Source organism: Pinus tabuliformis, chromosome 7 (assembly GCF_031772625.1).
Source record: "Pinus tabuliformis cultivar Carrire ecotype Pingquan chromosome 7, CPIR1, whole genome shotgun sequence".
NCBI classification, from domain to species: domain Eukaryota; kingdom Viridiplantae; phylum Streptophyta; class Pinopsida; order Pinales; family Pinaceae; genus Pinus; species Pinus tabuliformis.
This window is the reverse complement of record NC_142293.1, coordinates 346,158,812-346,229,878: the sequence shown is the minus strand read 5'-3', so window position 1 is coordinate 346,229,878 and position 71,067 is coordinate 346,158,812. Positions and strand designations below refer to the sequence as shown.

Sequence of the window (71,067 nt, the reverse complement as noted above, 5' to 3'; positions counted from 1 at the left end):
GCTCTTGTCCCATCTCCATATATGCTAATTCAATCAATTGCTCAATCTGCTGAGCAAGCTCCCGACTCTGCATCTGTTCACCTTCCTCCTTAGTCGCTAGTTGATCCATTCCTACTCTTCAACTTGTATCGGTGTTGTTTCCTATGTCATCATGCATTTCCTTTGTTCTTCTTCCTGCTTCTGCTTCACTTTTTGTTATTTCCTCCTCAACTCATGTTATTCCTTCAACTTCTACTTTGTCTCCTGCAACTTTAGTTATGCTTCCTGCAACTCTTCTTTTCTCTCTTCCTCCACTCTGCTCTCTACATCCTTTTCTTCCTCTTTGCTTTTGCTTCCAAAGTTGCCTTCATGAGAAGAGGATTTTCTTTCATCTTGCAGCTTTTTTCTCCCTCTCGACTATCTACAATATTCCTCTTTCCCTTTTCCTGCATGGTATTGTTGCCTTTTGTTGTTGTTGCTTCCGGAGTTGCTGTTGTTGTGGAGAAGCCTGTGAAGTCCCTGCTAAATTGACTGACTCATTGAGTCTGGATTCATTGTAATAGTACCTCCAAGGATCCTCCTTTGGCCAATTAAATGCCCCTCCGATCCACCCAAAGTAAACTCTCATATAGTTGTCCTTGCAAATATTGTGCGGATCATACGAATTAAAGTCTCGAGTGCCAAATTCAAATCTCACTATCTCCTTAGCCTCGACATTTGTGACTTTCAAGTTCTTTATCTCATATAATCCAATCTGCAAAGGAAGAGTGGGCCATGGTTCTTTCTTCTTCATGTGCAGCGTTGCTGAAAACTCTGTGGCGAGATGGTATGATACTTCTTACATGATCAGTTTTTCAGTGTCATACCTTGGCAAGACATGCGGAAGATTTTCTCTGCCAAATACTCTAATGAAGGTGCCACCTGGTGAGGCATACCAATCTGCGATGTTTGTGAATGCCTCCATTGCTTCTCATGACATGCAAGGTGTATCTTATTCAAAGATAAGTTTGTATAGTGGGATGATGAAGTGATCAGTTAGTCGTGCCATTACTCCTTGATAACTGCATTCTGAAAGCAACTTGCAGTAAATATGCACAGAAGTTTCTCATGGTGTCATGTCGAGTTCATACCAGGGAACTTTTGTTGCACACCGATTGCATCCAAAAGTATGCAGACATATAGAACCTTACTTGCTCATCCTTGGGAGGATTCTGAGCCTGTGCTACATGGGCCTTCAACTGTCGAGCCAACATATATGACCAGTTGAATGGTCTCCAATCGTTCATCACTTGGTCCAATAATACTGCTCTCTTGACCATTTATTCTGCAAGCAAAGATAACCAATTGCTGGTAAGCCTGCCTAAGGGAGTTTGTCTTTTGGGTGTCTATCGAAACTTCGATGTCTCTTTCACCTAACCTTTGACAATATCTCTTGTGTTCACATGGATGTGGGTGGCATAGAAGAGTGAGTCCATGTGCTCTGTAGCCTCATGCAAGTGATACATTTGCTAAAAGTCTCATGCCCAAAAGGTGAGCTTATATTTGCTGGCACTGCTCAACGTCATGGTCTTCTCATCAATTTGTTAGACAATCCAACTGATAACATCTGCACATGGGAATGTTCGATACCTGCATGAAACCTTGTATAGCCCTGACTGTCGAATGTTGAGATAAACCTATAAGTCCTCTAAGTTTGCCTCAAAGTCCTTTTCAAAAGCATATTTAATTTGCTACCATGCCAGTGATGATCCCTTATCTATAAACAATTGAGTATTTGCATACACTGGAAAATCAATTGATGTTTGCTCAACTGCTTCCCTAGTACTGTTCTCAGTGGTTTCCTTTAATGCAACTCTCTTAGATGTCATGGTAAGAGTGACTGTTGGAGAGGTGTTCAACAATTGTTGTACATGTGGGACAGAAAGGACACTTATGGCAAGAAAATGTCAGTCTTAAGCAAATAAACTTACAAGCAAAGTTCAAGCAGCAAATTGGGCATCAAATGGGGAGTATTATGCAATTTTTTATGGCAAAATGGACTGGTTTCCTGTGGGAACTGCGCACTACGCAATCACAGGATCCAAGGTAGAAGCTTGTGGCTTAAACTGCGTAATGCGCAGTTCAGCCTGAGCAGACGCCTGAGAGAGACTGTGCATTGCACAGTCTGAGTGGCCAAGAAGACAGACTGGCTCCTAGAACTGTGCAATGCATAGTTGGAGCCAGCTTGGACTGTGCACTACGCAATTCCAGAGGCCAAGCTTATGGCTTGAGCCTTGGGATTGCACAGAGACATATGGTCAAGGTGAAAACCAGCCAAGAGGAATGCAGATCTGACAAGGGAAGTGTGGAAAACAAGAAAATCTGAGAGATAGTGTGAATCTGAGTGCATATCTGACTAAGTGAGAGTAAATGCATGTCAATCAAGTGCAACAATTAATCAAATGGAAGGAAAATGAATTATATGAGGAGAGTCGCCACAACGACGACCATTGGTGCAAAAATATGAAAACTAATGCGACACTTGGGAAAGGCAATCTAAAACTTAAAACAACACTTTTACAAGTTAGAATAAGTCAAAATGCCAACAACCATGAAGAGAAACAAGTAAAACATCACTCACACAAGTCAAATGACAAAAAGCGATAGAAAAAGTGGCAAAGGATGACAAAAGCAAAACTCACCCAGAAAAGCGACGACGATCGCACAAAAGGTTCCTTGATCTCCTAGGGAACACTAAAGCTTTAATATTCAGTGTGCAAAAGAACTTTAGAAGCATTGATTAAATAGATTTGTACAAATTAGGGTTTATGACGTGCATGCCTAAAATCAAGGAAAAAATGACAGTTGGCAGAAGATTCTAAAAATAGTGTATGGGCCTCCTTCGGGATACTAAAAATAGATCCCTATTTTTTAGGGATAAATTTTTGCTATTCGCTTTTTTTTTGCTTTTTCTGGGGAAACCTACCATGCACACTGTTAGGAAAAACTGCGCAATTCTGGGGAACTGGCCAACTTTCCGGCTCAATGCACTGCACAATTCTGATATTAGTGAGAGTTACACAGTTTCTAGGCTTAGTGTTGGGATGCCTCCCATGACTGCGTATTTTTTGAGCTCAATGCTCACTGGCAATCAAGGATGCACATTTCCCATCATCAAGGTTGCTTGCCCTCAAGGATTGTGCAGTTTCTGAAGGCAAGCCCAGAACTGTTGTGAGACCAAGTTGGAAGATCAGCTTGTGACTTAGAAGAATCAGTGAAGTGCACAAAAACAAGAAAAAATAAAAAGATAATTCTCAGTCGAAGTATGAATACCTAGCTCAGTGTGAGATGGATTGTTGTGGTTATGAATGGAGGCTCCAAAATCGAAGCATAGGAAAAATTTTGGAGGGTGGTTGTAGCCGCTACAACACCGACCAAATTGTATTGGAAGGCAATGAAGCATGTTTTATGGTACCACAAATGCACTACCCAATATGGATTATGGTATAGAAGGACAAAGGGAATGAAGTTGTGTGGCTTCACAGATGCAGATTGGGAAGGGATTCCATCCGACCATAAGAGTACATCAGGTGGAATTTCTAGTGTTGGGTTTACAACGATTTCTTGGTACAGCAGGAAGAAAAGATATGTGGTGATCAGCTCGGCAGAAGCAGAATACATGGCTACAAGTCAAGCAACATGTGAGGTGATTTGGATGAGAAAGGTACTTGTGGGATTGTTTGGTCAGATGATGGATCCAACTGTAATCTATTGTGATAATCAGAGTTGCATTAAGCTCTTTAAGAATCTGGTATTTCACGATCGATCTAAGCATATAGATATCTAGTATCATCATTTATGGGACTGTGTGTAAAGGTGTATAATGTTGCTACAATACATTCTAATAGAGGAACAAGATGATGACATCTTGACAAAGGCATTTTCAAGAGGGAAGTTTTAATTCCACAGGTGCAGGATAGGGGTGGTTGATAATCCCTTTCTTTTTAAGAGGGATTGTTGAGAAATGTAGCAAGAAATTCTCAATATGACTTTACCTTGGTCAAATTGAGAAAATTTGAATTTCCACATCAACAGACAACATAGAGGAAGTTAACTTTTGTGACATAGCTCTTGTCACTCAGTTAGCTCAGTAAATTCAAGTTAGAGGGCTTGGAGTTCAGTTAAGCATGTGTGATTGATAATTTGTAGCAATCACGGTCAGTTATTTTCAGTTGTATTTAGTTAAACTAGTTCTAATTGTTGATAGAATTAGTTGGAGGTCAGTTATGTAGTGGGACAACAATCTAACTCGGTGATCACCTAGTTAATTAATCAATCAACTCAAAATAGCTAGTCGGAATTCGAGTTCCTCAGTTGTGGTGGAGATTCCAAGGTAGTGTAACAAGTAGTTGTAAACTAGTTTGAGTGTATAGGTGTTGCATGCAATCAGATGATCAACCTTGGGAATTGCACAATTGGAGGAAAAATCCTAAAAGATAGCGGCTAATTCCTTAGGATTTGCACAAGGAAATAGGGGTTCAAGCTGAGGCAGAAATTGACTGAGTTTGGGTTATATCATTAATCATTAATCTATAAGGAAAATCGATATATCATTAATCAAATATGATATTACATATATACAAGAAGTGTTGTCTCAAGATAGGAAAACTATCTTGGACACACAATATGTTGGTTGAGAGAATATCTCAACCACGCACAAATTTAGGAACATAGTTAGGAACAGAGTCCTCTAGATAGAAATAATCACAATTGAGACAAGTAGGAATTACATATTCCAACACACCCTCTTAATGAGTATTTGTCTCGATATCAATCTGCAAAGTCTACTTGTGGTCAAACATAACAAAATAATATGTTGGTGTCCATATAAAATAGCAACTATCCACCGGAATGCATGGGTGCTAACCGTTGCAACCGCCAGTCTTGTAGGATGTCCTTCGCATACATGGTTTTGTCAACCATTATAACTGCATACATGTACTTGTACCTATAAATCCCCCTCCAATATCATCATGGGTTTTATCGGATTAACCGTAACCATGCTCTAGGTTTTATCGGATCACCCTTAACCATGCCTTGTGCTCAACTGGAGATATGCTGCAACCTGTAAAAAAATAAATTTCTCGTGGGACTAAGGTATGTCACTCCTGACCACCTAGACTCCAAAACTGTAGGCACTAAACTCTTAAGTTACGACGGGAAAATAAATATGTAATTTTTTAATATAAATTATATTATTTTTCTCTAAAATTAATATTAAAATATTTTACTTTGTTAATAGTAAAATATATTTTTGTTATTTATATATTTTATTTTAAATATTACATATATATATACACTTAACGTAAAATAAATTAAATATCATATGACAACCATCCTACTCTGAATAAATATCTGTGACATTCTACTTATAATCAATTTTAATTTTAGTTTGAGTTTCAATGAAACTGTTGCTTTTGGATGAACCAACCAACCAAACAGTTGCTTTTGAACGAACCAAACAGTTGTTTTTGATATTTTAAATTTCTTATTATTATGATAAATTTCATTTAGTATTATTATTACGATTTTCATGAGTTAAACTTTGTTGTCTGAGTGGAAAAGTAAACTTATGAGTTAAAAAGAAATTTAATGCAAGCTATAATTTTTTATCAAAATTTTTAATTTTTTATCAAAAATTTTAATAATTAATAAATTTTTCAAAAACCTTTCTATTTTATAAAATTGTGGAGGGTTTTGAGACATTTGTATATAAAATTGTGGAGAGTTTTGAGACATTTGTATAAGAAATAATTGAGTTATTATCTAGGGTTGATATATTATTTTATTTTTTCTAGAAATAATTTGGTTATTATATATATCTGATTTATTAATTATTTAATTTATTATTTATCAATTTATCGTTAATGTTTGACATATAAAAAGTACTAGCTATTATGTACCAGCGTAGATCTATCTTAAAGCTATCCAATTTCTTCACGTGCATAGACTCTAGAATAAAATAAACCTATCAACTCAACCACAATAATTTGAATGTCTTTGCCAAAGTACTAGCTATTATGTACCAGCATAAATCTATCTTAAAGCTATCCAATTTCCTCACGTGCATAGACTCTAGAATAAAATAAACCTATCAACTCAACCACAATAATTTGAATGTCTTTACCCAATAAATGCTCACTAACTTTTATCTGAAATTAATTATATATATATATGTGTGTGTGTGTGTCTATATATATATATATATATATATATATATATATATATATATATATAATATTAAAACTTTATATTTAACCATGTGTGTTGAGGGGGAGAGAAAATATTTAATTCACAATTTGGTGTTACAAATTATTTATATATATGAAATATTAAAGTTTTATATTTATCCACGTGTGTTGAGGGGTAGAGGAAATATTTAATTCACTCATTAAATTGTGAGTTGAGCGTGTTGAGAAAATGTTTAATTCACTCATTAAATTGATTTAAAATGGTTAGTATTTTAAATGAGAAAATAAAAAATATATAAATATATACCCCATAAGAGTAAATACCCACTAAATTTAACCCACGAAAATCAGTAATTTTATTTTATTTAAAACCGAAAACAATACAAGATTTTAGGTGGTCCTATAGAGACTTCACTCATGTGACCTGCCTGAGCATTGAAGGAACGGAAACTCTGTCCACTGCCTGAACATTTAAAATTATCTCATGAAATTGATCGCAAGGTGCCTCTTCCATGTCAGTCACATTTCTACTTTGCCAGTGCTAGATCAATTAGTTTTCCCTTAGGAAATGGAGATCAATTTTGGCGACTTGGCTACTCTATTTCCTCTACTAATCCTATGCATGTTTCTCCGCAGATATTTATCCATATTTAATAGGACCACAAATGTTCCGCTGAATTGGCCTCTAGTAACCATGACACCTTCGTTGCTGTGGAATCTCAGCAATTTTGCCAGGGCTACCTCTGACTCTGTCTATGATATATTTGGAGATGGGTTATTTGCCCATGAATATCAAATGCGAGCCACTGATATGGTACTGAACAACATCGATTTCCGGGATTACAGAATAAATTTCACACAAAAATTGGTGCAAGAAATGCTTGTTCCAATTTTGGAAGAGGCCTACGAGAAGGATCTGGTTATAGATCTTCAGGCCGTCTTTCATATCTTTGTGTTTGATAGTTCAACCTTCATGGTATTTGGAAAGCACAACGGAGCTCCTGCAGCTTCCTTTGGCAAAGCATTTGATGAAGTCAGTGAAGCATGGGCTTATAACCTAATCATCCCTCCTCCTCTTTGTAAACTAATGAAATGCCTGAACATGGTGAATCGTACAGAGACAAAAGAGCTCAAGAATATAGTCCATGAAGGGTGTTTTAGTTCTGATAATTCCTTGCAGAACTTATTCCTCAGGCTAATCTTTGCTTCTAGGCTTTATCTTGGAGCACTTTGCTGGTTCTTCTGGCTTTTAAGCAAGCATCCAGAGGTAGAAGATAAGATATTAATGGAACTCTCTGAGGTCATGGACTCAGATCAATGCAGTCACAGCCATTCGATCTATGATATGAATGAGTTGAAGGACATGAAATATTTAGAAGCTACTTTGTGGGAAACCCTGAGGCTTTATCCCCCACTTCCGATCAGCTACGTCCGAGCTGTGGAAGATGAGGTTTTTCCTAATGGCACCTCTGTGGAAAAAGGGTCTGTGGTGTTGTGCTTGATTTATGGTGCGAACGGAATGGAGAGTGTATGGAGGGAGGATGCGAGGCAGTTCAAGCCAGAGAGATGGATTGGGCGTGATAAAGAAGGAAGTAACAACGACATACATACATACATGTATACATATATAAACATCAGTATAATCGTGATCATAAAATAATTACCAGATAACATAAGGTCTAGGCTAAGGGAACTTCCTTATTTGTGGACAACATGTACGACATTGAGAACAATCGTTCCCAACTTAGCCAAGGCATCCAAAACCTTAGATCGATTTACTTTACCTTTTCTTGTTACCTTTCTTATGTTTGTACCGCCATCATCCATTTACCATGATGGACCCAGCTAGTCTAATCAACTGTCATAATCTTACCTTCTGTTGTGCTTACTCATGCACCAAGCTTCATCCGAGTCTTATATTACTTGTTGGATACCACATGACTGTCCCTGAGCTCCACTAACTTTCCTCTTTCCCAACCAATTCCCAAGACTCAAAACATAAAAGGAAATACCAAGAATAAAACCATGAAAACCAATAACAACAAGACACTGGAATAAAGTGGCATAGATATGCACCAGACATCTTCCTTGAATATAATAGACTCCTTCCCTGAAATAGTATCTATGAATGGATCAAGTGCTTGAGACTGCCTTTTTCTTCCTTCTTCACGAAAGCTCTGATACCCTGTTGGAAAATCAGAAAGGCGGTAAATATTTTATTGTTCTTGATAATTACTTGTGATGTTTCTTATTATTATGATTCATTATATCTTCTTTCTTTTTTTCATCAAGAAATTACCAAAAGTAGAAGCACATAAAACAATAGACACAAGATGTAGGAACATGCAAGGCAAAACCCCCCTCGAGGGGAAAACCCAATCAAGATAATTCTTCCTTTTAATAGTATTCTTTGAGACTCTTCACCCTAGACTAAAACATGACTTTCCCTCCACACCAAGTCAGCCTCCCAGAATTTCGACCTCTTTCCAACAACTTCAATTAGGGTAGCAGCTTACGGAACTAGCAGCTTCCGACAACAACAAAACTTAGGAGACTTTATTATCCTAATCCAGAACACGAAACACAAAGAGAGGCACCGAAATTTCGAATTTTCCTTTCTCCTTAGACTTCCCTATACTCGCATTCACTTTGGCTTCTCGGCAATAGACTTCGCACCTTTTCCCGGCTACAAGAGAGCTTCGCACATCTGCCCAACAAAAAGAGAATTTGAACTTGATGAGAGAATGATGCTACAAATGAATTCGATGTGCTTCCTTTTATAGGCTGCTTGTGGGTGCGAATAGGGTCCTTAAGCCGACTTGGTCTTCCCTTAGGCCAACATGGCGTGGAGGTTACATAATTCATATTTGACACAATACTTAACCTTTTACCATGATTCAAAAGCCCAAGAAGGGTCTCTTTAAATGTACAATAACTCTATAGACTCAGAATAAATCCTAGAAGTTTTGAATAGGGACTTTGACCTAAAACATGGTGACCCAAGCTTGAAACCCATGCTTTAATAAGTCAAGATAATAATAACAATAATAATTCTTTTCTTTATTCTTTTGACAAGTACATTATATAATGACTCAAGTACATTATTGAAGACCAAACATAGTTACATTTTCTAACACTTGGTGTCCGAGAGTATCACCCTTTCTCTAATGAATGCATGTGATGCATGATCATCTGCAAAGTTATTTCTCCATGCTTGTACAATCCTCCTTTGGAACTTGTCGAATGATAGATTGTACACATCCATTACCGGATCATCATCAAGGAGAACAACACCCCCTTGCTCACTCAGGATTGGCTCTATTACTAGAGGTGGTGGAGACTGGGGGATGACCTATGGTGCTCTCGGCATCATATCAACATCTTCATTATGTGGCTCTTGTCCCATCTCCATATATGCTACTTCAATCAATTGCTCAATCTGCTGAGCAAGCTCCCGACCCTGCATCTGTTCACCTTCCTCCTCAGTTGCTAGTTGATCCATTCCTACTCTTCAACTTGTATCAGTGTTGTTTCCTATGTCATCACGCATTTCCTTTGTTCTCCTTCCTGATTCTACTTCTCTTTTTGTTCTTTCCTCCTCAACTCATGTTATTCCTTCAACTTCTACTTTGTCTCCTGCAACTTCAGTTATGCTTCCTGCAACCTCTGCTTTTCTCTCTTCCTTCACTCTGCTCTCTACATCCTTTTCTTCCTCTTTGCTTCTACTTCCAAAGTTGCCTTCATGAGAAGAGGATTTTCTTTCATCTTGCAGCTTTTTTCTCCCTCACGACTATCAGCAATATTCCTCTTTCCCTTATCCTGCACGGGATTGTTTCCTTTTGTTGTTGTTGCTTCCGGAGTTGCTGTTGTTTGTGGAGAAGCCTATGAAGTCCTTGCTAAATTGACCGACTCATTGAGTCTGGATGCATTGTAATAGTACCTCCAAGAATCCTCCTTTGGCCAATTAAATGCCCCGCCGATCCAGACAAAGTAAACTCTCATACAGTGGTCCTTGCAAACATTGTGGGGATCATACGAATTAAAGTCTCGAGTGCCAAATTCAAATCTCACTATCTCCTTAGCCTCGACATTTGTGACTTTCAAGTTCTTTATCTCATATAATCCAATCTGCAAAGGAAGAGTGGGCCATGGTGCTTTCTTCTTCATGTGCAGCGTTGCTGAAAACTCTGTGGCGAGATGGTATGATACTTCTTACATGATCAGTTTTTCAGTGGCATATATTAGTAAGACATGCGGAGGATTTTCTCTGCCAAATACTCTAATGAAGGTGCCACCTGGTGAGGCATACTAATCTGTGATGTTTTTGAATGCCTCCATTTCTTCTCGTGACATGCAAGGTGTATCTTATTCAAAGATAAGTTTGTACAATGGGATGATGAAGTGATCATTTAGTTGTGCCATTACTCCTTGATAATTTCATTCTAAAAGAAACTTGCAATAAATGTGCATGGAATTTTCTCATGGTGTCCATGTCGAGTTCATACCAGGGAACTTTTGCTACACATAGATTGCATCCAGTAAGTATGCAAACATATAGAACCTTGCTCGCTCATCCTTGGGAGGATTCTGAGCCTGTGCTACATGGGCCTTCAACTGTCAAGCCAACATATATGACCAGCTGAATGGTCTCCCATCGTTCATCACTTGGTCCAATAATACTGCTCTCTTGACCATGGATTCTGCAAGCAAAGATAACCAATCACTGGTAAGCCTTCCTAAGGGACTTTGTCTTTTACACATGGGTGGGTGTCTGTCAAAACTTCGATGGCTCTTTCACCTAGCCTTTGACAATATCTCTTTTGTTCACATGGATGTGGGTGGCATAGAAGAGTGGGTCCATGCGCTCTGCAGCCTCATGCAAGTGATAGATTTGCTGAAAATCTCCTGCCCGAAAGGTGGCGAGCTTATATTTGCTGGCACTACTCAATTTCATGGTCTTCTCATCAATGTGCGAGACAATCCAACTAATGACATCTGCACATGGGAATGTTCGATATCTGCATGCAACCTTGTATAGCCCTGACTGTCAAATGTTGAGATAAACTTGTAAGTCCTCTAAGTCTGCCTCAAAGTCCATTTCAAAAGCATATTTAATTTGCTACCATGCCAGTGATGATCCCTTCTCTATAAATAGCTGAGTATCTGCATACACTGGAAAATCAACTGATGTTTTCTCAACTGCTTCCCTAATAATTTTCTCAGTGGTTTCCTTTAATGCAACTATCTTAGATGTCATGGTAAGAGTGACTGTTGGAGAGGTGTTCAACAATTGTTGTACCTGTGGGATAGAAAGGACACTCATGGCAAGAAAATGTCAGTCTTAAGCAAATCAACTTACAAGCAAAGTTCAAGATGCAAATTGGGCATCAAATGGGGAGTATTACACAATTTTCTATGGAAAGATGGATTGGCTTCCTGTGGGAACTGTGCACTACGCAGTCACAGGATCCAAGGTAGAAGCTTGTGGCTTGAACTGCGCAATGTGTAGTTCAGCCTGGGCAGACACCTGAGAGAGATTGTGCATTGCGCAGTCTGAGTGGCCAAGAAGATAGACGGGCTCCTAGAACTGTGCAGTGCATAGTTGGAGCCAACTTGGATTGTGCACTACACAATTCCAGAGTCCAAGCTTATGGCTTGAGCCTTAGGATTGCTCAGAGCCAGATGGTCAAGGTGAAAACCAGCCAAGAGGAATGCAGATCTAACAAGGGAAGTGTGGAAAATGAGCAAATCTGAGAGATAGTGTGAATCTGAGTGCATATCTGACTAAGTGAGAGTAAATGCATGTCAATCAAGTGCAACAATTAATCAAATGGAAGGAAAATGAATTATGTGAGGAGAGTTGCCGCAACGACGACCATTGGTGCAAAAATAGGAAAACTAATGTGACACTTGGGAAAGGCAATCTAAAACTTAAAACAACACTTTTATAAGTTAGAATAAGTCAAAATGACAACAACCATAAAGAGAAATAAGTAAAACATCACTCACACAAGTCAAACAACAAAAAGCAATAGGAAAAGCGGCAAAAGATGACAAAAGCAAAACTCACCCAAAAAAGCGACGACGATCACACGAAAGGTTCCTTGATCTCCTCGGGAACACTAAAGGTTTAATATTTAGTGTGAAAATGAACTATAGAAGCATTGATTAAATAGATTTGGACAAATTATGTTTTATGATGCGCATGCCTAAAATCAAGGAAAAAATGACAGTTGGCAGAAGTTTCTAAAAATAGTGTAAGTTCCTCCTTCGGGATACTAAAAATATATCGCTATTTTTTTGGTATAATTTTTTGCTATTCGCTTTTTTTTGCTTTCTTGTGGGGAACCCTGCCATGCACACTATCAGGAAAAACTGCGCAGTTCTGGAGAACTGGCCAACTTTCTAGCTCAATGCACTGCGCAATTCTGATCTTAGTGAGAGTTATGCAGTTTCTAGGATTAGTGTTGGAATGCCTCCCATGACTGCGTATTTTTTGAGCTCAAGGCTCACTGGCAATCAGGGATGCGCATTTTCTAACATCAAGGTTGCTTGCCCTCAAGGATTGCACAGTTTCTGAAGGCAAGCCCAGAATTGCTGTGAGACCAAGTTGGGAGATCAACTTGTGACTTAGAAGAATCAGTGAAATGCGTAAAGACAAGAAAAAATAAAAAGATAATTCTCAATCGAAGCATGAATACCTAGATCAGTGTGAGATGGGTTGTTGTGGTTATGAAGGGAGGCTCCAAAATTGAAGCATAGGAAAAATTTTGGAGGGTGGCTGTAGTTGCTACAACACCGACCAAATTGTATTGGAAGGCAATGAAGCATGTTTTATGGTACCACAAATGCACTACCCAATACGGATTATGGTACAGAAGGATAAAGGGAATGAAGTTGTGTGGCTTCACAGACGCAGATTGGGAAGGGATTCCATCCGACCAAAAGAGTACATCAGGTGGAATTTCTAGTGTTGGGTTTACAACGATTTCTTGGTACAACAGGAAGAAAAGATATGTGGTGATCAGCTCGGCAGAAGTAGAATAAATGGCTACAAGTCAAGCCTCACACACCCTCGCCCATTCACTCGTTCGGCCTAGTGCCCTCGCACGCCCTCGCCCTTTCGCTTGTTCGGCCCGACGCCCTCGCCCGAACGCCTTCGAACAACTTCGCCCGAATGTCCTCGAACGACTTCGCCCGTTCGGTCATTCGGCCTGGCGCCCTCGCTCGACTTCGCCTGAACGCCTTTGAACGACTTTTCTCATTCGATCGTTCGGCCCGGCGCCCTCGCACGCCCTCGCTCGAATGCCTTTGAACGATCGTTTAGACAAACGCCCTTGGACGCCATCGCCCCGTCGTTCGGCCCAACGCCCTCGCCCGACCTGAGACTCTGTTTTCTATGTTTGCCCCAACTTAGTGTTTCGGCCCAAGAGTCCACCTACACCTTGCCAAATTTTAGTCCTCTCCAAGTTAGCTCGCCCTCCAGCTCACATGAACACTTGGAAACTTCACTTGATTGATTTTTGCCACCATTCCAATGCTTTACTTATATGGCGGTTGGCCCATCGTTTGGGGCGTCGACTCGCCGGCCCACTCACCATTTCGTCCAACTCGCCCCAACTTCGTGTCAGCCCATGGTGTGGGACCGCCCCCACATATAAACTTTCCACTGCTCAACACTAAGTCATTTTCACAAAATGACTTCACGTCGCACGTTTCCTTCGTTCAGTCGTCTCGTTGCACCACTTGCACGCACCCTCAACTTGTCGTTCAACCGCCCAGCGCATTGCTCGCCTGTCGTGTGCCAATGCCAACTCTCGCTGACCTATCGGTCAAACGCGCCCGCTCGGCATGCCTGACTCGTGGAGCTCACAACCTAAACTCTTAAGTTGCCACGGGAAAATAAAAATATAATTTTTTTAAATATAAATTACATTATTGAAATATTTACTTCGTTAATAATAAAATATATTTTTGTTATTTTATATTTTTATTTTAAATATTACATATAAACTCAACATAAAATAAATTAAATATCTTTTCTTAACTTTTTATATCTCCGAATGGTAAACTTGGCTTCACCATCTCCCACCATTCTTGCAATCCTCTTACGCATTCCACAAAAGTAGAATCCAAAACTTACGTTTCTGAATGGTAACTTTAATTATCCATTCCATTTTTTCTATATTTTCAGAGCGAAAAAAGCTTAATTATATTATATAAGATATATAATGAACAGATAGTACATCATGAGAGCTTAAGGAAGCTGGAGCAATCTGTACAAAATTATCTAGATAAGATGGGAAACATGGTATTCCACAAAAGGAAACTTTGTCCATCAAGATAGTCAGCCATTTTAGCTTGCAGATAGAAGACAGAACACAGTTCATGAAGGAAGATATGATCCTATGTGATAATCAGCATGTTCAAATTTGTCGCTTTAACTCCGACCAGTACATAAACAGAAAAATTTCAGTAGATTGGAGAGATCAAATAAAACAAAAAAACAGTGCATACCTGGATTCAACAAAATTGAAGTTAAGTACCAGGGATGGAAAATTCCTGGATGGAGAAAATTTCCACATCAGATATTACCTTCATGTTCCAGATACCTGATTTCGATAGAAGACCTTCCTTGGATAAAATGTCAGCTTGCTGGTTCTGAGATCTGTAGATATGCTGAATGGAGCATCCTTCCATCCTCCTCCAAAGATACATGATTCTGTCCATCCAGCCTGCCAGATGTGGTTTATTGATATGGTTCTTTCCCGATACATAATCAACAATGATTTTGGAGTCTCCGTAAATTGCAAGGGAATGTATGTTTAGGAAATGGCAAAAGGAGAGAAGACCTGCAAGAGCCATCGCCTCGGCTTTGCAATTGGTACCCTTCCCCCCATTCCAAGAAATAAGATATTGTAAATTTTCCTCCATAATGATGTGAACCCCACAACCACAAGAGCTATTTTGAGCTGCTCCGTCAAAATACGCTCTTGGAAGCATTATGTGATCATGTGTTTGTTCTTTTTTATTGGATTTTTTTCTCTTGGATGATTTTGCAGGTAAAGTGTTATAGAGGGATACAATACTATCGAGGACACCCATGAAAGGCTCTTTTCTGTCCTTGAAAATTATATGATTCCTCCATCTCCATGTGCACCAGAGGGCAATAATAACTAAAGGCCGCCAAGACTCTTTCTGACCACTCCACCATATGAAGGCTTCTTTTGTAGAGGCATGAGCAATATGAGGGAAACCATATAAATCAGCCAGGGCACGCCATAGTTGCTGAGTTTTATGACATTGAAAGAACATGTGATAGTTGCTTTCCTCAGCAGAATTGCACATTAAACAGTACCCAGGCCCATGCCAACTCCTCTTCTGCAAATTATCCCATGACAGGTTTTTGTTGTGGAAGACCAGCCATGAGAAATATATTGTTTTGGAAGGACATCCAGATTTCCAAAATATTATTGGAAAAATTGGGCTAGTAAGAGCAGCCTTTAAACTTATCAGGTTTGAGTAAATGTCCTTTACACGTACAGGGACAATTCCTTTTGTGTCTTTCCAGATGAGGACGTCATCTTCCAAAGAACGGTGAATGCCACAGTTTCTCAAACAGTCTCTGATCTTCTTCCACTGCCGAGCCAATACATCAGACATCCCCATATTGTCAGCATCTTTCCAAAGAGGGAAAGGGCCCTGCCATGCTGCAATAAGTTTGTCCCAAGAGAAATAACCCTTCCTATGAAAGAAATTTAGAAGCATCTCAGGCAAAATGATATCCTCCCCCCCGCTCAAGAATGGATCAATCCCAATGAGTATCCTATTACCAGATTGGAAACTCCATACCAAATTTTTTAAGAAATAAGCTTCTACCTTGCGGAAACTCATCCATATTGCCGATCCGTAAGCGGATCCAATCTTTCCCAACCTGTACCAGTATGTAATATCCTTGTTGGCCATATATTTCTTTTTTATTGTATTGCTCCAGGGACCCTCTCCAAAGAGACTTGCATAATAATGCCTTTCCAAAGGTCCGCAGATCCAGAACGCCCCATCCTCCATGATTCTTCGGCAAAGAGATATCTGATAGTTTAGATAGGTGATATTTTCTTTGTTCTAACTGGCCACCCCATATAAAGTTTGCAGTTAACTTGTTCATCATCTGAATGATACTTGCAGGAAGAAAAAATAAGTGAGCCCAATATACAGCAAGTTGTGTTAGAACTGATTGAGCTAAAATAACTCTGCTTGCCAATGAAAGGCATTTGTATTCCCACGCTGATATCTTTTTATAATACCTGTCTAGTATCCATTGCTAGTCCAATTTAGAATATCTCTTAGCTTTCAACTAAAATCCTAAGTATTTCATTCCATCCTTGGTGGACCGCGCCTCTATCTCGAACAGAGACCTCTATCCCGAACAGAGAGGATATACATTCTATAAGTTCCAAATTAACATCATTATGGTAGAAAGTTGATTTGGATTCATTTACCTGTAGCTTTTTGAAACCTTTTCAAAATGTCATGTAAACATATCCAAATGACTCTGCATAACATTCTAAATATGAGTATGTCATCTACAAATAAATTATGTGATATATAATTGTTTTTACAAATCTTCAATGGACAACACCTGTTTTCGCTAACTGCCTTGTTAAAAAGTTAGGCTGTTAAAAAGTTGACAGTAGATTTATCCAGTCAATCCGTTGAAAATCAATGCCATCATGCTCTCAATAAATATTTGTGTCATTCTACTTAAGATTATGAAAAAGTTGGCAGTTGATTGAACCCGTGAGTTCCTTTCGAAAATCACAGCCATCCTACTTTGAATAAATATTTGTGACATTCTACTTATAATCATGGCGACCATTCAATTTTAATTTTACTTTGAGTTTCAATAAACCTCTACGCATCAATTACTCAACTCACACCAAATCAATTTCAATGTTTGTTTGCTTTATTGTACCGCATATAAATTTAAACAATAATCGCACTTTTCATTTTTCTTATTTTCTGTCTTAATACGAACCAAACTGTTGCTTTTGAATTTGGACGAACCAACCAACCAAACAGTTGCTTTTGAACGAACCAGACGGTTACTTTTGATATTTTAAATTTCTTATTATTATGATAAATTTCATTTAGTATTATTATTACGATTTTCATGAGTTAAACTTTGTTGTCCCAGTGGAAAAGTAAACTTATGAGTTAAAAAGAAATTTAATGGCAAGCTTTAATTTTTTATCAAAAATTTTAATAATTAAATCTTTTTATTCTATAAAATTGTGGAGGGTTTTGAGACGTTTGTATATAAAATTGTGGAGAGTTTTGAGACATTTGTATAAGAAATAATTGAGCTATTATTTAAGTTGACATATTATTTTATTTTTTCTAAAAAATAATTTGTTATTATGTATCTGATTTATTAATTATTTAATTTATTATTTATCAATTTATCGTTAATATTTGACACATAAAAAATATATACAGCATAAATCTATATTAAAGCATTAATCTATATTAAATATGGATCAAATATGAATCAGAGATATCCAATTTTTCACGTGCATCACATGAACTCTAAATAAAATAAACCTATCGACTCAACCACAAGAATTTGTGTCTTTGCACAATAAATACTCACTAACTTTTATCTGAAATTATTTATATATATATAATATTAAAACTTTATATTTAACCATGTGTGTTGAGGGGGAGAGAAAATATTTAATTCACAATTTGGTGTTACAAATTATTTATATATGAAATATTAAAGTTTTATATTTATCGACATGTGTTGAGCGTGTTGAGAAAATGTTTTAAAATGGTCAGTATTTTAAATGAGAAAATAAAAAATATATAAATATATACCCCATATGAGTAAATACCCACTAAATTTAACCCACGGAAATCAGTAATTTTATGTTTTTTTATTTCATTTAAAACCGAAAACAGCACAAGATTTTAGGTGGTCCTACAGAGACTTCACTGATGTGACCTGCCTGAGCATTGAAGGAACGAAACTCTGTCCACTGCCTGAACATTTATAATTATCTCACGAAATTGATCGCATTTCAGTTACATTTCTACTTTGCCAGCGCTGGATCATTTAGTTTTCCCTCAGGAAATGGAGATCAATTTTGGCGACTTGGCTACTCTATTTCCTCTGCTAATCCTATGCGTGTTTCTCCGCAGATATTTATCCATATTTAGTTGGAACACAAATGTTCCGCTGAATTGGCCTCTAGTAGGCATGACGCCTTCGTTGCTGTGGAATCTCAGCAATTTCTACGAATGGGCTGCAGCAATGCGTGGAAGTCTGAGCTTCACGTCTGGAGTTCTCAAGACCAAATTTGATGTTATTACATCTAGTCCTCCGAATTTGGCGTATATTCTTGAGAACAAATGCCCTAATTTTGCCAGGGCTACCCCTGACTATGTCTATGATATATTTGGAGATGGCTTATTTGCCGATGAAAATCAAAGGCGAGCCATTGATATGGTACTGAACAGCAGCGATTTCCGGGATTACAGAATTAATTTCACTCAAAAGCTGGTTCAAGAAAGGCTTGTTCCAGTTCTGGAAGAGGCCTACAAGAAGGATTCGGTTATAGATCTTCAGGCCGTATTTCATAGCTTTGCGTTTGATAGTTCAACTCGCATGGTATTTGGAAAGCAGAGCGGAGTTCCTGCAGCTTCCTTTGACAAAGCATTTGATGAAGTGACTGAAGCATGGGCTTATAACCTAATCATCCCTCCTGCTGTTTGTAAACTGATGAAATGCCTGAACATGATGAATTCTACAGAGACAAAAGAGCTTAAGAATATAGTCCATGAATCTGTATACCAGATGGTGAAGTCTAGAAAGAGTGAACTCGCTAATAACAGCACTGCAGAAAACGAAGCGGGTACTGATATTTTTTCCAGATTAGCCAAGCTCAAGGGAGAGGAAGGGCGTTTTAGTTCTGATAAGTCCTTGCAGAACTTATTTCTCAAGCTAATCTTTGCTTCTAGGCTTTATCTTGGAGCACTTTGCTGGTTCTTCTGGTTTTTGAGCAAGCATCCAGAGGTGGAAGATAAGATATTAATGGAACTCTCTGAGGTCATGGACTCAGATCAATGCAGTCACAGCCATTCGATCTATCGTGATGAGTGGAATTTTGATATGGATGAGCTGAAGGACATGAAGTATTTAGAAGCTGCTTTGTGGGAAACCGTGAGGCTTTATCCCCCACTTCCGATCAGTTGCGTCCGAGCTGTGGAAGATGAGGTTTTGCAGGATGGCACCTCTGTGAAAAAAGGGTCCGTCGTATTGTGCTTGATTTATGGTGCGAACCGAATGGATAGCATGTGGGGGGAGGATGCGAGGGAGTTCAAGCCAGAGAGATGGATTGGGCCTGAGAAAGAAGGAAGTAAGAAATTGGGGTATCCTGTGTTGGGAAGAGGAGATATAATAGATATGGATTTCATAATCACCATGAAGTGCGTTGCTGCTCATGTTCTTGTACGCTATCATGTGAATGTAGATCCGGAGCTTTCTGTGGAGCCGAAGCTAGCACTGACTCTACTTGTTAAAGATGGGTTTCCCGTCACACTGCAGTCGAGGGAGGACGCCCTCCACGCCTATTGATTTCAAATGGTAGGGTTTTAATGATTCTGGGGTACTCAGCTCTTTGCTGGAAATAAGTGGCATGCCAGTAGGCAATAATTTCAAATGGTAGGGTTTTAATGATTATGGGGTACTCAGCTCTTTGCTGGAAATAACTGGCATGCCAATAGGGAATAAATGAGCAGGGCTGTATATGCTATTTATCTTTTTCTTCCATGAAAAAAAAACTCTTTATTTTGGTATTATAAAAAAAAAAAGTACATTCTCATAGCTGTTTTTACATTCTTTAATCTTTCATTTCTTTTTTCTTTTTTTTTTTTCATTTTTGTTCTTTTGTTTTACAATCATATATATTTGAGGGAGTTACATAAAAGTCCACAAATAGTAGTTTTGCAACCATGGAGCACATTCAAGAATACCCCTCTTTGAGAGGAGGTTTGCCACTTGATTCTACTCTCTATAGATGTGGGTGTATGTTATGTTCTGAAATTTGTTAGTCAGTCTCCTAATACGCCCCATCCAATTGGAGAGGATATGAGGGTTGAAAGAGGAGTGATCCGTGACCCAGTCTATGATGTTTTTGGCATCTCCATGAATGTAAATTTGTTCCTATCTTAACCATTTTGCAAGCTGAAGACTGCCCCATAATGCTATGATCTCGGCTCTACTGTTGACCCTTCCACCAGAAGTGATAAAGTCTCCTAGGTTCTTTATTGGCTTGCCCCATCGAAAAGACCAATTGGATATTTTCCCTTTAGTTCCTTTATTGTTATCTTTCTCTTCTTTATCTGTCTCTTTATGGGACCGATATATTAAAAATAATTAACAACCATCATAATAACCTCTCGCATCACCAGTAGTTTTTGGTAAAAAATATGAGAGTTCCTGTTTTAGTTCCTTTATTGTTATCTTTATCTGTCTCTTTATCGGACCGATATATTAAAAATAATTAACAACCATCATAATAACCTCTCGCATCACCAATAGTTTTTGGTAAAAAATATGAGAGTTTCTGTTGCGCCAAAAATACCAAATGATGTAGAAGGGTAATGTATGATACTTATTACCTTTCCGGAGCCAGAAACGTAGGCATGAATGCAAAGTTTGTTGTGGACCTGGAGGACCCAGATGCAGGCAGTCCAATACACCTGCCCATACCTTCTTAGCAAAGGGGCAACGCAGCAAGAGGTGGTCAATCTCTTCGTTGTGATTCTAGCAGAGGGGCGAAATGCCCGGGCCATGGAATCCCTTGCACCTCATTAAAGAACCCTGTTATGTAATGCCAGCCAGCAAAAGCAAATGAGTTTGGATGGGATCACCCATCTCCATGCGGCTTGGAACCAATTTTTATTATCAAAATCTCGCTCTGCCAATGGAAGCTTGTTGTATATGTCTTTGACACTTGGCTTGCCTTTCTTCATGTTACCCTCCCACAACAGTCTATCTTCCCCTTCATGGATGGAGATGCCAGCGTCAAAAAGATGTGTGAGGTAGACCTCCCATTCAATAGCATTCTGACCGATTAAGCCAAGCTCGTTTGCCTTTACCCAGGATTGTAGCAGAGGTGTATTGTCATTCTGCCTACTTATCTGAGCAAAATGGTGAATGCCCATGTTGTGCAAGGTGGTTATGAGGTCAATCGGTAGTGTACGCTTACCCTGAAAGCCTTTCAAAGCGTCCAGACCGATCTCCTCTTACCAGTTTTCATTGTGTGAATATATTCCTGCGTAATATATGCTCTTTATCTATAATATTAAAAATGTATATAACTTATTTCTCATATTTCCAGTGCTCTCTTTGAATATGTTCTTTATCGAAATTCCTCTGGTGCTCCAATTCTCCTCCTGAATATGTTCTTCATCGAAATTCTTCTGGTGCTCCAGCTTCTGCAATATATAGTTATATTTCTATTAAATAAATATGTGATATTTAAAGAAGTTTGACTTTAATTAGTTTTGAAATTTGTAAATAAATTTTATAAAGTTAATTAAAGTTTTGAAAAAAAAATGAATTTTTTAAACTAGAATTTATATTTTTTTGATGAGTTCTTATAGATGAAATGATTAATTTAATAGTATAGATTAAACTAGTAATTTAATAGGATTATAAATAAAATTTGTCAAAAATAAAATTTATTTTAAAAATAAAAATTATATGCCACCAAGTGTCATAAGAGTACACACATCAAATCTCAATATTTATGAAAATTTGACACCAAATATTAGTACACACATCAAATTTCAATACACGAATCTGAATCATTACTGGGCTAATGTGAATGTCCACAAACTATTGAATTGTATATTGCCCTCATTTCATGGGAAAAATCATATCCCCACTCACTAACCATGGCAAAAAACTCGTAAAGTGTGGTGTGCCCCACTAAATAAATGATCTTGCTTGCCTTGTCTTGTGATGCTTCTAAAATAGGAATGGGCGGCAATATGTCTACTAGTGATTGCCCCTAAAGTTGCAAAGATACATTGAAAGAATTGAACATGCCAATGATGTTACTGCAAAAATGTTGCAACAAAGGAAAGATAACAACCTAAAGGGTGGCGGATGGAGGGGAGGGAAATGTGTTCAGGCTTACAATAGTCTCACACTTGTGTCGATATCTATCTGACACATGTTGCTCTAACCAACTAGCTAAATCATTTTTTTCCAATTATACCACTATGTCAAAATATTATACACATATTATATCCAATCTATAACATGCAAGGTAATGATGAGAAATATTACCATAGGTCCTTGTGGGCACTAGCACACAAAAAATGTAATTGCACAGAGGAAATGACTAAAGTCAGTGTGTGTTGATAATCAGATTAAATAAAGAGCATTTTTCACTGGAGTGACCTTTAGATTCTGGGATATTCTGCAATCAACATAAAGAAGGGGGTTTGTTTTAGCATTTTAGCTATCTGTTTTTAAAAATTTAAATTAATTTGGAGCCATTAATCCCAATTTTAAATTTAAATATTTTCTAAAAGATTTATTGGGATTGCAAATTTATGTAGTGTAGTTTACACAATCCAAGTGTCCAAGTAAACTTTCAAGGCATTGTATCCATTTATCCATTCAAAAATATAGTTTTAAAAATGAAAAGTTACACATGCTATATGCATATATAAAACCAATATAGATCCATTTTGAAGAGGATTAAATCTCTTGAGGTGCATACATTTTTTCAAGTTTTGCACTCTAAAAGAGGTCCCATAGGCTATCTTTAGCTTTGTGGACATCAAAATTTTCTTTCTTTCTCATCTTTTTAAAAGTAATTACAGTTGCCTTTGCACAACTCGTGCAGGTCCGACAATAACGAGTGACCGTGTAAGTTAACGATAGTTAAGAAGTCTTTATGTCAAGGATGGTCATTCCTAAACAAAAAAAAATACCCAATAACATCTAAGGTTGAACATGATTTAAGGTGGGACTTTATCATTAATTAAAGCAATTTTGTGTGGGAGTTAAGCCAGAATTTCATTACAAACTTGACCAAAAATTTAGATATTTTATGTTATATAAAAAATTGGTTAGGTTATATTAAAAATTGGTTGAAAAAAAAAACAAAATTAAGCCCATTTATTTTTTCAATTAAACATTTTTAGGCCGATAGGCCTTCCTTTGGAACAGACTTTCGTCGTTCCTTTGGCTCTCGTGCTGACACGTGGCATCGGATTCTGAATGGATCCTTCGTTCCTCGTACTGACACGTGGCATCGGATTCTGGCGGGACAGTTCTGCGAGGGAGTAGTTCTGCGAGGGAATGGCGGGTCGTGTTAACTTCCTGCAGTTATCTTCCGCCTTATGCACGATCCATTCTTTTCTGAGTTCAACAGAATTCTGCAGCGCAGAAATTTCGAGTCGTTATTCATGGTCGCTACCACAGAACAGAGTTCTATTTTGCCCAAAGAAGCCGAGGGTACTTTGCAAACCCTCGCTCTGCATTGGGCGGACGTTATCGACGAAAAGAAGATGGAAATCAGGCCTCTCACGGGCGGCATGACGAATGAGATTTTCAAGTGCAGTTGGCAGACCAGAGAGGAGGAAAATCCTAGGAAGGTCAAGGTTCGGATCTATGGAGATGCTCGTGCGAATGCGTTTTTTGATCGAGAATACGAGATTAAGGCATTTGAGTGCATTTCCAGGCTCGGGCAGGGCCCCCGTCTCCTGGCTTCCTTCCCTAATGGCCGCATTGAGGAATTTCTGAATGCCAGGGTAAGTTCTTTAGACTTTTCAACTAATTCTTCACTGAAGATGTTTCTTTAAATCAAAATCACTGAATTCTGATAGTTTTTTTAATTTGTACGAGAGACTTAGACACTGTCGCCCCTGATTTGAAAAATCCTGAAATATCTGCTAAAATAGCAGCAAAGTTGTGGGAATTTCATCACCTGACATGACATATTCGCCCTCGGCAACCAAAGCTCTGGATGCGCCTCAGGGTTGTTCTTGGATCTTTATCAAATTGCTTGTGATGTACTTTTTTCTTTTTCTTTACTGAATCTTTTGTTATTAAAACCAGAAACTGGTTAAAGACAGCGTTGGCGCTATGTCCTGACGTTGAGGTTGCTGGATTCCGACTGGATTGCATAGAAGATGAGGTCAATTTTCTGGAGAAGATGTTATCAGGCGAGAGTGAAAGCATTGGATTTTGTCACAATGACTTACAGTATGCAAACATGATATTAACGATGAAGATAAGTGCTTGACATTAATTGTGAGAATACTCCACCTGAAAATATTTATAGACATCACTTTTTTCATGATTTGAAGGAATTCTTCACTGCTCTCATCAACTAACCAGTTGCAGACTTTTGCAAGTTTTCTGTTCTGAACAATTAAATCTGAAAGAATGCTTTTCAGGGTTTTATTGTTCGCAAAATCTTTTTAGATTATTGCCTGTGATTATTGTCTGAAACTTACACTCTTCATGTTTTGGCACGATGAAAGTGACAAGAAGCTTTTCTAGATTGCAGCATGCAAAAGCACATCTGAATGAAAGGGTTCTGCTAGAAGGAAAAAACAAAATTTCATTGAGAGTTTAAGAAAAACTTGATTCCCTTGAGTGTAGTTGGCAACCTTTATTGGATGTTGAGAGTTTTCCCACAGAAACTGGGATCACAGGGAAATTGGGAAAGAGACCACAGCTTCTTCAGCAATCTCCCATCCACCAACCCTCTGATAAATCCAGTGCTCTCATATATGTGTGTGTGTTGTGCCCAAAACTTGTCTAACCTCCCTGGAATGTTACCATGATCATCTCTAAACAGCCCCTGCCCCGCAAGGCCTATATTGCCTTTGGATCTCCTATCAAAACAGAATTTACTCAATGCGGAGCGACTCCAAGTCTGGATGCAGCCTGCCATTTATGCAAAAACTACTTTCCTGAATTGTAGAAGATTTTATAAGTAATTTTGAGATGATAATATATTAAGTTTGACTGAAGAAATGAAATAATTGACCTCGTTGACAATGTATAGTGTTTTACAAAGTGGGGGGAAAATACCAAAATCCTTCTCTGTATGGCCTGCAGCACATATGTGCTGTATGGACCTGTATGGCTGCTTTAAGGCTTGATAATATGATATATGGTTCTGCTGTATGGCCTTCTCACTGACTTCTGGTTCCTCTCCTGCTCGCTAGATCTGTTCCACTGTAAGTTACCTCTTCTATCTTGTTTTATTTATGATTTACTAAAAAACCCCTAAACTGTCAAAACCCTGATCTCATCTGAGATGTATGACCCAGTTTAAATCTAACTCATTAATGTATTAATTACACTTCATTAGACTCCTTAGGCTATGTCAACTGTAAAACATAATATATTTCACTTTTTTTTAGTGAATTATAAAATAGAATTATTTACCCATTTTCGAAGTGGTCACTTTCGGCATGTCTCAAACCACTCACTGCACATTCACACTGAAATCTGTGCAATAAGTTCCTGTCTGAGCATGCTTCTCAACAAATCATATATGACATATTCACTTGATTGTTTTTCTTGTTTCTTCGACCGCATTTCCCCCTATAAGGCATTGGATCTGATTGAACCAGTTTTATGTTGAAAGTTTATCCTAATCAATTGATAATATGCCATCTTTAGGGCATGAAATATTGTTGTTCTGTGTATACCTTGGAGATCTGAACCGAACAGAAAGGAGATTCCAGATGCGAGGCACTTTTTCCTGATTATCTGAAGTTCAGCCTCCATAATTTTGGCGAATCTCCTCTTTGATGACAAATATCAACACGCAAGAGAGAGGAAGTGTGATTACAAGACAGTGCACTCTGTTTAAGCCTTTCATTTGACCCTGTTGAAAGCAAGATCCTCAAGGGCAGTTTTCAGTGATAACATCTCCCGGTGGTACCCTAATAAATGCAGTTGCCAATTGTTCCCAAACTTGAATGAACATAAGATATGCCCTCTACATATATTTATTTTATGCTCAATTTCTTTGTTTCTGGGTAAACACAACCTTTTACATGTTGATTTACTGCGCTGCTACACAGGAGCTGTGGAAGTGTAAAAATTAAATAATACTTAAATATATGTCTAAATATTTTTTTGATTTATTTGTATCTTCTAAGAGCTTCATCGATAAGATATATTAAGAAGATTGTGATTGGGTCCATTTTTATGGAATTTGTAATGTTAGTTAACATAAATGAAGTTGATTTTATATTACTTAATTTCTAAATGCTTAATTGAACAGTTATGGTAAGTTTATATTACTTGATTCATAAGTGTTTATTTTTTCCCCAAAACTTTTGTTTTATTTCAAAAAAATTCAAACCTTCATTTACGGTGACATGTTTATGTTTTATGACTCCTAACTTTCAGAGCGCTGAAAATCAGGATGTTCCGTTGTAGACTAAAACCAAAAAATGTTTATACATCTGTCTCATCTATTAGAAGTTTCAACCTTTATCTACCAAGAGATGTACATTGACATGTTGGTTTGCAGAAGGGCCATGGCCTTCTTCTCAGAATTCTGTTATTCGAGTGTTTTCTTAGTGTTCTCTTCTGTGTTTTTCACTGGCAGGGACAGAGCTGTTCCCAGGTTCAGAAATTGTTCGCCCAGGTTCTCAGTTTCTCAGAATTCTTCTGTTTACCTTGCAGGTGAGTGCTCTCGAGCGCAAATGTCGTGCCTGTGTTTCTTTCTATTCTTCCTGTCCATGGTTTTTGGACCAATTTGGTGATTACATAAGGTTTATTGTCTCGGATGCTTCTTTACCTATTCTCAAATAAACCCAGAAGAAACTATAGAATGTATTGATTTAATCTGATTCCTCAAAGCATCAGATGGAAAGTTCTTTTATTTTTGCAATTTGGTTATTTCTATTTTTCTCTCCACCTATGTTGTTGCTTTCATGGTTCTATTCCGAAACATTACGTAGACTTTAAAAAGGACTGTTTAATCAATAAGTGTGAATATGTTAACTGGAAAAATTATGCGGTCGTTAAAACTGTACTTCGTGGGGTGGATAAAGTGTTAAAATCTGTCAAATTCACCTAAGAGTTACCTGTGAGTGTCGGCTGCTTTAATTACCATTTATATACGCCACTACTTTCACTGTGATTACGAACCCTGCCCCTACGGTTCACTTCGCACATAGAAGGTCGGACCTTCACTTCTCCCATGGTCCTCAAACTGCACATGGGCTTATCATGTGGATAACTCGCAAAGGCATCATCTGAATATTGATTCGGGTGCTTTTTTTTATTACCTTCTTTGTTTCGCTTTCATCTGAAATCCATGTGGGCATTCGAGACTAACCTTCTAATTGCTTTGAAATTAATCTGGGAATTTGGGTATGGGCAGCCTTGAAATCTAGTGTTTAAGAAAACAACACTCACAGGCCTTTTGATATCTAGGTGATCGAGATTGTCACAGAGATTCTCACCACTTGTTGGGATTGGAATTGTAGTCCCACTAGAACATATGATGATGTCAAGGGAAGAGAACAAGGATGTACAGGCCCCGGACTCGTCTGCCATTGAAATTCCATGCCCTCTTGCAGAACCAGGAGATGGTGGTGGTGATAATAATAACGATGGAGCTGTGGTTGTTTCTGCTTCTCAAGAAGAAGGCAAAATGATCAATAGTAACATCAACAAGGATGGGTGGGAAGCAGCTCGTGCATGGTTGATGACATTGCCCAGGCGGAGGAATGTCATGCACAATGAGATCGAAGATTGGCTTCAGAACAACAAGCACAATCTCTCTAGAGAAATCATCACAATGCCGCGTCAACAGCTTTACCGATACTTTGTCAACCAGCACAAGCTCATTCGCAGAGCTGACCAGCCACAGTCGCCCCAACAACAGGTACTCACTTTCATCTTTTTTGTTTTTTTGATAAGTATGCTTTTTCCTAAGTCACTAGGAGATATGAACCCCACTTCATAATACACGACAATACCCACTTTAACAAGAAGAGTGATTTGAACTTTGTACCTTTACCGACTGATCATGCATTGATACCTTTAATCTCAATCTAATTTTGAATTTTCATTTATATGGGTGTAGTACAGTTCTGAATTTCCATTTATTTGGGTGCGGTGTAATTCTGAATTTTCATTTACTTGGCTTTCACAGGATAGATTTATGCCTTTTCTTTTCCAAAAATTCCAAATAATATCTCTGGTGAAACCCAAAAGATATTTTCCCACATCTGTGAAAGGCAGCTCGTGTGCCAAATACAGAGGGGTTTGAGCTAGCTGAATTAGCAGCAGCTTTAGAACCAAGTCCACCTCAGCTCCTCGAACTGTAGCAGAGCTAACAAAACCACCTTATAGAATGTTTGAGCTAGCTGAGTTACCAACAACTTTGGCCGCAACTGGTTAAGCTAAATGGTAGATTATGTTTAAATCTATTTCAATTTCCAGGTTTCTATATTGGCAAGTTCCTACAGTTTTTTTAAATCTGATTTATTAATTTTTTTTTGGTCTTGTGCAACTTAAATCTATTTCAATTTCCAAGTTTCTATATTGGCAAGTTTTTGCAGTTTTTTTAAATCTGATTTATTAATTTTTTTTTTTGGCAATTTTGAAATTGTGTTCTCATAATTGAGTGATTTAGTCAGATGGGTTAATTTGAGTGGTTGAGTGCTTTAAGCTTCTTAGATTAGATTCCGCATTCATGTCATATCTTCTTCGACTATAACTTTGTATTGTGGTGAAATTGATGAATTGCAGGTACTCCTATCACAGGAAAAAGAAACCTCTTGTTCTATTATGGAGACAACCTTGACACCGAATGCCATTTCTCTATTGCTGAATGGTTGCACCGAGATTCAACCACTACTTCAGATAATCGATGTAGGTTCCGTTACCTCATTGAAAACAACATCCTCGCACTTTCACATTACTCTATCTGATGGAGCACATCAACATAAGACTTTGTTACCATCCGCATATGGCCCACAAGTTGTCTCTGGAGACATCCAAATTGGATCAATAATTCTGCTCAAAAAAGCAGCTTGCACGGTGCTCCAAAACTCCTCGTAAGACCCACCATTTGAAACCACCCTCTTTTACTTTAGCCTCCTAGCCGTTTTTTGCAACAAAAAAAGGAAAATGCAATCTTTATTAATTCATTTCTTACTTGTTTACATAAGGTCCATCCGAATCGTCGAGCTTGAAGTTGTGAAGCGCTCAGCAGTGTTGATGAAGGACACATCAACGCTGCAACATGCACAGGCGGGTTCAGCCCAATCTAGCTCTTCGTCAGCTGAAGATCCCTTGCCCTCTTTAGTTACTCCACCACCTACGGCAACAACGACAACAATTCCATTCACAGCACTCAACCCTTATCGAAAGTATTGGTCTATCCAAGGCAGAGCATCTGCAAAGACGTCATTGAAGGCATACAACAATGTGCGAGGCTCAGGAAAAGTTTTCGGATTTGACCTTATCAACCGTGATAAGGAAGAGATCCACCTTTCTGCATTTGCTGAACTGGCCGAATCTCTTTACAATCTAATTCAGGTTGGGCAATTATACATTGTATCAAATGGCACAGTGAGAGAAGCAAATCCAAACTACAACCACCTCAAGAACAAATGGGAGATTTACTTATCTGCTGCTTCCATTATCAATCCATGTCCTACAGATGATCCAACGTTTCCCTACCAAAGCTTTCACTTCAAGAATATTGCTGAAGTAAGAAATGCAACTCCAAATACAAATGTAGATGTCATTGGTGTTGTTACTTCCACATCACCTGCATCAACAATTCGACGAAAAGATGGAAGTGAGACATTAAGGAGAACACTCATACTGAAGGACATGTCCGGTTTTAGCATTGATGTAACATTATGGGGAGACCACTGTGACTATATCGGACAACATCTTTCTGATTTCTACTCTTTTGACAACCCACCAATTCTTGCAATCAAAGGAGGGCGCGTGTCTGAATTTAATGGCACCACGATAGGGACAATACCAACAAGCACTCTCACATTAAATCCACAGGTTCCAGAAACTTAACAACTACATGCATGGTTCCGTGAAACCGGCTGTAGCTCTTCTTCTCCATCTTTGAGTAGAAACTATGGTGCTTCTTCGAAACGTGCCCTGCCACGAAAGACACTTCATGAAATTGCTTGGATGCAGCCCTCTGATAAAGCGGTCTGGGTTTCAGTTCGAGCAACAATTACTGCTCTTCATATGGATGACTTCTACTTTCTAGCATGTCCACTAGATTTCAATGGCAAACAATGCATGAAGAAGGTTGTGGAGCATTCCAATAATCTTTGGCATTGTACAAAATGTAACGGTGACTTCCCAGAATGCGACTACCGTTACAAACTCAAAATTGAACTACATGACCACACCGGGAATCTACAGAACGTCACAGTTTTCAATGATGCAGGGAACGAGCTCATGGGCATCACGACTAAAGACTTGTTCCTACTTTCTATCGAACCAACTGATCTACAAGAAATTTGTGGCCGCATTTCAGGACATCGCTTCCAGCTAACACTTTCCATTAAAACCGATTACTTCAACGGTGTTCAACGCTTGCAACCAATACTGGTCAATTCAGAGGAAATTCAATATGCCTCTGCATGCAAGCAAGCGCTCACTGACATTGAAGCACTGTCCGCTCCAAAACGACCTATTGTTCGCCGCCTGTGAACTTTTTCTTAGGGCTTCATCTACCATGCCTGTCTGTACATATAGAACCATTTCCACACAACTAATTGTCTCAACTTTGTAAATTACACACCCATGTTATTATGATGAAAGCTATATTTTTCATTGCAAATACTCTCTTCTAGTCATTCCAACATATGTATGTTTGCCATTTACTTTTTACGTAATATAAATATCAACATTTGTACAAAGTCACTATGTGTCTCGTTCGTTCTCTACATGCTACACACTGATCCCTTGCTTGCTAAGCTATTCATTTTATCGCTCAAACATGTGAAACAAAAGTTTTTTTAAGTAAAGGGAACAAAATATTTTGATTCTTGTTTCTCCCCTCTCAATGATAGATACTTAAATAACATATGATTTCATAGCATTCCTAATTGCATGTTTTCACTTCTACCTACTCTACCTATCTTCACCGATGTCGAACTAAGAAACATTTAAAACTATGTTCAAAATATAATGTTCCAAATTCACAATGGATGTGCACCCAATAAAATGAGATACCAAACATGCACTACTTGTTTACGAAAACTAACAACTATTACTTGTACTTGTTTAGATATGCCACCAAACAATCAACTTGCGGACAAAAACAAGCGGCGGCGTATTCTATATGCACAACAAAAGGATCGAATAAATGCACGACGCCGACTACTTTATGAACAGCACAGAAACCCTACTACTTCCTCTACATCCCTTCCCACCTCAACTGCTCTCCCACCTATACAAACCAACCCAGCACACATTCATCATATCGATTATAACCCTCCCCTTAACGAAGAGCATCGTCGCTTTCGAGAAAGGATTGATGGACTTTCTACCTTGCATGTTTGCACAACATGCAAGGAAGCATACCCAGGCATGAAAACAAAGCTCTTCCACAATAGACTCTCTTGTTTTCGCTGTGCATCATCTAAATCTACCAATCGTTTTTCTGAACTGAACAACATGGACCCTGGAGAACAACCCTATGTCCTTCACCAATTAACGCAAGTTGAAGAAATGCTCATTGCACGTGTCAACCCCATTCTACAAGTCACTCATTCCCGTGGTGGTCAATATAAATATAGTGGCCATACAATTAGCTTCCCTCAAGATATTACCAGTATTGCCAAATACTTACCCCGGATGCTCTCTGACTTAGACATCCTCATTGTGAAAAGGCAAAATCCATCTGAAAAGGCTTACGAATTCTACGTTTGCAAATCACGTGTCCTTGCAGCCCTTGAATACAAAATAAAATATGACCCTTACTACCATGATGTTCAATTGGATTCATCTACAATTTCTACACTTCCAGATCTCCCTACAGACATTTCTTCTCTTCTCCACAGTGTAACCACCTCCTCTTTTGAACCCCATCAAACCAGTACTGATTCCACTTATAATCCTGATGATGTCATGCTACCTCCATTAGAAATCCAACCCTCTTCTTTCGTTCCAGTCCTCCCAAATTCATGTACCGAGCGTGAACACATTTCTAACTATTTGCACTCGACCCATTCAAATTCAACAAGCTCTATCGATTGGCCTCCAATATCTCCAACCGCTATAAATGAATACAACACCATCGGCCTCCTTGCCATGGCATTCCCCACACTCTTCCCTACAGGCATTGCAATGATCATGCAACCAAGACTTACAAAAGTTGAAATGCATGAATATGCTTTGCACTTGCTTCACTACCATGATAACCGCTTTGGCCAACACCCAAGATTCCGCTACTATCTTTATAACATTCTAATGCGCCACCGTAGCCAAGCAACAGCCAGTGTCTTCGTGAAGAAGTACATTGAGAACAACTTGCCAACAACGGTATCAGAACTACGACAGTGTCTTCATGAGTCTCCGGATTCAAGATTGCCAGAGCAAATAATGAGGTTTGGGTCAGCTCTACGAGGAACACGGTCTTTCTGGAACAAACGCCGAACTGAGCTGACTGACATGATCACACAAATAGGAAGCCCAACATTCTTCTTCACTCTCAGTGCAGCTGATACTAAATGGCATGACTTGCACGCGATCATGCCCACAAGTGTTCATTCCACTCCAGTCAACCCCTTCCAATGGAAAATCCAAAACATAATTAAAAACCCACATCTAACAGCCCAATATATGCATTGCAGATTTACAATATTCCTTGAAGAAATCCTTCAAAAAGGCCTCCATGCAACCGACTACTGGTGCAGGTATTATTTAATATCCATATCCCTCTACGTTAATTTTATACATTGCATATACATGTATTAACTGAATGTACCCTCCATGTTATATTCAGATACGAATGGCAACATAGAGGATCCGCACACATTCATGGCTTCCTTTGGCTACAAAATGCACCAGACATGGACACACTTGATTGGGACAATGCATTGGAAGTTGCTAATGCACAGAAATATTTCGACCACTACGTAACTGCTTGGAATCCACGTCCGGCAGAACACCGAACTATTCCGCTTCACCAGTCAACAATTCATAACCCGTGTTTCCTTGACACAGCAGCAATATTCGCATCCAATCAATTTGAAGACTACACAGAGCTTGTCAACTGCGTCCAACGCCATACAAAGTGTCATGAATCTTCCTGTCTTCGTAAGAAAGACAATGTGCTTAGCTGCCGATATGGAGTACCGTGGGAATTGAAGTCCACTTCTTCACTTTTCATTGATGATAAGGGTCATAAAACCTACGTCCCTGCTCGCAATGATGAGAGATTGAATATTCACAACGCCGATCTACTCTCTATTTGGAGAGCAAATGTTGATTGCCAACCAGTCCTTTCTCGCCATGCTGTATTGAAATATATTTCAAAATATGCAACAAAAGCAGAGACACGATCTGAGAGCTACCGTCAAATGCTATCGCGACTATCACAAAGTGCCCTTCCAGAAGCACCTACTAGTGGTGTCATCCGGAAACTCCTTACAGAAACCATTGCAGATCGAGACATTGGGGCACAGGAAATATGCCATATGTTACAAAAGCTACCTCTCTCTCTTTCCAGCCGTACATTCCGTTCTTTGAATGTCAACAGAACTGTTTTCAAACGTGTTTCGCAAGATACCGAAAATCCTGGTTCGGCACCAAACTTTATCGTTGCGTATATGAACAGGCCTGCCTCACTAGAAGCACTGCCCCTCCTTGAAGCTGCTCGCTCGTGGTCATATTCTTCCCAACGAAGAAGCAACCACTGGAAACACCTATTTCCCCCAATGATTGTACATGTCTTGCCCCATTACAATGTCATTCCTTCATCTACTAATCCTTCTTATGCCACATTCTGTTGGAGTGAATTACTCTTGTATTTCCCCTTCCGAACACTTCCTGATGATATCGGTTCAACTGATGCAGAAATTATTGCACATTGGGAACAAAAAAAGAGTGCATATACACCATGGCATGTCCATCGTGAACCTGAAAACCCACAAAGCCCACCTACTGAAGATCAACCTACCCCACACACCCCCCCTGATTCCATTCAGATGGATGAATGGCAAATCCTCTCTCAACTACACCCAGGTTACAATATTGCAATTGATGACCTCGACATGATTGGCTACCGCGACTTCGATGTCAACCACAATTGGTCACAAAATACTGTCCCTCCCCCATTGCAAGAAACCGCCATCAATTTCATTGAATTCAACCGCTCACCCATTCAAAACCAGCATCAATCATTTTCCAACCTTCTCCATGAGCATACATTATCCCCTACCCAAAGCATAGCTTTCACCGCTGTTTTTTCACACTTCAAAGCCCCTTCGCCAAAATCCCCACTGAAGATCATCGTACAAGGAACAGCTGGCACAGGAAAATCCCATTTGATTAAATGCCTTCACCAAGCATTTGTGGAAAACTCGCCAGCCAACAAAAACCCTTTATTGTTACTTGCACCAACCGGCGTTGCAGCTTTCAACATAAATGCCCTCACAATTCATGCTGCCCTTCATATCCCTATCCAGACAATGCATCCTCTCGAAGGCCAGCCGCTCCTACACCTGCAAGAGCAGCTCCGCCATGTAGAATACATCCTCATTGACGAAATGAGCTTCATTGGTCCAAAAATGCTTTCTCGCATTGACGATCGTCTAAGAGAGGCATTCCCTCTTCATCGGAATACACCATTTGGTAATCGCTCAATTATCCTTGTCGGAGATTTAGGCCAACTCCCACCTGTAAAAGACATTCCTTTATATGCTGGGACATCGCGTGGCACTGCACTTTGGCGCAGCTTCGACATATTCATAACACTTTCGACCGTTTTCCGTCAACAAGGAGCTAGCTTGTCCCAGGTTGCTTTTCGACAAATACTTGCAAATCTTAGGAATGGAATATCTACACTTGAAGATTGGCAACATCTAATGTCAAGAACAAGTTCCTCTCTTACACCAGAGGAGAAATGCACATTCAGCGAGTCCATGCACCTATTCGCAACAAACAACGCAGTTGTCTTGCATAATAAGAAAAAGCTCAAACAATTGAACATCCCAGTAGCACTTTGCTCTGCGGAACAACAAACACAGAAAAATCCTACTACAACAGAAGATGAGCACCTCCCTGCCAAGGTGCTCTTATGCAATGAACAAAAATTTATGCTCACCAGCAACTTATGGGTACATGCAGGCCTTGTCAATGGCGCGCTTGGGAAGGTCGTCTCAATATTTTATTCAACTGACTCAAAGCCCCCAGCATTACCATCCTTTGTGGTTGTTGACTTTCAACAATACAGAGGAACACCGTGGGACATTTCACACCCAACATATGTACCCATTCCTCCCATCACAAGGGGTGCACGCCGTCAGATACCACTTCAAATGGCATGGGCTTTAACAATACACAAGTCACAAGGAATGACATTAGACAAAGCAACAGTGGACATCGGGACCAAAGAACGCCAAGGGCTAACATTCACTGCAATTTCAAGAGTGCGGTCACTATCGGACATACACATCAATCCAGCATTCCCATTCTCCCGCATTGCACACATGCACAAGAATCCATATCTTAAGCGTAGACAGCAAGAGGAATCATTCCTTGCATCAAAATCTATGCAGTATAATACACTTTAGCCAATCATACAGCCTGCCTTCCAGATTTACCCACATGGTAAACACCAGTCACTACATACAAAAGTTACACATAGATTCCTTGCTATCACATTTAATTTCATACACTTTTATATTCATTTGGAATCGTTTAATTTATTTCGCATTTTCAAACAAAATCGTCAAACATATTCATTGCCATTTACAGTGTTCCCTTTTCTGATGCCAACAGGTATGAATACATGCTATTTACGACAATTGTACGAGTGTTGCGAAGAAATCCAGCAACAAGAGCTTACATTACAGGATATGCAGACAAGGATCCTGCCACAACCATCCATGCCACTATACCGTTTGCGCCCAGCAATCTCGCTGTTAAAGAATATAAGGAAACTACTTAAAATTACAATTCACATCCATGAAAGGGATGCACACAGGCAGATGCGACATCAACTGCAGGAACAGCTCGCACAACATGGCAGCACAATAAACACTAACTGGTGTTGCCGATGCCATGGCCCATCATGCATATATGATTAGCGGCTCATTCTCAATGACATCTCTACATAATGCTGTTATTGTACATATGCTTACAAGCCAACAAAACTTTCATTGTATATATCTTCACTTATATATGCCATGTTTAGTTATATCTTAATAGAACTCTTCTCTGTTGTATGAACAAAGAGTATTCAAGTACGTGGTCCACTGCGCTTCGTTTTGGGTTTTATGATTCAAACAACAACTTTTTGTATAAAGAAACATGTTCTGACTTTAGATAGGTCGCTTCGGTTTTATGATTCAACCAACAACTTTTTGTATAAATAAAACACGTTTCTGACTTTAGAAAGGTCGCTGTTTACATCAACCTATTAGGGAACTTTTCATTTAGCGCTGAACCTCTCAGTATCTGGATTTCAGCAGTAACTTTCTTACTTGTTAAATTTCCCAGTATCGAATACATATATGCATTTTGGTATTCTATGGCTAAACACTTGGTTTGAAACAGTCCACTCAATGAATCCTTTTAATTCCTGTTACAGGGTCCTTTTTTTATAGTCTTGCGGAATGAAATGTAATAGTAAACAAATTCATTGATAACAGTGAGAGTATTGGTTAGTCTTGAAATCGACACTTGCTTTTCTGTAAAGTTAACATGGATCACAGTAAAAGGATGTGCTGAAAAGAGTGTACTGGACACCATAGCTTGTTTAACAATTCATTGAGATCTTGTTCTGCTGATGCACCAAGAGAAATGGCGTGCTTCACACCCTGAGTGGTGGGAGATATTTAGCACTTTATTAATGGTGGGTGTGCTTGTAAGTTGTAACGCTAAAAGTTCAAAAAACAACCAGCTTCCTATTTCTCTAAATTATAATAGATGTAGAACCAAATTGAAAAAAGTGCTGACATAATTAAACTTTAGTAAATAAACTAGCATAGATACATCAGCCTTAGTTCTTGTAAGTGTGTAAGAGTTGAAAAAATGTGGAGGTTTATGTCCTGAGATTTAATCCTTTGTGATGCTTAGTAGATCGGGGTTTCTGTTGCCTGAGACTCTTAATACTGCCCACGTACCAGTACCAGAAACTTGTGGAACTTTTGAAGCTTCTTGGAAATGTCCAAGTTTCCATGAGGGGCCTGGGACTTATAGGAAGCCTGAAAGACTTTAATCTAAGAAAAATGAGGAAAATTCAACCTTTAATTCATTTCTAAGCCTACCTACAACTTAGCTTATCATTCTCACTTGCTTGCAAGATAATGTGTTTTACACACAAACACATGCATGCCCCACGCACCCATTTTGAGGGGGTTGTGTTTCCAGCCTTTCTCGTGTCTGAAACCAGCACATGTTTCATGCAACTTAGGTCTGGGGTTATGATGGATATTTCCTAGCTGCATTAACATCTTAACTAAGAATGACAAAATATAATGCATATGGATATTTCCTAGCTGTCATTAACATGTCAACCAAGAATGACAAAATATAATGCTTTTTAAAAGCACGCTGAATATATGCTTTGAAAGTCAGTATGTAGTGCTCATTGCAGGTTAGTCAGAAAATAAACTGACTTCTCCAACTCCTGTTAACTTATTGCATCATGTACATATGATGGTGGCCATATTCAAGAGCCTCAAGCTTATGTTATGGATATGGATCCACCAAATTCTTGAAAAACTGGGATCCAGAAATGGCAATTACAAAAAATTATAAGAATATTTTTATAATAAACAAAAAAGAGGACTATTGCGAATAACCATAACCAAAAAAAGAATTCTCAAGCATATTACAATTAGCCATCCATGTTCTATAACTAGTAATTTGATAAGTTATAACCATCATTGATTATTGATAGTTTTGAAGACAATTTTAGCATTTGTGAGCCACATTCACATGTTGATATATCATCGGTGAATAAAGTATTTTTCTTTATAATGAACTATTTCTTTTATTCTGGGCTCTTCAAGGTTTGTTCAGTTGACATTCTTTACTGTAGATTACAGCTGCACTAACTCATGTGTTGTACACCTTTGTTTCACCTAAGAAGTGAGCGGATCACCAAGGTTGCATCATCCAAACGAATGCAGTATGATGAAGCCCCTACTTCAATTAGTGTTCTCAGGAGTGGTTTATTTATGTGCGTACTCAGTACTTATATTTATTATTTTTTTTTCCTACTTTTAATGTAGGTAAGTGAAATATGAAAATACAAGTGCAAGGGATGTCTTGGGTTAATGCGTGTTTTTAATACAAATCACACTGTAAATTGCTTATACCGATGGCTGAACAGATTTTAATTCAAAAGTGAGCAGCAGATTAAGTGCACATAAGGTCTATCTTACTCTGATACTGCACACAATTTTCCACAGTTTATCAATTATCCTAATCTATAACATTTAGCAATTTGGTTCAAGATCAGATAGTTTTGTTGCGTCCACAAACTCTTTAACAAGATAAGATAGTTTTGATATTGCATTTTAAATTATTCATTTGTCCTGTAACATCTTTTTCATATGAAAACAGAGTAACATCATTTAACCAGAGGTACTATCTGTAAGAGATAGGGTGACCATCATTAAAATAGCGTCGTTGATACACCTTTTTTCACATCATTTAAAGTAGAGCTAATATTTGTAACAAATAGTAGGAGAGCAGAGTTACACTATGAGCATTTAAGCATGTATCGCCCTTCATTCACGTTTATTCATCACATTATGAAAGCTGAGTAACATGATTAAACCAGAGTTACTATTGGTATGGTCTCTTTAACATGATAAGGTTTTCCAGCTTATGTTTGCAGAAGTTAAAATGATGACACAAAGATTTTCAAAGTTGTTGCTGGTTGAAGACATGTCAGGTGGTGGTAAAGGAGTATGTACAGCCCTGGCAATATCTAATGCTTTTACACACCTCTCAGGTATAACATTTTTAATTCTGTTCTGGAATCACACAGGATTTTATGCAAGTCTTAAGCAAAATTTTTTACTTAATCTTAAGACATAAATTTTCACTTAATTTCAAGATACTAACTCCTAACATGCGGATCTCTTGTGGCAGCTACTATTTTTGGAACCTCTGGTGCAGGAGAAGAAATCAATGTGGCGAACAGATGGAGTGGCTATTATCCGTTCGTGATTACATTCTTGAACTCATCCCAGCTTTCCAGAACTTTGAGCTTCATAACTCTACTATTTACATGTTTTTTACTTGCACATAAATGGTGTCATGGTATTCAAACTTCAGGTTATGGTAAGCAATTCTCTACAGATAATGTACTCGTTTCTTACGAACAAGTAGATATTGGTCTTCTTTCACGGTTAGTAAAGGGTTATTGCTGCATTTCTTTTCCTTTAAAGGTGGTTGTGTCCCTTAAGTCACTATACAAGGACATTCTGATGCCCACATGTAGTTAATACAGAACATATTTCGAAAACTACGCTTTAGCTTTGTAGTGCTTCAATCATCATTTCATGTTGGTTTTCATCTTCTGTTTCTCTTCTGTGGGAAATTTTGTACAGGCGTCTCAAATTTTGTACTCAGAATTATCACAAGAAAGCCCCTGCTTGGTTTGTAAGGAAAGAGAGCTTCAACACCAGTTCTGTCTCCAACCGCCAAGATGATCAGTACACTACTACCATGTTTAGTGAAGAATTTCTGCTATTCTCATCTTCAACAACAAGAGTTTCTGTGGTGAATAAGCAGAATCCATGTCCTGCCTTGTGAGGCAGCTCTCCACTGTGATAGCTTTTTTTGTAATGTCTCTGATAAAAACTTTAGACTTCTATTTCATTCTGTAATATGATGGCATTCACTCTACAAGATTAGGGGATCCACTCTACAGAGTCCATGTCATACCTTCTGAATCAGCTTTTAGTCGTCTACTTCGAATATTCTTATCAAATTTACGTCCTGAAAGAATGTTTGTTTGTTATGAACTTACCTTACATCCACTAATATTTACTATAGAGAAACTCAACAACTCTAATTTCAGAATATCTTTGTAAACAAACTCTATATATACCCATAACACAGATGTAATCAGGGTTGATGGTTGTTGTTTTGATGTAAGGTTCAACTTCTGGAAACTGTAACTACTGTGATACTTGCAGCTTCTGGTCTTCATTTTCAACTAATACAAGCTTCTTTTGCTGTTAATTACTCACTTTCCACTTCTTATCTATTCTAGGCTGTGCCTGTTATGCATTTTCATGTGCTCTTGATATTTAGCATTTGAGGGGCTGTCATCCCACCTTTGTGTTAGAATCTAGTATGCATCATTGAATGTGTTATGCAGGTTTCTGTTATTTTAATGCCAGAGAGTTGTCATCCTCTCTGTGCATTAAGAAATAGATTTGCAGACCTTTTTACTCGTTGCAGCCGGCCATCACATGGTCTTATGCATCTGCTGGTGTGGTCAGTATTCTCCATGTTCACTTAATCCTCAAACTGTGAGTAATTGGTGGTCTAAAGCCTTATAGTCTGGAGGTGTATGTAGTGATTGGTGTTTACCATGTGGGTAATTCTGGAAGGCAAGCTGTATTATTGGCTAAAGTGTATTATCCTGGATAGATTTTGATGCAAGGAATGATTCTTCTTGCTGTCTACGCTTAAGATATGGATTCTTGTGCAATTGTGCAATACGGGAGAATGGGAATGCTGGATTGATGTGTATGTCCGATAGTGACCGCACTCTTGAAATTGCAGTGAATGTTAGCCCTTGGCGTTCTCTCGTCCCGATGTCCACTGTTGCTTTGTCTAATGTCATTCCTTGTGACTTGTGTATCGTTAAAGCCCATGCCATTTGAAGTGGTATCTGACGCCGTGTACCCCTTGTGATGGGAGGAATGGGTACATATGTTGGGTGTGAAATGTCCCACGTTGTGCCTCTGTATTGTTGGAAGTCAACAACCACAAAGGATGGTAATGCTGGGGGCTGTGAGTCAATTGAATAAAATATTGAGATGACCTTCCCAAGCGCGCCATTGACAAGGCCTGCATGTACCCATAAGTTGCTGGTGAGCATAACTTTTTGTTCATTGCATAAGAGGACCTTTGCAGGTAGGTGCTCATCTTCTGTTGTAGTAGGATTTTTCTGTCTTTGTTGTTCCGCAGAGCAAAGTGCTACTGGGATGTTCAATTGTTTGAGCATTTTCTTATTATGCAAGACAACTGCGTTGTTTGTTGCGAATAGGTGCATGGACTCGCTGAATGAGCATTTCTCTTCAGGTGTAAGAGAGGAACTTGTTCTTGACATTAGATGTTGCCAATCTTCAAGTGTAGATATTCCATTCCTAAGATTTGCAAGTATTTGCCGGAAAGCAACCTGGGACAAGCTAGCTCCCTGTTGATGGAAAACGGTTGAAAGTGTTATGAATATGTCGAAGCTGCGCCAAAGTGCAGTGCCACGCGATGTCCCAGCATATAAAGGAATGTCTTTTACAGGTGGGAGCTGGCCTAAATCTCCGACAAGGATAATTGAGCGATTACCAAATGGTGTATTCCGATGAAGAGGGAATGCCTCTCTGAGACGATCATCAATGCGAGAAAGCATTTTTGGACCAATGAAGCTCATTTTGTCAATGAGGATGTATTCTACATGACGGAGTTGCTCTTGCAGGTGTAGGAGCGGCTGGCCTTCGAGAGGATGCATTGTCTGGATAGGGATATGAAGGGCAGAATGAATTGTGAGGGCATTTATGTTGAAAGCTGCAACGCCGGTTGGTGCAAGTAACAATAAAGGGTTTTTGTTGGATGGCGAGTTTTCCACAAATGCTTGGTGAAGGCATTTAATCAAATGGGATTTTCCTGTGCCAGCTGTTCCTTGTATGATGATCTTCCGTGGGGTTTTTGGCGAAGGGGTTTTGAAGTGTGAAAAAACAGCGGTGAAAGCTATTCTTTGGGTAGGGGATAATGTATGCTCATGGAGAAGGTTGGAAAATGATTGATGTTGGTTTTGAATGGGTGAGCGGTTGAATTCAATGAAATTGATGGCAGTTTCTTGCAAGGGGGGAGGGACAGTATTTTGTGACCAATTGTGGTTGACGTCGAAGTCGCGGTAGCCAATCATGTCGAGGTCATCAATTGCAATATTGTAACCTGGGTGTAGTTGAGAGAGGATTTGCCATTCATCTAGCTGAATGGAATCAGGGGGGGTGTGTGGTGTAGGTTGATCTTCAGTAGGTGGGCTTTGTGGGTTTTCGGGTTCGCGATGGACATGCCATGGTGTATATGCACCCTTTTTTTGTTCCCAGTGTGCAATAATTTCTGCATCAGTTGAACCGATATCATCAGGGAGTGTTCGGAAGGGGAAATACAAGAGTAATTCACTCCAACAGAAGGTGGCATAAGAAGGATTAGTAGAGGAAGGAATGACATTGTAATGGGGCAAGACATGTACAATCCTTGGGGGAAATATGTGTTTCCACTGGTTGTTTCTCCGTTGGGAAGAATATGACCACGAGCGAGCAGCTTCAAGGAGGGGTAGTGCTTCTAGTGAGGCAGGCCTGTTCATATACGCAACGATAAAGTTTGGTGTCGAACCAGGATTTTCAGTATCTTGGGAAACACGTTTGAAAACAGTCCTGTTGACATTCAAAGAATGGAATGTACGGCTGCAAAGAGAGAGAGGTAGCTTTTGTAACATATGGCATATTTCTTGTGCACAAATGTCTCTATCTGCAATGGTTTCTGTAAGGAGTTTCCGGATGACACCACTAGTAGGTGCTTCTGGAAGGGCACTTTGTGATAGTCGCGATAGCATTTGACGGTAGCTCTCAGATCTTGTCTCTGCTTTTGTTGCATATTTTGAAATATATTTCAAAACAGCATGGCGAGAAAGGACTGGTTGGCAATCAACATTTGCTCTCCAAATGGAGAGTAGATCGGCGTTGTGAATATTCAATCTTTCATCATTGCGAGCAGGGACATAGGTTTTATGACCCTTATCATCAATGAAAAGTGAAGAAGTGGAGTTCAATTCCCATGGGACTCCATATCGGCAGCTAAGCACATTGTCTTTCTTACGAAGACAGGAAGATTCATGACATTTTGTATGTCGTTGGACGCAGTTGACAAGCTCTGTGTAGTCTTCAAATTGATTGGATGCGAATATTGCTGCTGTGTCAAGGGAACACGGGTTATGAATTGTTGAATGGTGAAGCGGAATAGTTCGGTGTTCTGCCTGACGTGGATTCCAAGCAGTGACGTAGTGGTCGAAATATTTCTGTGCATTAGCAACTTCCATTGCATTGTCCCAATTAAGTGTGTCCATGTCTGGTGCATTTTGTAGCCAAAGGAAGCCATGGATGTGTGCGGACCCTCTATGTTGCCATTCGTATCTGAATATAACATGAAGGGTTCATGCAGTTAATACATGTATAAGCAATGTATAAAAATAACGTAGAAGGATATGGATATTAAATAATACCTGCACCAGTAGTCGATTGCATGGAGGCCTTTTTGAAGGATTTCTTCAAGGAAAATTGTAAATCGACAATGCATATATTGTGCTGTTAGATGTGGGTTTTTAATTATGTTTTGGATTTTCAATTGGAAGGGGTTGACTGGAGTGGAATGAACACTTGTGGGCATGATCGTGTGCAAGTCATGCCATTTAGTATCAGCTGCACTGAGAGTGAAGAAGAATGTTGGGCTTCCTATTTGCGTGATCATGTCAGTTAGCTCAGCTCGGCGTTTGTTCCAGAAAGACCGTGTTCCTCGTAGAGCTGACCCAAACCTCATTATTTGCTCTGGCAACCTTGAATCTGGAGAGTCATGAAGACATTGGCGTAGGTCTGATACCGTTGTTGGCAAGTTGTTCTCAATGTACTTCTTCACGAAGACATTGGCTGTTTCTTGGCTACGGTGGCGCATTAGAATGTTATAAAGATAGTAGCGGAATCTTGGGTGTTGGCCAAAGCGGTTATCATGGTAGTGAAGCAAGTGCAAAGCATACTCATGCATTTCAACTTTTGTAAGTCTTGGTTGCATGATCATTGCAATGCCTGTAGGGAAGAGCGTGGGGAATGCCATGGCAAGGAGGCCGATGGTGTTGTATTCATTTATAGCGGTTGGAGATATTGGAGGCCAATCGATAGAGCTTGTTGAATTTGAATGGGTCGAGTGCAAATAGTTACAAATGTGGTCACGCTCGGTACATGAATTTGGGAGGACTGGAACAAAAGAAGAGGGTTGGATTTCTAATGGAGGTAGCATGACATCATCAGGATTATAAGTGGAATCAGTAGTGGTTTGTTGGGGTTCAAAAGAGGAGGCGGTTACACTGTGGAGAAGAGAAGAAATGTCTGTAGGGAGATCTGGCAGTGTAGAAATTGTAGATGAATTCAATTGAACATCACGGTAGTACGGGTCATATTTTATTTTGTATTCAAGGGCTGCAAGGACACGTGATTTGCAAACGTAGAATTCGTAAGCCTTTTCAGATGGATTCTGCCTTTTCACAATGAGGATGTCTAACTCAGAGAGCATCCGGGGTAAGTATTTGGCAATGCTGGTAATATCTTGAGGGAAGCTAATTATATGGCCACTATATTTATATTGACCACCACGGGAATGAGTGACTTGTAGAATGGGGTTGACACGTGCGATGAGCATTTCTTCAACTTGGGTTAATTGGTGAAGGACATAGGGTTGTTCTCCAGGGTCCATGTTGTTCAGTTCAGAAAAACGATTGGTCGATTTAGATGACGCACAGCGAAAACAGGAGAGTCTATTGTTGAAGAGCTTTGTTTTCATTTCTGGGTATGCTTCCTTGCATGTTGTGCAAACATGCAAGGTAGAAAGTCCATCAATCCTTTCTCGAAAGCGACGGTGCTCTTCGTTAAGGGGAGGGTTATATTCGATATGATGAACGTGTGTTGGGTTGGTTTGTATAGGTGGGAGAGCATTTGAGATGGGAAGGGATGTAGAGGAAGTAGTAGGGTTTTTGTGCTGTTCATAAAGTAGTCGACGCCGTGCATTTAGTCGATCCTTTTGTTGTGCATAAAGAATACGCCGCCGCTTGTTTTTGGCCGCAAGTTGATTGTTGGGTGGCATATCTAAACAAGTACAAGTAATAGTTGTCAGTTTTCGTAAACAAGTAGTGCATGTTTGGTATCTCATTTTATTGGGTGCACATCCATTGTGAAATTGGAACATTATATTTTTAACATAGATTTAAATGTTTCTTAGTTCAACATCGGTGAAGATAGGTAGATTAGGTAGAAGGGAAAACATGCAATTAGGAATGCTATGAAATCATATGTTATTTCAGTATCTATCATTGAGAGAAGAGAAACAAGAATCAAAATATTTCGTTCCCTTTACTTTAAAAAACTTTTGTTTCTTATGTTTGAGCGATAAAATGAATAGTTTAGCAAGCAAGGGATCAGTGTCTAGCATGTAGAGAACGAACGAGACACATAGTGACTCTTTACAAATGTTGATATGTATATTACGTAAAATGTAAACGGCAAGCATACATATGTTGGAATGACTGGAAGAGAGTAGTTGCAATGAAACCTGTAAAGAACTACAGGGTTCATCATAATAACATGGGTGTGTAATTTACAAAGATGAGACAATTAGTTGTGTGGGAATGTTTCTTTATGTACAAAAGGGCGTGGTAGATGAAGCCGTAATAAAAATTTCACAGGCGGCGAACAATAGGTCGTTTTGAAGCGGATAGTGCTTGAATGTCAGTGAGCGCTTCCTTGCATGCAGAGGCATATTGAATTTCCTCTGAATCGATCAATATTGGTTGCAAGCGTTGAACACCGTTGAAGTAATCTGTTTTAATGGAAAGTGTTAGCTGGAAGCGATGCCCTGAAATCCGGCCACAAATTTGTTGTAGATCAGTTGGTTCGATAGAAAGTAGGAACAAGTCTTTAGCTGTGATGCCCATGAGCTCGTTCCCTGCATCATTGAAAACTGTGACGTTCTGTAGATTCCCGGTGTGGTCATGTAGCTCAATTTTGAGTTTGTAACGGTAGTCGCATTCTGCGAAGTCACCGTTACATTTTGTACAATGCCAAAGATTGTTAGAATGCTCCACAACCTTCTTCATGCATTGCTTGCCATTGAAATCTAGTGGGCATGCTAGAAAGTAGAAGTCATCCATATGAAGAGCAGTAATTGTTGCTCGAACTGAAACCCAGACCGCTTTATCAGAGGGCTGCATGCAAGCAATTTCATGAAACGTCTTTCATGGCAGGGCACGTTTCGAAACAACACCATAGTTTCTACTCAAAGATGGAGAAGAAGAGCTATAGCCGGTTTCACGGAACCATGCATGTAGTTGTTGAGTTTCTTCAACCTGTGGATTTATTGTGAGAGTGCTCGTTGGTATTGTCCCTATTGTGGTGCCATTAAAGTCAGACACACGGCCTCCTTTGATTGCAAGAATTGGTGGGTTGTCAAAAGAGTAGAATTCAGAAAGATGTTGTCCGATATAGTCAAAGTGGTCTCCCCATAATGTTACATCAATGCTAAAACCCGACATGTCCTTTAGTATGAGTGTTTTCCTAAATGTCTCACTTCCATCTTTTCATCGAATTGTTGATGCAGGTGACGTGGAAGTAACAACACCAATGACATCTACATTTGTATTTGGAGTTGCATTTCTTACTTCAGCAATATTCTTGAAGTGAAAGCTTTGGTAGGGAAACGTTGGATCATCTGTAGGACATGGATTGATAATTGAAGCAGCAGACAAGTAAATCTCCCATTTGTTCTTGAGATGGTTGTAGTTTGGATTTGCTTCTCTCACTGTGCCATTTGATACAATGTATAGTTGCCCAACCTGAATTAGATTGTAAAGGGATTCGGCCAGTTCAGCAAATGCAGAAAGGTGGATCTCTTCCTTATCACGGTTGATAAGGTCAAATCCGAAAACTTTTCCTGAGCCGCGCACATTGTTGTATGCCTTCAATGATGTCTTCGCAGATGCTCGACCTTGGATAGACCAATACTTTCGGTAAGGGTTGAGTGCCGTGAACGGAATTGTTGTAGTTGTTGCCGTAGGTGGTGGAGTAACTAAGGAGGGCAAGGTATCTTCAGCTGACGAAGAGCTAAATTGGGTTGAACCCGCCTGTGCATGTTGCAGCGTCGATGTGTCCTTCATCAACACTGCCGAGCGCTTCACAACTTCAAGCTCGACGACTCGGATGGACCTTATGTAAACAAGTAAGAAATGAATTAATAAAGATTGCATTTTCCTTCTTTTGTTGAAAAAAACGGCTAGGCGGGTAAAGTAAAAGAGGGTGATTTCAAATGGTGGGTCTTACGAGGAATTTTGGAGCACTGTGCAAGCTACTTTTTTGAGCAGAATTATTGATCCAATTTGGATGTCTCCAGAGACAACTTGAGGGCCATATGCGGATGGTAGCAAAGTCTTATGTTGATGTGCTCCATCAGATAGAGTAATGTGGAAGTGCGAGGATGTTGTTTTCAATGAGGTAACGGAACCCACATCGATTATCTGAAGTTGTGGTTGAATCTCGGTGCAACCATTCAGCAATAGAGGAATGGCATTCGGTGTCAAGGTTGTCTCCATAATAGAACAAGAGGATTCTTTTTCTTGTGATAGGAGTACCTGCAATTCATAAATTTTACCACAATACAGAATTATAGTCAAAGAAGATGTGACATGAATGCGGAATCTAATCTAAGAAGGCTAAATGTTGATGGGCAGTTTATATTTATTTGCAGCTTGGCCAACCCATCTAAATGCAGCGATCTGGAGAAGAGTAAATCAATTCCCATTTTCTTTTTGTACAAAGTTAAAAAGAGGCAAATGGAGTATGATGTGAAAGGGGAAAGGATGTGGGCAGTTTCAATATTATTTTAGCATTACTAATTTATGTAATTTCATGCACTGAAATGAAGGGCTTCCGATGACCTCGCCTCCTACCTATCCTTAGGTGTGGACCATGGAAATTTTCTCTAAAAATGTGTGCTCACACCATGTTTTTTCTATTGGTGTTGTTAGTATGTCAGTTTCTTATGCACCACACATGCAGAATTCAGAGGTGAATGACATGTGTTGAAGAGACTTAGGGTGGAGCCTCAGCCCAATAAATAGATAGATCATGAGAACATGGCCCTACTACGGACTGTGTTCTCCTTCAAAACCAGCAAATGTTGATGTTGGAGACATGTTCACCACAGAGGAAAGTAGGGGTGAGTGCTTAACAACTGTGCTGACAGAACATGTGTTAAGTGAGGATGATATTGAAACTACTTAAAATCGTTTCAACTTAAGCCCCGTACTGTAACGGGGAAAGTTGAAAGAAAAATCTCTTGGTTATCCATTTACAAATGTTGTTGGCCATTTGTGTTTGCATTGCAATACACCATATTTCTTAGGTGACGAAATTCTAGCCCTAGCTGTGCCCAAGAAAAACAGGAAAATATGCCTCAGAACAAAATAGGGAGCAGCCTGCAGGTAATGTTCAAAAAGAGTCCTCCAAAAAAGCTCGGCACATTACTTATAGCACAAGTGAAAACATTTTATCACCGATACAGAGCATTACATGCAAATTGTTTCCTCAAATAACTCTTAATTTCAAGGTAATAACTCTTAATTTCAAGGTACTTAGTTAAATTGCCACTACATGTTTGAGAATGATTTTCCTTCACTTTCGCTTTCTGCAAAGTGTTTACTGTTTTGCTTTCTTATGGAAAGTTCAACAGTTTCTACACAAAATTTATCCTCAACTGTTTTCAAACAAGTAACCTTTCATTTAAGAAGGCAGTGTCTACGCAAAATAGCTTCAAACATAAATAGAACAGAAGCTGCAAATTTAGAAATGCAATACTGAGTCTGTCCTTTACATGCCTGCAAGGCGAATAGTACGAAGGTTTTCTTAAATCTCTTAACCACAAAAAAGAGATCTAAAAAAGCTTCTACACAAAATTTTGAATGTTTAAAGTATATAGGTTATGATGGATATATGCCCATTTATTTTGTTTGTTTCGTCAGCACTTTTATCTTGGGTTATGTATGCACATGATATATGTGATATACCTTATTTGCTTTTCCGATCAGTTTTTTTCCTGGTTTATGCATGCATGTCACAAAGCAATAAATCTTTTGCATTAATTGTAGAGTGCACCTCATCTCTCTTAATGCAATTATGTTTTTTTCGAAAAACTCATAGAGAAACTTCAGGTACTTTCTCTTGCATTTTGCAGATGGGTCATAATATAAATTCATCAAAATTAATTATAGTGCCTGACCTGGTAGAATAAATTTTAGTACCTGACCTGGTAGAGATATCAAGTGAGGCATGCAACAGAGACAGGCAAGCTGGGATCTACCCAAAAACTTTGTGCAAGAAGGGTAAAGCAGTCAACCACTCAAATTAACCCATCTGACTAAATCACTCAATTATGAGAACACAATTTCAAAATTGCCTATTAAAAAATTTAATAAATCAGATTTAAAAAAACTGCAAAAACTTGCAAATACACAAAGAGTTGAAAAAATAATAGAACGGTTGTTGATAAAAACATAATCTACCATTTTTGGGTTTCACACGAGATATTATATGGAAATTTTGGAAAAGAAAAGGCATAAATCTATCCTGTGAAAGCCAACTAAATGAAAATTCAGAATTACACCGCATCCAAATAAATGGAAAATCAGAACTATAGTACACCCATGTAAATGGAAATTCAGAATTAGATTGAGATTAAAGGTATTACTGCATGATCAGTCGGTAAAGGTACAAAGTTCAAATCACTCTTCCTGTTAAAGTGGGTATTGTCCTGTATTATGAAGTGGGGTTCATATCTCCTATTGTCTGAAGCAAAAGCATACTTATCAAGAAACAAAAAAGATAAAAGTGAGTACCTGTTGTTGGGGCGACTGTGGCTGGTCAGCTCTGCGAATGAGCTTGTGCTGGTTGACAAGGTATCGGTAAAGATTTTGCCGCGGCATTGTGATGATTTCTCTAGAGAGATTGTGCTTGTTGTTATGAAGCCAATCTTCGATCTCATTGTGCATGACATTCCTCCGCCTGGGCAATGTCATCAACCATGCACGAGCTGCTTCCCACCCATCCTTCTTGATGTTACTATTGATCATTTTGGCATCTTCTTGAGAAGCAGAAACAACCACATCTCCATCGTTATTATTATCACCACAACCATCTCCTGGTTCTGCAAGAGGGCATGGAGCCCCAATGGCAGACGAGTCCGGGGCCTGTACATCCTTGTTCTCTTCCCTTGACATCATCTTATGTTCTAGTGGGACTACAAGTTCAATCCCAACAACTGGTGAAAATCTCTGTGACAATCTCGATTACCTAGATATCAAAAGGCCTGTGAGTGTTGTTTTCTTAAAGAGTAGATTTCAAGGCTGGCCATACCCAAATACCCAGATTAATTTCAAAGCAAATAGAAGCTTATTCTCAAACGCCCACATGGATTTCAGATGAAATTGAAACAAAGAAGGTAATATTAAAAGCACCCGAATCAATTTTCAGACGATGCCTTCGCGAGTTATCCACATGATAAGCCCATGTACAGTTTGAGGACCATGGGAGAAGTAAAGTTCCGACCTACTATGTGCAAAGTGAACCGTAGGGGCAGGGTTCGTAATCACATTGAAAGCACTGGCGGATATAAATGGTAATTAAAGCATCCGACACTCCTAGCTAACTCTTAGGTGAATGTGACAGATTTTAACACTTTATCCACCCCACGAATTACAGTTTTATCGACCGCATACTTTTATCAGTTCACATATTCACACTTATTGATTAAACAGTCCTTTTTAAAGTCTCCGTAATGTTTGGAAATAGAACCATGAAAGCAACAGCATAGGTTGAGACAAAAATAGAAATAACCTAATTGTAAAAATAGGAGAACTTTCCATCTAATGCTTTGAGGAATCAGATTAAATCAATACATTATATAGTTTATTCTAGGTTTATTTCAGAACAGGTAAAGAAGCATCCGAGACAATAAAGCCTATGTAATCACCAAATTGGTCCAAAAACCATGGATAGGAACAATAGAAAGAAACACAGGCACGGCTTTTGCGCTTAAGAGCACTAACCTGCAAGGTAAACAGAAGAATTCTGAGAAACTTGGAACTTGGGCGAACAATTTATGAACCTGGAAACAGCTCTGTCCCTGCCAGTGAAAAACACAGAAGAGAACACTAAGAAAACACTCGAATAACAGAATTCTGAGAACAAGGCCATGGCTCTTCTGCAAACCAACATGTTAGTGTACATCTCTTGGTAGATAAAGATTGAAACTTCTAATAAATGAGACAGATGTATAAACATTGTTTGGTTTTAGTCTACAACGGAACATTCTGATTTACAGCGCTCTGAAAGTTAGGAATCATAAAACATGAACATGTCACCGTAAATGAAGCTCTGAATTTTTTTGAAATAAAACGAAAGTTTTGGGGAAAAAATAAAATACTAAAAAGGAAAAAAATAAGATAACTACCTTCTATATTGAGAGAAGACATATGGATTTCACAGCTAGTGTGTAGCAGCGCAGAAAATCAACATGTAAAAGGTCGTGTTTACCCATAAACAAAAAAAATTGAGCATAAAATAAATATATGTAGAGGGCATATCTTATGTTCATTCAAGTTTGGGAGCACCAATGGCTCTTACCCTTTTATCAACTATTTTAATTGATGTCTGGTTTGCTTGACATATTCATATAGCTTATTCATTGTAGTTTTTTGGTGAAAAAACATAAGAATAAATTTTATTATTTTACAAATAATAATATTATATTATCCTTCCTACACATCATCTCTTAGCATCTGCTCACCCATCAACAGATGCAATCTGGACTGCAAATGATTATATTCTATTGTCCTCCACATCATCTCTTAGCATATGTTCAGCCATTAACAGATCCAATGTGGACCCTCAAATATTTAGGCAGGTCTTAAAAAAAGAAACACTTGAGTAGCCTATTTTTAGGCAATAGAAACCTGCAACTTTTTTATTGGGAATTTTTATTGTCTTTACACTCCCACAGCCACAACCATTTATTCATTTGGGCACAAAGATATTCACTGTAGTAGGTAGCAACAGAAAGCAGTAATCAGCATTTTCTTTATTGGGCCAATGCCAAATTCAAATTTCCAGGATCAGAATTTCTGTTTTCTAACTCTTCTACTCTAATGTTCAACCGATGTCAAACCCTAATTTCCACAAATAGAAATCCTCTTGTAATCCCCTTGGCCATGACCATGAACCCTGACAACTTACTTTGCTGCCAACCGGAAATCAGTCAAACAAAAGTGTCAAACACAAACTTCAACCACCATTTTAATCAAGGTATAGATTTGATTATCCTTCCTATACATCAGCTCTTAGCATCCGTATGAGCCATTGATTCAAGGTCATTCCTCTCTGTAAGGCATTGGTTCTGCACTAAGCTGCACAAAATGCTTGCCCAGGCTATGTACCAGTCCCAGAAATGCCCAGAAATGCAGAAACTGGTACAACCAGCAGCGTTTGCATGCTGTTTCAGCCAAAAAAGGATGTGTTTTTGTGACTTTTTGCTTGGCTTTTGGGCCCCATCCAAGCACCCACGAAAGGCATGGAACCCTTAGATCATTTAATAATAACTAATAAATAGATCTAATCACTCAACAGACTTAATCTTAAAAAAAGAAACACTTGAGTAGCCTATTTTTAGGCAATAGAAACCTGCAACTTTTTTATTTTACAAGTTATCTCTGCTTACCTGTTAGGTATTCTATTCCAAAACTTGTCTAACCTCCCTGGAATGTTACCATGCTCATCTCTAAACACCCCCTGCCCCGCAAGGCCTATATTGCCCTTGGATCTCCTATCAAAACAGAATTTACTCAATGCAGAGCGACTCCAAGTCTGGATGCAGCCTGCCATTTATGCAAAAACTACTTTCCTGAATTGTAGAAGATTTTATAAGTAATTTTGAGATGATAATATATTAAGTTTGACTGAAGAAATGAAATAATTGACCTCGTTGACAATGTATAGTGTTTTACAAAGTGGGCATGTCAATTGCGAGGACTTTCGCTCGCTGTACTGTTAATAATTATAAAATCATTCATAATGGTTTCTTTGACTGGAATTGTTGTGTAAAATTCTTCTCTGTTGTGGAATCAGGGATGGGTGCTACTTTGAACGCAGGCAAACCCAAGAAGGGTTCGATAGTAGCAGTGTTTGGCCTGGGGGCTGTTGGGCTTGCTGTAAGTACTAATAACAAGTGCCCTCTTTATGTTCCACTGTATGCATATTAGTATATGTTGCAGTTTTAAAGTCCTCAAACCTTTTTCTAGGGACTATTCTGTGCAAATAATTCATGCTGTTGCTTTTGTGGATATCTTTACATGACGGGGAACTTTAATGAGGACCTCATTCATTCGAGCGCTGTAATGCAAATCTATCATGATCCTAAATTCTAAGGATCTTGGAAGCTAATTGGTCTGCAATTTTTGAAGTAAAATATCGTTTAGCACATCAGCTCTCGAACAATTCTTGAACTTATTGACCAAACTATCAAGGTTTCTGTTACGTGCCATAGCTGAGAATTCCATTCTTTTTAATGTATTATAACTGATCATTCCATAATTAGACTATAACCATATCTCCAACTGGATACCGCTTTTTTGTTTTCTTCATAATGGCTCTATCCTCGTTGGCTTCAATAAGCTGGCCAATCATTTGATTTGTCGGTAGTGAATCAAAAGAAGATTTTTTTTCCCAATTTCCCTGTGTGTTTTGGTCCTTTTCGAAGTGATTTTTTAATCCCCTTTTAAATTGCTTGTTCAATTTTTATATTTCAAGCCCTTGATGAGTTATTGTTCTACACAAATTTTGCAGTTTGAATTTTTCTCTTAATTTACATCAAGAACCCTATCTTCCGTGTGAGCAGACATGTCAAACATGAGCATCTAATACCGTATGTTGAAATTCTGTAATCTCCTTGAGAGAATATCCAGCAAAATTTGAGGCTGAACCGCATGGAACATCATGTTATTGTAAATTTGAGGAATTTGCACATAATTCATGGTGTTACTTTCATGGATATCTCTACATTATGGGAAACTTTAATGAGGACCTCATTCATCCGAGTGATGTAATGCAAGTCTATCATCATGGTAAATTTTGGGGATTCTGGAACCTAATTGTTCTGCACATTTTTAAAGTAAAATATCGTTTAACAGATTGTATTAAATTGGAAGCTCTCGAACAATCCTTGAACTTATTGCTTAAATTAACAAGGTTTCTGTAACTTAGTATAGCTGAATTCCTTTCATTTTTAATTTGTTATAACCGATTGTGCCCTAAAAGGACCATCACCATATGGCCATTTGGATACTGTTTTTCTGTTTTCTTCATAATAGTTCTATCCTTGTAGGCTTCAATAAGCTTGTTCAATCATTTGATTTATTGGTACTGAATCAATATAAGATATATTTTTTTTCAAATGTTCAGTTATTTGATTTATTGGCCCTTTACTAAGTGATTTTTCTCTATTTAATTTTTTTTTCCAAGTTTTATGTTTCAAGCTCTTGACAAGTTATTGTTCTACGCAGAATTTTGCAATTTCAATGTTTCTCTTAATTTGCTTAAAGAACCCTATCATCTGTGCGAGCTGAAATGTGAAACATGAGCATCAAATGGTGTAGGTCAAAATTCTGCTACCTCCTTGAGAGAGTGTCCATATATTATGTTGAAAAGTGAATAATAGGCAGTGCAGAATATTTGTGGCAAATTGAATTTGAAGTAGCACTGAATCTTGTTGTATTGAGAAGAACAGAAAAAAGCACCAAGCACCAAATTGTATATGTTAAAATATTTATAAATAATAATTTTATCTTTTAATATTAAGGTGTAAGAGATTTTTTTCTTTTGTGTTTGTGGAGCAAGAGGCTTCTTGTATGCAGTTATTTGACTACTTAGTTTACAATTTTGTGTTTGTGGAGCGAGAGGCTTCTTGTATGCCATTATTTGACTACTTAGTTTACAAAGGTATTCATACTTTACTCCTATGAATTATGTGGAAAATCTGTGTACATATGTTGATATGTTGACTTGTAGAGTTGCCTTTTTAACCCTTTCTTGTAATCTTTCCTTTCTCAGCAAAACAATTTGGAGTAACGGAATTTATAAACCCTAAAGAGTAAGAAAAACCTATTCAGCAGGTACGTTGAGCTGCCCAAAATGATCATCAAACTCTCTCCCAGATCAGAGTATTGGTTGCTTTTGACTAGTGTGGTACTTTAGTACTTAGGTGGGGGAGATTTTAAGTTTTCGCATGGAGTGCACTCATTCACCATCCATTCAAAGCAGTGTAGACTCTTAATTTCCAAACACTTATAAAAAATGTTTACAGGTAATTGCGGAAAAAAACTGATGGAGGGGTGGACTGCAGCGTCGAATGCACAGGGAGTATTGAGGCCATGGTTCAAGCTTTGGAATGCTGCCATGATGTACTAGCTCTTGGTTTCCTTTGGTTTAAGATACATCAATCATTTCAATTCTAAGTTGTAGCTTTAAAGTTTAAACTGATTGCTTCGATTTAATTAAGAAAATGCAGGCAATGCATATGTTTGATATCAGAGTTCTGTTTTTGCAGGGTTGGGGTGTAGCCGTTTTAACAGGGGTCCCTCGTTCAGACGCAGTCTTTAAAACGAATCCTGTAAACTTTCTGAGCGAGAAAACGTTGAAAGGAACCTTCTTTGGAAATTATAAGCCTCGTACTGATTTGCCAGGCCTTGTAGAGATGTATTTGAATGGGGTAAGACTTCATAACATAGTTGTAACAGCTTATTTAAACCATAATTGTAGATAATACTGTGTGGTCATATTTCCCAGTTGTTTTTTTTTGTCCGTACCATGACGGGAGCAATCTATGCTTATCATATCTAATTAGAGTTATAATTATGGTTTTAATCTTTCCTTCCTTGATTGCTAAATTTGAAGGAGCTTCAACTGGATAAATTTGTTACAGACAAGGTTTCTTTTGCTGACATCAACAAGGCATTTGATCACATGCTTAAAGGAGAGGGTCTGAGAACTGTAATTAAAGTCATCCAAGATTAGTGAAAAATATGAACACAGTTGGAATATCTCCAATGTTATGAAGGCATGCTGAACTATTTCAAACTATTATGTGATTAATGTCGTGGCTTTTATGTGTAACTATGGTATGCAATTAAAGTCCTGGAAAGCGTGTAAACAGTTATAATAATTTTAGGGTAAGTATGATGTTTAAGTTTTGACACTGCTTCCAAAACAGCCATCCAAAAGGTCATTACTATAATAGCTTGATTAGAAATAGATTGAATGAGAAGGTCCAGATGGAGTATTCAATCATCTCCATCCATCTGTTCTGCATCCTCAGTGCTTACTTGAACAATATATCAGCCTTCATATTTATCCCTTGCAGACATGCTGAAAAGATAATGACATGGAATTTTTCCTTGCTTCTCTGATTCCGTCCAATGATGGGCCAGCTGCAAATTTTCCTCATTGAAATTTCCATTTGACCTCTCTGCAATGTGTTTGGAATCGACCTCTCTGCAATGTGTTTGGAATCTCTTATCACCTGTAGACAATTTAAACCTTTCTCTATTGCTATTTTCAGAATCTACCAAAAAGCATAAAGTTCTGCTCTGTTGTTTGATCCATCTCCTACAGCTCTGCTTTGAAACTGATCTCGTAATTGTCTCTTAAAGTAATGACTCATGATCCACAATAGCTGGGATTACCTTGACAAGCCTCGTTGAAATAACTCCACACTATTGTTATATATATATCTGGGGATCTTAGTTTTATTTGTTTCTTTTCCTTTAAAGGTGGTTGTGTCCCTTAATATGCATATCTATTCTGGTGTCAAACTTGATTAGTAATAACATCTTTGTTTTGAATTCTTTTCCTTTCTGGCTAGCCAAATAGCTTAAGTCACTTGTAATATCTTTTGTTTCTATTCTGTGGGAAATTTTGTACAGGAGTTCAAACAATGTATATAAATAGAAAGATGCAGAAAATGACAGTCAAATTTTGTACTCAGAATCATGACAAGAAAGCCCCTGCTGGGTTTGTGAGGAAAGAGAGCTTCAACACCAGTTCTGTCTCCAACTGCCAAGATGATCAGTACGCTACTAACATGTTTAGTGAAGAATTTCTGCTATTCTCTTGTAATCTATAGGCCCCCAAAGCTCCTCATAGATGAGAATATTTGCAGGATGTTAATATTGTTGTAAGTTTGTAGTAGTTGTGGAATGACTTACTTTTGTGCTGCTTCTCATCTTCAACAACAAGAGTTTCTGTGGTGAATAAGCAGAATCCATGTCCTGCCTTGTGAAGCAGCTCTCCACTGTGATAGCGTTCTTTGTAATGTCTCTGATAAATCCTTTAGACTTCTATTTCATTCTGTAGTATGATGAGATTCACTCTACAAGATTAGGGGATTCACTCTACAGAGTCCATGTCATACCTTCTGAATCAGCTCTCCACTTATGTTAATTTTCTCTGTAATCACCCTAATAAATCCTATATAATGAGATTTCATTTTGTAATATGATGGGATTTCACTCTACAAGATTGGTTTCAGTTTTACTTGTATTGTGGTATATGAAATTTCTCAGTTTTACTTGTAATAGGATGGGATTTCATTCTGTAATATCATGAGATTTCCCTCTGCAATATTTGCTACTAAATTTTACAATTCCAAATTAATAATCCTATCGGCCTCTCTTTGTACCTTTTGGGACAATTGCTAGTATATCATTCTACCTAAAAATCTCTTAAACACCTAAAGGAAATCTTTAAAAATACATAATTTAATGTAAATATTATCATATTTATTAATATGCTAGCATCAAGAATAGTGTTAAACAACATGGCAAAACTGGCTTGTTTAAATCAAATTTAATTTAAGGTTCTCGTTCCCCATTACGTCATAGGTATCATGGATTTTGAACATGAAGTTCTATAACCACATCCTAAAAATAAATATATTTAGTTTTTACTTTATGATATATAAATAAATATTCAATCGCAGATTACATGCACAAAAATCAACTTATGTAAAACCCTTGTACCTTTCCTAGTTCCAAGACGAAGATAATTCATTATATTTTAATAAAATAGGAACTCTTTTCTTGTAAAAGTTTTTATGACTTTGGTAATTGATTTGTTGCATGAATCTGTTTATTTATATTTTATTTTCAATGTCATATTATGGTGATGCATATTTATTTCTTATTCCTTAGTAATTTAAATATGTAATATGATTGTAAAAAATAAGGTTATCAAAATTTTATTAATATAAAGATTTAAATGTGAATTTTTTTAAAATAGTGCTATTTACAAGTTAATTTGATTAACTCAGAACTTAAAAAAAAATATCCCCAATGGAGGTGTCGAACATTTGAAACCATTTATATCATCGGAAATGTAATAATTATATTTAATGTTATTTTCGCTGCAATTTTACACAAATATTAATTAGTAATAATGAAATATTTATACTTAATATTATATTAATTGTAATACTATAGGGAAGGTTTGTTTTTTTAATAAAACCAAACTCATCAATGATGACCTTCCTAGCCTTTTACAATGCCAAAATTATAGTGAACTCGGGAGGCTTCTCTCCAAGCTTTTTGAGCATAGGCATAAAATCTTAAATCAAAATAAATAATTTGTCTTTTTAGGTCCGATAGATCATTATTTGGTCTCAGCGGACGTTAACCATCATCATCATCATCATAATCGGAAATGTAATTTATATTTATATAATCGGAAATGTAATATTTATATTTAATGTTATTTTCGCTGCAATTAAATAATACAATATTTGTATACATTTACCATTTTATTTGCTTATATTTACTTTGAGTTGCTTGAATGGTCCTTTATCATATCACAAATGACATATACTCTTAACAAATTTTCGTGACACAGAGTCTGGAGTTTTTTAACTTAAGTATTTGTGAAATATATTTCATAAATGCATCTCACACTTTATGATGAGGCATAATTATCAATTTAAAATTTTAGTAAACTTATATTTTATAAATAAATTATTTTAAATTTAATTGGTTATATATAATGAGTCTAAATTGGAATTCAACCTTTCAGTTATATGTATAAGAAAGCGGTTATGTAGGTCCACACTTCAATAAAGACTGTGTAAGAGAGCCTACGTGTGTATTTATCTACATAATTTCTATCTAATTAAGTTTTTTGGTGAGATTTTTATATTTTATTGTTGAGATTAGGCCTGGAATTTCAAATCTTCTCTGTCAAATGAAAATTTGATGACGTTTTTGCATTTTTCATGTCCTTCATTTTACGTTTTAGGCAAATTTGAGAGTGTCGACCTCCCTTATCATTTTCGTTTTGACATTTTTTAATTAAGTGTTTATTTAATATACACTTGTCAATAACGCTACATTTTTTTTATAACCATTCATTTTTGAAGAGTTAGATGAATATATGCCCTTCCAAATAAAATTAAAACCAGTCTTAATCTGAACGCTGTGGTCTAAAGCATCCCACTACATTCAATATTTTTTAGATTTTGTAGTTGAAAATTATCTAACATCCCACAACACTCAATATTTTTTAGATTTTACAGTTGAAAATTATCTAAAGCATCCCACTACACTCAATATTTTTTAGATTTTACATTTGGAAATTATAATTTCAAGATATCCCTGTCCAATTTAAGTCAAAATTAACCAAAAAAAGAATTGACCAAAAAAAAACTCAGAAAAATAAACTACTTGATGATAGAAGAAAAAATCAATATTAACATTTTTTATAAAATCACATAGCACTAAATAAATAACAAAAACAATAAATATATTTTATGTTGATAATTATTTAGTAACTAAAGTCCCATTCATACTCACCTAGAAACGAGGCATTCAAAAAAAGCTAGAATTTATTTTATTTTCTCCATTTTATAATAAATATAATACACAACAAAGTTAACTTAACTTTTATTTAAATAACCATTTATCTAAACATTATTCAGGCAACTAAGTGTCTCTTTTATATTTTATATTTGTATTATACAAAATTTTCACTGCACACTTACAGAGGTAACCCTTTATTAAGGCAAACGATTATAAGGATAAGAATTTCTCTTTCCTTAAAACTTTCTAGATCCGAGATCCAATGTTAAGAGGAAAAACTAAAATTTTAACAAGTAAAACACCAACATTACAACATAAATCAGCCTTTAGTCCAGGGTAAACACTTGTTGAAATTAGTTAGATGTCTTTGAACAAAACACCATAATAAAGACCGCACAAACATTCGTTGGATTGAAGCCAGAAATTATGCATTTTTGGTTTTTCAAGTTATCACTATCCAACTTTGCTTTTGTTAGTCTATTAGGAGTTGTTTTTAACTATGACAAATCTATTATTTTCACTCTGCGTTGCTCTATGCTAACTTCTACTGTTCCAGAATCTTTGTTTATTCTCGATTATTTTTCCAAGAGAAAAAAAAGGTTTATTGACCACATTTCAAAAATGCTACTACACATATGAAGTTCATCTTCACCACTTTCACTTCATTTAAAATAAACTTACAACCAATCGTAAATGGCCTCTTTCACTAAGTAGAAATGCTTACATAGATGTCATATATCTTCAATCCAACAAATATAAGACTAACGGTAGGTTTCTCATCCGTTATAAGTCTCTATGTCAAAACCTTTTATTTTTGCAGCTTTAGAGACAACATTCCCAGATCTTTCTATAATGCCAGAGTTTTATGGAGCAGAACACCAGATGTTTTATTCTCTTTGAGCACGCAGAGAGATCGAACATAGACTCCATTTTACCCCGCGTCCACTGAAGCTCTGAAGGCTATGACATTGTAGAAGATAATACACCAATCGATTGAAAACAAAATAACAACGAGATATCTAGCTGATTTTTGAAATTCTTGTTTCGTTGAAGAAATCGAAACAATGATATATAATTCATTTTTCCTACTATTAAATTATTTTTTGATAGGTGGCCATAAATTGAATGGTGAAAGCGAAGCTTCGACAATTTCCTAGTCACTGCATTTTCGAATCAGTGGTTGACCTGATGTTACGTGCATTATAATTTGAAGGGTAGATACTGCGATGGACCATGGTAGCTCCCAATTAAATTTGGTCATAAATAACATCATTCGTATGGATAATGGTCGGATCATGGATGGTAGCACCATGCAAGAAAGAGTTACTCCCAACTGTCAGAAGGAAGGAATGGTAGGCACTAGGCAGTCACGACCAGGAGCATTTGAATAAATTTAAGATCGAAGTCGAACTCTTTGTGTACGGGTCCACCGCTCCATCCACCCATAATTTCAAAGCGCTTGTAATTTTAGGTATGACAAAGGTATCATAGTTTTTTACGGTTTATATTTCAAATTAAACGTCAAAATGACAGGTTACAGAGGTATAAGACACGTCAAACTTGATGTGGAAAATTTTGTAATCACCATCAAATACGTCTTACAACTCAAAATACGTCCTATAAGACGTCAAATTCCATGCCTGGTTGAGATCAATTAAATTTTTATATATAATAAAATTTTTAAATTTTTTAATTTAATAATTTTAAATTTTAATTTTAATAAAATTAAAAATATTTTAAAAAATTAATTTATTTTTTATATAAATTATTAATTTTAATAATGAATTCAAAATTTTGCATCCTAGAAATCCATCCGTAGTTATTTTTAAAATCAAACATAAATCGTTTATGTCAATTTATAAACTTTGACAACAATTAAGCGATAGGATATTCGTGTGACAAACAAAGTTTATCTTTTTGTTTTTTAGTCCCTATCGTAAGGCAGCACGGACGGGGACGGGGACTATTGTAATCATTCGGCATTGTAATAGGAGCCCATATAAAAAAAACAAATACTTAATCCAAAGTCTGCGTATATGATTTATTTCACTTTCTTTTCCAGTGCATTGAACATTGGAAAGGTTTTATGTTAACCAATCAAAAGCTCAGAGTTCTTATTTGGCCACTTTTCGAGGTAGAGAGCAATAGAACTTACTATTAAAATGTATATTATTGAGAATTTTGAGTAATGCTACTAGCATCACATATTTAAAAGTAAATGGTTTGATTGTGCAGGTGGTCGCTGGCGCACTTGGCTCTGGTCTTTGATTACATGTGGTTGTTAAAATTGACAGTTGTGTGCACCTCGCTCTTACTCTAGCTCCGTGATTATGTGTGGTTGTTAATATTGACAGTTGTGTCGATTGAATTTTGTTAGGGGGTTTGAATAGCCTGATTTCGTTGCTGCGGTGATCCACAAGCCCTGGATACCCCCTTCTCGATCCCTGGATAGCTTCATTCACGTGTTCTAGAATCTTGTGATGTTGCCATTTATGATCACCTGTGAGACTAAGCTCCAAGTATGTAATATAATTCGTTCCTTTGCAGCTAACGAAGCTGTGAGAATGCATTAGTAGTTGGCCCTTTCAAAGTATAAAAGTGGGGAAACTTACTGCCTTGGAGCGAAACATCTCCATACCGGAAAGCGCGGGGAGGTGATCCATGACGGACTAGGTAAAAAGAGCCTGATGCGTGCCCCAAACCCCCACTAGCCAGCATTAGTTGTACACATAGAATCGCCCCAACGAACTTTGTCGGGTATCGTACTAGACGAGACGGTCGGCTTCTATCTCCACTCAGTTGTCATCTTTCTATGCACTCCTTGTTCCTAGCATTTAAGGAAGCGTAGAAGTGTGTCTTTGGCTTGTCTTCCTTATGTAAACTTCAATTTTGTAATTTTTTTTTGTCAATTTTGCAAAAAAAATTGTTTTTACATCAATCTTGACTGAAAAACGATAATTCATCACTGAATTTAGATGATCAAGTCAAAGCATGAGCACCCAGGCAGTTATTTGGATTTAATTCTATTGTATTTTTTTTCTTTGTTCTTTCTTTTGGCTGGCCGCAATGTGTAATACAAAGAGAATCAAGTGTATGTCATTAAATTTCATATTCATGGCAATATCATATAAATTTTCTTATTTTTATTATTGATGATAATACAACCATCTAATCTGGACTGCTTTATGGCTTTCAAGCATTCTAGGTATCTTAGAGCGAAATTTATTGTTCATAAATGAACTCGCATTTTATAAATGACTTAAACTAGCTAAATTTTATTATCTATTGTAAGTGTATTCAATGCCCATATGTCAACCACACTAGACACCCATGTTTTCAAATAACAGAAACCTCAAAGAGTCCAATGCTAGAGACTGAACTAACTTATAATGTTGATAGCAATTGTGCAATTGGACAATAACAAAGCAAGCATACTCTCACATATTCTGCTATATTGTCTCTCCCTTCAGTTTAGCATGCTTCTTGTAGTAAAATACATGCAGTGAACTCCCTCTGAACATCAGAAATTTACTAAACTCCATATGGCAATTTTCAAAATCTAATCAACAGTTAAATGTCCACTGGATCCAAAGGTTATAACTACAAACCAAAAATATCAAAAAATTCATGCCTGATAGGAGGTATGATTAATACATAAGAGATTGGCCCAGATTTTCAAGTCACTACCAACCCCAGTTGACGTTGTAGTCACAGCTGCAGAACCCCTGAAATGGTAAAATACTAATCCATGTTTCCTCAAGCTGATATGTATACAGTCTATCGCAATTTATTTTTCTGACTGGGGAGTATAATGTTTGGATTTCTAATGTAAAAACTTAATGTGGCAAGCTCCTTCCATCTTCCACTGCAATGAACACGAGTGGAAATACTCCAGAGAGTGTCCCTGTGTTTAACTCTGGTCTTTGATGGTGGCTTTAATGTTGGCATTCATTTTAGATTCAATAAAGATTGCTTTGGACTCTTGTCCATAGCATTTGCAATCAACCAACGAATACCCGAGAGTTGTTGTTTTTGGAGTGCTCCAGCTCTTCAGATTAGTGCTTTCCTGCAACTCTAGACCTGCCACATGGACATCTGTGACATTGAACTGAGATGGTGCTTCTTTTCTATCCTTCATTTCTTCAGGGATTCTATCATGCACTATATCTGACAGTCTCCTTTCCATTACGAGATGTGGAGACCATACAATTTGTTTTTCTTATACTAAAGCCATCATAGGAGCTCCCACCGGTTCATAGCACCGAAAAGGATCATGTAACTGAACTCTCAAAATCACTGTCAAAGCATTTCCTATGAAACCTTGTTTCCCAATGCCAATATCAACCTTATCATCTTTGGTATGCCTTCTAATGATTGACTCTTAATGAACACCAGTGTGAGCAGCAAGGATCATAGAAATCCTTTCCTTTGTTCCCTCGTTATCCATTCGTGAATTTAGTTGGACCCACTCGTTTAAGGTAATGGCCATTTCCAACAAGCCATCAACATTATTCTTTCCATCCTTTGCATCTAATTATTGCAAACCTGCTCTTCCATGTTGTTATTCGTTGAAGTATTATTTTTAATCATTTTTTTCTATTTACAGTTTTTCCTGTATATGAAATAATCAATTTTTATCTCGGTAAGCTAAGAAGTAAAGCAAGCTCAAATCTGAACTCTTACATGTTGCTTTACAACAGCTAGTCTATTGCACTACTGCATAGTTTGCAATTGCATTATCCCAGGGGAAGAGATCAATAAAAGATACAACAGAAGACCAAGGTATTTGCAAGGGACCATTCGTGAAGGGATGGTTGGATTTTATTCTATTGTTAGATTAAGGCCTTGAGAGACTCTTTTTCTTCCTGTCCGGTAGCGGATTTTTCCTTCCATCATTGGCAAGCGCCACAATTTCCTTTCCCCGCAATGATAAGCCTGTGAGTATTTAGGCCTGTGATTATTTTGTTGCAGGAGACTGTGGATTGTGGAGACACTTTCATTGGCAGTCTTAATAATTGTCTTAAGGATTGCGATTTTCTTCCTTTGGCTTTAAACCAACCCAAGCTATGTATTTTAAGTAGAAAAGTAGAAATATTTTATTATAACAATAGGAAAAAATTTTAAATAGAAATTTATTTAAATTTTAAATTTTTTAACAAATATTCTTAATTTCTAATATGCAAATTGTAAACCTAAGATACTTATTCTCACAGTATTAACCTCTTTTAGTGCCATGCTATATTTTCAAGGCCATTCTGAAAGCCCTGAGATTGCTCTGTCAACACCCAATTAGTTCCTCACGGTATTCTGAAACTCATCCATACTAAATCCGTAGTTCTGAATATGTCATGTTCTCATAACATATTGTCTGGTTTTTTGTGTAATAAATGTCATCATTTCATCAACCTCATTTCGATGCACCTTGGGAGGGAGTGCATGTGCATATATGCCCAAAAGCAGCGGATCCCCCCTATAGTATGGTTTTGGGGCTTAAAGCCCGAGTTTTGGTCAATGTAATGTAAACACCCCAAAAAATGCGGGCGCGGAGCACAAGAGTCTAGGGTTGTCCACCCTAAAATAATGTAATTTAATATAGAATGTGTCAGCCTACCCATGGTCCGTGAACCATGGGATTGTATAAATAGAGCGGCGCTCTAAGGGTAAATTCAGTCTTATCTTTGAGAAGTAAAATATGGGTTTTGAATGATGAATTCGCTTTGAGTCCGTGAGTCTGAGTCTTGGGTTGTAGTAGTAGGAAGAGGCTCTGTAGCTGTGTGCGTAGAGGCCTGGTAGAGTCCGTAGTTGTGTGCGTGGACCCCTGCAGTTGAGTGCGCAGGACGGAGTTGGGATTGTATCTAAACAGAGGATTAATAAAAGATAAGTTGATTCTGAAATATTGTGCATCTACTCATAGACCTATGTGTTTATACTTCTGTTGTATTTATGCATCTCTTTACAGTTTTATGATTGTGCGCACTTGTTATGAATGTTGAATGGTTAATAAGAACATTGGGTACACACAAATAATTCAAGATCTATAATACTAGCATAGTAAGGATAAAGGATCTAGATAGCACCTCTTCGCGCTCTTTACAAAGCTGCGTGGAAGCAGTCGCACAAGTTGCGAAGGTCAGACGGTTGCGCGGAGCAGTGCAAGCACGCAGGTTGGGTTTGTGAACTTCCTAGACCTCATCAAGACATCCCTAGGGTGCGGAAACCTGGTTCCAGCACCCTCCCATACTACCTTGAGTGAGACCTCAGTCCACGCACCATGGGCTGCTGCCGAAAGGGCCGGTAGTTTCGGGATTTGTTTGGCTAAATCACTTCTAAACCTGGGTCAGGCCCCTACAAGCCAACAGCAACCTGGGCCATTTTTACCCCCTTGCATACGTTAGTCCTGTTAGACAGTGTTTGCATTGGATCTTCCACCAATAATCAGGTCAAATATGATGCAGTGATAGGTTTGTTAGTTGATGCCCTCGCTCATCACATCCTTCATCTTCATGTTCATTTAGATTCCTTTCTACTTGTCATGCAATTGAATGGTGTGTATCATATGCATAACCAAGTTCTATTTAGAAAATATCTACGAGTGAAGCTATTGGTACATGAATTTGAAACCATTACTTTCATTAATGTGCCTAAATCCCAAAATCACTATGTAGATACCATTGCAAACAACATTCTAGATTGGCATTTATCACATGTATACCACAAAAGATAACCATAAACAAAACAAATGGCGAACCATCATCATCATATAAAATGCATAATTATGTTATGTATCATAAAAGTGTTTGGAGCCATAGCTCTAAGTACATCCAGTACGCCCATAACATACTGGGGGGCACATAGGCCCCTACATCTCCTTTGGAGGATCCCGTGCCAAGTTGGGCTGAGATGCTTGAATCCCTTTTTTGAGCACTCAAAACAAAATGGCACTCCACAAACTCCTCCTGCTAGGGGGAATCATTCCCACCTTTGCATACCAGATCAGTATCCCATGCTTAGGTGCATGATGTCTTTCCCCTGGCCATATTCTCAATTAAGTCTCATCCTAGATCACCACCAGATCTAGGTATGGTCGATTATCCTCCCATTCCTTGGATAGTTTTTCCTACCGGCCTCTCTGACGAGACATATGCATATTGCATATCGTAGATGTTTGATACCATATCTTCAAATATTCTACTCTATGTCCACATAGTCCCCATGTTTGACTTCGTGGGTGAGGATGATTCTAGACCTCCTCTAGTAGTTCATTCTCATTTTCCTCTTCCCTTAATTCTTCACCAAGAACCATTATTCCAAGAAGCATTAAGGTCATCTTTAGACAAGTAAGGCCACTTTCCTGAAAGTCACAGGTCCCGATTCCAATGGTCGGTTCATTCATAATGACTAGACCGTAGCTTAGTTTGATGAACTATTAGCGCCGTTGGAAAGCTCTCACCAAGCTCTATAATAGGTCTTCCTCAATTTTTGATGATTTGACACTTCACCTGGAAACCATTTTTCCAAGATAGGTCACTTCGTCACCTCTCAAAATCGAATTTCGCCATAAAGTGACACATGTCCTTTGAGGCCCACCTCCTCTTAATGCTTGTCGTACCATATGTTGATTTTCGTCATGAGTAACCATCATTTACTCATGTTTTCATGGTCCCCATCGGGCCTAGTCTGTGTGGCAGCGTCATCGAGTCACCCTTGTTCAGAGCATCCGTGATGAGTCACCCTTGCATCCTTGGAGTCTATTTCATGTCCCATCATATCATGTCATAGTATTCCATCCATATTTGCATACCATTCATCCTGTGTTTCCCATTTTGGCCTCCAGTCATACTGTCCCCATCCCCTTTGGAGTTGAGTCAGTTGCTACTAGGTCAACCATGCACTTTATGCTCTAACAAGGGTAGTCGTCTATTTTTCCCTCAATCCCACTTTTCCCCATTATCCCTGGTGTTATTCCATCAGTCACATTACTATTTTCCCTCGTGCTTTAGTTGAGGATCCTCATTTCCTCGTCTATCGTAGGTCCTATTCTGTCGACATCAACTCATTTATTCTAGAAGACTGACCCAAAGGGCGTGTATCTCAGTTCACGCTTCCATTCTTGTTCGGCGCCTTGGATCGAGCAGAGGGTCTCATTATTTCTCTTTTACTTAGTCATTTCATGTTCGTGATCCATACACTTGATGGTCCAATGATGTAGTAGATTGTACCAATGATTCCCGGGTGTGTGTTAGATGTTTTAGACCTCATGAGGGGTTGTCCCTTCAGGTAGCCCCCCACATGCCCGGATGCATATATACTATGTTACAGCCTCTGATGCAGTTTCGCAGAGTTGATGGGTTCGATTCCTACCATTCGCAGTGTTCATAGCATGCATGTCTCCTCCAGATGATCCATTCAGTTTTGTAGAACCCTTCCTTGTCCAGCAAGGCTTCTCTAGTTGTGCTACCCTCCCTCCCTCCCATATTTTGAGGGAAGGGGCTTGTATCTCATGTACTCAAATATTATTGTATTCATACCTAGCTCATGTTTTTACCAAGTGCATTATGATATGGGACACATTGTATTATTTCCTGGCTCAGTTATGCCAGCGTGTCATGTACCATTCAACATGTACTTTATTGCTCAGTTCCATATTTCTAGGTGAACCATTATTTTTGTACTAAGTTATCTCAGCGGGTCTGGGTATGCCTCCCCCGCCTCATTGAGGGCCGATACCACAACATCAAAGGAGACTTGCATTAGTCTCACCCCCTCTGTCACTATCCTCTCTCAGCTTCAGCTTCATTAGTCTCTCTCTCTCTCTCTCTTTGACTCCCCTGTGTTGCCTAAGTGATTGTGTCTTTACAACGTACTTCAGTCATACGTTTTGCTCCTAACACTCGTACATTGGGGGGTAATATGTTATCACCAAAAAATTGATCATCTAGCCTAATTTACTAGATGGATCGAAGTACACCATGTAAAGCCAATTTTACCATAGTAAAATTGCTTTCACTATGAGAAATTACCTATTAAACCACCTTTATTAAGTAATTTATAGTTAAACCCTTGGAGAATAATTAAATAGATCATTATTTATTTGATTTTCTTCTAGGAATAGTTAATTTAACCACTGTTTTATTATTATTCCTTGTTAAATTTGACCCAATCATGAAAAATAAACAGATAAATCATTATTTTTCTTATTTTTCTCTAAGAATAATTAATTAATCACTAATTAACTATTATTCTTTGTTAAATTTGACTAAATCCCATAGGAATAATTAAATAAATCCTTATTTGTTTATTATTCCTTAACTAATTCATTGAGATAATAAATATATCATTTATTTATTTATTATTTATAAATAAAAGCTTAAATATTTTTTCCCTCCTAAACAAATATAATAAAATATTCCAAGTGGTTATTCCAAGAATGGGATCAATAATATTTTATTATTGCTCATTATTCGAGGATAACTCAATATTTTGCTATAAATAGAAGGGTTTTCCATTCATTATTCACTTTTGATTATTTTCATTGTTGCACTCATTGTTGTAACTCTGATTATTTTCATTGTCGCACACCATATTTTTGTTGGGTTTATGCATTATAGAGGAGAGAGACTCTACAGAAGCTGAAAGCGTTTGAGGATTGCCAAGAACCCATCCCATAGAGGGGGACTGGTAACATATATTTGTTCCCTTCACAGGTGTTATAATAAAATCATTCTTTACAAATCTGGTTTCCATTGGATGTTTTGGGGTTATTACTCTTCATTTTACTATTTAACTATGATTGCAGCATAGATCAGGATTTTGGCAGGTTTTGTTTCTATCAATAGCTGCAGATCTACAATGTTTAGCAGTCATTTTTATTGTTGAGAGTGTTTGTCATCCACGATCTTAAGTGGTTTCTTTTTGTACATCATTGAGAAGAAAACACTACAATAGCAACAGTGCAAACTACGTACAATTCCTCCAATGATTGAACGATAAGATCGTGTGATACAGATGGAGGATGCAAAAATTATAAAATAGATTGATTTTCAACATGTACAACAGAGTGATGAGGAGCCTGGAAAGATTCAACATTTTTCTGATCTGAAGTGGAACTGATCTCAAGGCTACGAGAACCTGACATGACCATCAGCTCGGGCTGAAGTGCCTCGACAGCTTGGGGAGATTCCAATTCATTAGAATATGGATCATCGAAGACTAGTGGCTTAGGAAGATCAACAGTGGAAGAATTAGAATCGTGATCAAATGAGTCAATGAAAAGATCATGACAGCCACGATCAGAAAGTTCAAGATCAGAAACAGGGGAATCCTCGTGATCTAACGAATCTTAAATAGGGGATAATGGAGAATGAGAAATTTCACCCTCTATGTTCCCAGCAAGATAAAATGATAGATTGGGAGGATCAAGTAGAAACGATTTGTCCTCTCTGCATTCAAATGAAAAACTGGTAGTCCACATGTTCTGCGAATGATCGAAAGTAGTAACACCAGAAACTGAATTTTCACAAGATTGAATAGAAATGATAGATTCATGGAAAATGTCAGGATAATGCGGAAGAGGTGTGCATGGAAGGAGGTCATCCTTCACTGAAGATTCCTTTACAAACTCA

At 38.0% G+C, this 71,067-nt stretch overlaps 8 protein-coding genes across 15 annotated transcripts; 5 read left to right on the top strand and 3 right to left on the bottom strand.

The window, feature by feature from the left end:
• The first annotated feature begins 6,903 nt into the window (after positions 1-6,903).
• Positions 6,904-7,869, top strand: LOC149247364 (cytochrome P450 86B1-like). Its single transcript, XM_089444021.1, has one exon. The coding sequence runs from the start codon at positions 6,904-6,906 to the stop codon at positions 7,867-7,869; it is 966 nt and encodes a 321-aa protein (XP_089300147.1).
• Positions 7,870-14,747: 6,878 nt separating this feature from the next.
• Positions 14,748-16,277, bottom strand: LOC149247363 (uncharacterized). Its single transcript, XM_089444016.1, has one exon. It carries the CDS (start codon positions 16,275-16,277, stop codon positions 14,748-14,750), a length of 1,530 nt encoding a protein of 509 aa, XP_089300142.1.
• Positions 16,278-18,263: 1,986 nt separating this feature from the next.
• LOC149247360 (cytochrome P450 86B1-like) lies at positions 18,264-39,460 on the top strand. 4 transcript variants are annotated; one of them, XR_016266625.1, is made up of 3 exons: positions 18,264-19,854; positions 26,873-26,949; positions 39,328-39,460. XR_016266625.1 is itself a non-coding variant. In XM_089458186.1 (2 exons), exon 1 carries the CDS (start codon positions 18,343-18,345, stop codon positions 19,843-19,845), a length of 1,503 nt encoding a protein of 500 aa, XP_089314312.1. In that variant the 5' UTR covers positions 18,264-18,342; the 3' UTR covers positions 19,846-19,854; positions 36,271-36,401. The 4 variants fall into 4 exon arrangements, 2 of the variants coding, with proteins under 2 accessions (XP_089314312.1, XP_089314311.1); XR_016266624.1 differs by lacking the exon at positions 39,328-39,460 and adding an exon at positions 36,271-36,403; XM_089458186.1 differs by lacking the exons at positions 26,873-26,949; positions 39,328-39,460 and adding an exon at positions 36,271-36,401.
• LOC149247362 (putative choline kinase 2) lies at positions 23,463-24,553 on the top strand. Its single transcript, XM_089455874.1, has 2 exons — positions 23,463-24,044; positions 24,352-24,553. The coding sequence occupies exons 1-2, from the start codon at positions 23,634-23,636 to the stop codon at positions 24,385-24,387; spliced, it is 447 nt and encodes a 148-aa protein (XP_089312000.1). The 5' UTR covers positions 23,463-23,633; the 3' UTR covers positions 24,388-24,553.
• On the top strand, positions 26,802-30,972 carry LOC149247361 (replication protein A 70 kDa DNA-binding subunit A-like). The gene is made up of 6 exons (XM_089444012.1): positions 26,802-26,949; positions 27,759-28,159; positions 29,029-29,336; positions 29,451-30,306; positions 30,448-30,564; positions 30,682-30,972. Exons 1-6 carry the CDS (start codon positions 26,802-26,804, stop codon positions 30,970-30,972), a joined length of 2,121 nt encoding a protein of 706 aa, XP_089300138.1.
• Positions 39,461-41,086: 1,626 nt separating the features above from the next.
• LOC149247359 (uncharacterized) lies at positions 41,087-45,594 on the bottom strand. Its single transcript, XM_089444006.1, has 2 exons — positions 43,967-45,594; positions 41,087-43,877 (listed from the first exon to the last, which is right to left on the bottom strand). Exons 1-2 carry the CDS (start codon positions 45,592-45,594, stop codon positions 41,087-41,089), a joined length of 4,419 nt encoding a protein of 1,472 aa, XP_089300132.1.
• A 1,489-nt stretch (positions 45,595-47,083) lies between these two features.
• Positions 47,084-51,595, bottom strand: LOC149247358 (replication protein A 70 kDa DNA-binding subunit A-like). The gene is made up of 3 exons (XM_089444000.1): positions 50,393-51,595; positions 47,823-48,130; positions 47,084-47,708 (listed from the first exon to the last, which is right to left on the bottom strand). The coding sequence occupies exons 1-3, from the start codon at positions 50,774-50,776 to the stop codon at positions 47,084-47,086; spliced, it is 1,317 nt and encodes a 438-aa protein (XP_089300126.1). The 5' UTR covers positions 50,777-51,595.
• A 1,655-nt stretch (positions 51,596-53,250) lies between these two features.
• On the top strand, positions 53,251-57,807 carry LOC149247357 (alcohol dehydrogenase-like). 5 transcript variants are annotated; one of them, XR_016266623.1, is made up of 5 exons: positions 53,251-53,758; positions 55,109-55,544; positions 55,656-56,005; positions 56,152-56,313; positions 56,499-57,807. XR_016266623.1 is itself a non-coding variant. In XM_089458183.1 (5 exons), the coding sequence occupies exons 3-5, from the start codon at positions 55,976-55,978 to the stop codon at positions 56,616-56,618; spliced, it is 312 nt and encodes a 103-aa protein (XP_089314309.1). In that variant the 5' UTR covers positions 53,252-53,758; positions 55,656-55,717; positions 55,909-55,975; the 3' UTR covers positions 56,619-57,807. The 5 variants fall into 5 exon arrangements, 3 of the variants coding, with proteins under 3 accessions (XP_089314309.1, XP_089314310.1, XP_089314308.1); XR_016266622.1 differs by lacking the exon at positions 55,109-55,544 and having other exon boundaries at positions 53,252-53,758; positions 56,499-56,722; positions 57,527-57,807; XM_089458183.1 differs by lacking the exon at positions 55,109-55,544 and having other exon boundaries at positions 53,252-53,758; positions 55,656-55,717; positions 55,909-56,005.
• Positions 57,808-71,067: the final 13,260 nt, after the last annotated feature.

Bases quoted from the DNA above. Each gene is read 5' to 3' on its own strand.
- LOC149247364 (XM_089444021.1), top strand. From the start codon at position 6,904: ATGACACCTTCGTTGCTGTGGAATCTCAGCAATTTTGCCAGGGCTACC.
- LOC149247360 (XM_089458185.1), top strand. From the start codon at position 33,339: ATGGACACACTTGATTGGGACAATGCATTGGAAGTTGCTAATGCACAG.
- LOC149247358 (XM_089444000.1), bottom strand. From the start codon at position 50,776: ATGATGTCAAGGGAAGAGAACAAGGATGTACAGGCCCCGGACTCGTCT. The intron at 48,131-50,392 runs GTACTCACTTTT...TATGAATTGCAG, and splicing joins CACAGTCGCCCCAACAACAG to GTACTCCTATCACAAGAAAA. The intron at 47,709-47,822 runs GTAAGACCCACC...TGTTTACATAAG, and splicing joins ACAGTGCTCCAAAATTCCTC to GTCCATCCGAGTCGTCGAGC.
- LOC149247357 (XM_089458184.1), top strand. From the start codon at position 55,976: ATGGTTCAAGCTTTGGAATGCTGCCATGAT. The intron at 56,006-56,151 runs GTACTAGCTCTT...CTGTTTTTGCAG, and splicing joins CTTTGGAATGCTGCCATGAT to GGTTGGGGTGTAGCCGTTTT. The intron at 56,314-56,498 runs GTAAGACTTCAT...CTAAATTTGAAG, and splicing joins TAGAGATGTATTTGAATGGG to GAGCTTCAACTGGATAAATT.
- LOC149247361 (XM_089444012.1), top strand. From the start codon at position 26,802: ATGGCCTTCTTCTCAGAATTCTGTTATTCGAGTGTTTTCTTAGTGTTC. The intron at 28,160-29,028 runs GTACTCACTTTC...GATGAATTGCAG, and splicing joins CACAGTCGCCCCAACAACAG to GTACTCCTATCACAGGAAAA. The intron at 30,307-30,447 runs GTTCCAGAAACT...GCTTGGATGCAG, and splicing joins CTCTCACATTAAATCCACAG to CCCTCTGATAAAGCGGTCTG.
- LOC149247362 (XM_089455874.1), top strand. From the start codon at position 23,634: ATGCACGATCCATTCTTTTCTGAGTTCAACAGAATTCTGCAGCGCAGA. The intron at 24,045-24,351 runs GTAAGTTCTTTA...TATTAAAACCAG, and splicing joins AGGAATTTCTGAATGCCAGG to AAACTGGTTAAAGACAGCGT.
- LOC149247363 (XM_089444016.1), bottom strand. From the start codon at position 16,277: ATGGAGGATGGGGCGTTCTGGATCTGCGGACCTTTGGAAAGGCATTAT.
- LOC149247359 (XM_089444006.1), bottom strand. From the start codon at position 45,594: ATGCCACCCAACAATCAACTTGCGGCCAAAAACAAGCGGCGGCGTATT. The intron at 43,878-43,966 runs GTATTATTTAAT...TGTTATATTCAG, and splicing joins GCAATCGACTACTGGTGCAG to ATACGAATGGCAACATAGAG.